The sequence below is a fragment of the Cavia porcellus genome, unplaced genomic scaffold, assembly GCF_034190915.1.
Source record: "Cavia porcellus strain 051 isolate PalLab524CR breed Dunkin Hartley unplaced genomic scaffold, mCavPor4.1 scaffold_33, whole genome shotgun sequence".
In the NCBI taxonomy this organism is placed as follows: Eukaryota; Metazoa; Chordata; class Mammalia; order Rodentia; family Caviidae; genus Cavia; species Cavia porcellus.
In genome coordinates this window covers 18,209,778-18,281,866 of record NW_026947516.1, presented here as the reverse complement: position 1 = coordinate 18,281,866, position 72,089 = coordinate 18,209,778, and the positions used below count along the sequence as shown (strand labels likewise).

The 72,089-nt window shown below is 41.1% G+C and overlaps 1 pseudogene; it reads left to right on the top strand.

Moving 5' to 3' along the window:
• The first annotated feature begins 36,250 nt into the window (after window positions 1–36,250).
• On the top strand, window positions 36,251–36,369 carry LOC111754880 (small nucleolar RNA SNORA2/SNORA34 family; annotated as a pseudogene).
• Window positions 36,370–72,089: the final 35,720 nt, after the last annotated feature.

The following is a 72,089-nucleotide window of genomic DNA, read 5'->3' as shown; positions in this document are numbered from 1 at the left end:
AGAATTGTCTCATCTCTTATGAAGATGAGCATGGAAAAATTTTTGGATGTATTGTCAAACCACCAAAATTTGTCTTCTGAGCAAAATTTAATTTTCTTCCTTCAATATGCAAAATACATATCCAAGGCTTTGTGGATACATATTCAAAACTACTCCACTACCATAGAAATTGGGATCTTAAAAAAAAAGAAAGAAAGTAATCGGGGTCTTGAGATATATCTTTCACTGACTTCATTTTTTTTGGTGCTGGGGATCCAACCCAGGGCCTTACACATGCAAAGCAAGAGCTCTACCACTGACCACACCCCCAGTCCCGTCATTTTATGTACATGGGAAGGCTCAGGCTCCCTCACTCCTCATACTGTGGTTCCCCTCTCCCCTCAGTTCTACTCTCAACTTCAGTGAGAGCAACTTTTAGATTCCACTAAGGGAGATCATTCCACACTTGTCTTTCTGCATCTGGTTTACTCCACTTAACATCATGACTTTCCATATTGTTGCAAATGACAGGAATTGATCTTTTTTATGGCTAAATGATATTCCATCTTGTATGTTTATCAGTTCATCAGTTGTTGGACCTAGGTTGCTTCCATCTCTTGGTTATTGTGAGTAGTGGTGCAGTCAACATGAGTGTGCTGATGTCTGTTTGACATACTAATCCTGTTTCCTTGGATACATACCCAGTAGTAGGATTGCTGGATTATACAGTAGTTCTATTCTTAGTTCTCCAAAGATTCTCCATAATGGCTGTACCAATTAACATTCCCACCAACAATGCGCAAGGATTCTCTTTTCTTCAAATCCTCACCAACATTTGTTACTTTTTTGGTGATAACCATTCTAACTGCAGTTCTATTCCATTATGGTTTTGATATGCATTTCCCAGATGATTAGCAGTGTTAAGCGCTTATTTGTCTACATAACTATGGCCACTTGTCTTTTTTTTTGAGAAATGCCTATTTAAATCTATTGACATTTTCTTTTCTTTCTTCTTTCCTTTTTTTTCATGATAGGGTTTCACTACATAATTCAGGCTAGCCTTGAACTCACTGAGGTGTTCCTCCTGCCTCAGTGCTGGGATTATAGGCATGTGTCACCACTTCTGACTATTGTTCATTTTTTTCCTCCCCCCCTTTTTAAAAAAAATTAATGAGTGTTTGCAGTAAATAATAGTCACGTTCCTCATGGGGACTTGGTACATATATACATCTCAAATATTTTCCCTTTCTTCCCCCTTCCCCCTCTTCCCCTCTGTCCATCTCTTGGTCCTCTATTCATTTGCAAATCGGCTTTTTGTTTGTGTTTTCACTTTTTTATCCTTTAGCTGTGGAATTGTTTTAGACCTTTATATATTCTGCATAGTAGCACCTTGTGTTTATCCTTATAATTTGTAAATACTTTCTTCCATTCTATGGGTAGTCTCTTTACACTATTATTTCCTTCACTGTGGTTCATCATTTCTTTTTTGAAAAAATTAAAACAATTTCTATTAATTTTGATTTCACTGTTTCTTAATCACACACCAAATCTTTTTTTGTTTTATTTTATTTTGTACCGGGGATTAAACTCATGACCTTGCACTTGACAGACAGGCGCCAGATCTTTTTTTTAAAATTTTATTTTAAAGAAAAAAAAAAAAGAAATAACAGAAAACTCAAATTGTAAACAAACCTAAGAAACAAAAGCAAAACAACAACAACAATAAGGATATAGGTTTTCAAAAAAGATGATAGGAATGTAACAATGGTTGTTATGTTGCATATTGTTATCTTCCAAATAGTTGTTCAAGTTACCAAATACAGGTATAAAACAAAACAGTAAAACAGAATAAAACACTGAATTTCAAAAACAAGACAAAAGGAAATCCCCCACAGTTACCACAATGCACACTGCCATCCTCCAAATAGATGCTCAGACCACCAGCCCCTGGCATGCAAAGTCCATCAGACAATTTGGTGGTGGTGAGGGAGACTGTTCTCCAAGCCCACGCACCGGCTGCCTCATGGGAAGATGTGGTTCACTTTCTTCACACACCAAATCTCCTGTTCTCTCTACCTACATGGATGTTTTTTCTCCAGGCTGAGATGTACTCCTTTATCTCTTTCTTTTCAAATTTCCCACAAAAGTCCTAGCCTTATTTTCTTACATCTTTTCTTACGTCTTTATTTTTCATAAAGTATGGCAGCTCCTCTAAAATAAGAAGCTTTCTTTTTTAAAAAAATTATTTTTATTTTTATTTTTTTATTGGTACAAGGGATCGAACTCATGACTACACGCTTGCAAGGCAGGCACTTATGCCAGTGAGCTAAATCCCCAGCCCCTAGAAGCTTTGTGCTATTTGGTTGTAAATTCCTTGTGGACAGAAACCATACCTTGTTCATCTCTGTATCCATCAAAACAGAAAGTACATTTCGTGGTGCCCAACAAGTGTTCAACAATGTCCAATTAAATGATACAAAGACAGCAATTCTCTATTTTAAGCAAAACAAACACTTTGAGTTGTTGGTGCCCATGTGGTACATCAACATGATGACACTATTTTATTTGGTGCATAAAATCTGTATTTCAAAGACATCATGCCAAAATTACTGTCTGGGGGACATCCTGACAGAATCGCTAGTAAAAGTTCTGAATTTTATGAACATTTTAAAAGTTTCAGCCTTCTGCTGCTGTGTTGGAGGGCCAAGGAAACCGTATTTACTACCATGGTGGTAATCCACTTATACACTGCAAAGTGGAAGTGACATAGCTGTCAGGCAAGGCTGTCTTTACCTGTGCCCTAGTGGTGTATTTCTTGTTGAATTTCTAGGTGTATTTTTTTCTTTGTTTTTATTTTTTTTTGATACAGGTAAGTAATCTAGGCTGGTGTTAAATTCACTGTGTAAATCCAGACTGGCCTTGAACTTCTAGCAATCCTCCTGCCTCAGCCTCCTCAGTGTGGGGAGTATAAATGTGTGCCACCAGGCTTGGCTATCACTTCTTTATATTTCTTTTCCCTCTCCTGACTCCTTTCTTCTCTTCTTTCTCTCCCACTTACTCACTTACTTTCTTTCCTTGGTTTCTAACCCTGTTTCCTTCCGCTTCCCCTCTTTCTCCCCCTGTGTTAGCTTTGTGTTTCTGACCAAATACCTGGGATAGTTAGAAAGAATTGGTGTTTCTTTTCTTTTCTTTTTTTTTTAGCTCACAATTTGGGAAGTTTTAGTCCCTAGGAAATTGGTCTCATGGCTTTTGGCCCTGTGGTGAGAAGCAGTGCCTCATGCTGAAGCATGTGGCAAGCAAACTGCTTACAACATGGCAGCTGGAAGCAAAGAGAGGAGGAGGAAAGGCCAGAGTCCCAATACACCTTTTGAGGATGCACTCCATAGGACTAGAGGACTTCCAACTAGGTCTCTCCCCCTAAAGCTTCCTCTACTCTTAAAGTTCTACCATATCCTACTATAGGAGTGTGGTTACAGGCAACTGAATTAGACAGAAATATAGGCAGTCATACAGGGCTGGGCCCTTGAAGGAGCCAGTGCAGCAGATGAGATGCAACTTGCAACTGTAGGGGAATCAGACCTAAGACAAAAGATAAAATAAATGCTCTCACATACTTCCTAAGGATTAGCACCAGGAGCCGATATTCTAAATAGATCTCTATTACCCTGAGGAAGCTGGGAGTCACCATCCCAACTACCTGCAGGAAGAGTCACTACTCGTTAAGCATGCCCACTTGCTATGTGATCGCCTTCCCCATTTGTCCCCAATTTAATCAATTTCACCTGAGCATTTATACTCATAATCTTATTGGTTGGGCACAGTTCTGTCGCACCTGATGTCCACCTTGCAATTTCCCATGTTTTCCCCACGTTAGACCTGCCTCACTTTGTGGTTTTGCTCTATAAAAGTCTTTGGCAACCCACTCAGGACCCCTTCTGTCTCTCTCAGACCGAAGCTTTCTTTCTCTCAATAAATATATTCTGCTTAAAAAAAGAAGACCCCAAGTACAGGAGTCATGACTGGAGTAGTGTAGTAGGGACCTGGGCAGAAGAAAATCAGATTCTTGCCAGGAAAATAAGATTCTTTTTTTCTTTTTGTTTTGGTCTTTTTGAGACAGGGTCTTTCTATGCAGTTCAGGCTGGCCTTGAGCTCACTTTGTAGCCCAGGCTGGTCTCGAACTCGCAACGATTCTCTTGCCTCAGCCTCCCCAGTGCTGGGATTACAGGCGTGAGCCACTACACTCAGCTAGGGAAAATAAGATTCTTGCCAGGCTGGATTTCAGGGCCTGCCTCGGGGGCTCCCTGTATTACTTGGAAAGGTGAAGGCTGAGGGGTGCTGAATAAAAAGGGAACTGCTGTGATAAACAGGAGGGAATTAGCAAGTCAAAGCGCTCTGATATCAAGGGAGTCTGGTTAGGCTGGTAGAGTCCAATGATGTACCAATGAATGGGTGGCAGAGTAAAGATGTGAAATTGAGGGATCCAGCTGGGTGTTGGGCTGTGGGGATTTTCCACTCTGATGGGATTGGTAGTTGCTGTGTCACATTACAAAGAAACTGGCTAAACTGTCACCCATGGCATCTTTTTTTTTAAATATTAAAAAGCAAAATAAAAAAAGGATAGAAATGATACCAAATTTCAAAACAATTGGAAATTAACACTAGTTAATATATTACATATTATTATTTTAGTTGTAGTTGCTCAGGTTATGAGATCTAGGCATAAAAATGATCAATGAAAGCACAAAACTATTCTTTTTGATGAATTCACAGAGATTAGTAGTATAGCTATTTATCTTATATATATATATATATATATATACACACATACATACATGCATATATATGTATACTTATTTACATATAATCTTTTACCTTCTTCCTTTTCTCCTTTCCTCTATCTCAGTTGTTCTTTTCTTTTGAGCACTTTCTTTCTCTTTCATTATCACAATATCTATTGTAAATTTTGGATCTTATTTACTCTTTCAGTTTTTTTATACTGGGGAGACAATATGATATTTACACATGGGAGTTTGATTTATTTCACCTATGAGTATTGTCTCAAGTTGCCTCCATTTACCTATAAAAGCCTCAAGTTTAGCCTTCTTTATAGCTGAGTTATACTCCATTGTATAAAAATACCACATCTTTGTTATCCATTCTGTGGCTGATAGGCATTTTGGCTGTTTCCATGATTTAGCAATGAGATTTCCAAGATTATAGCAACAAATTGTGCTGCTATAAACATGGGTGCACATATATCACTGTGGCATGATGTTTTCAAATTTTTTGGGAAAATACCCAGAAGAGGAATGGATGGATTGAATGGGACTTCCAATCCCAGTTTTTAAAGGCATCTCCACACTGATTTCCACAGTGTTGGCACAGTCTACACTCCTACCAACAGTGGAGGTGTTTCTTTTTCCCAAAGCCCTGTCAACATTTGTTACGGGTTGATTTCTTGATGGCAGCCATTCTTTCTGAAGTGAGATAAAATCTCAGTGTTGTTTTAATTTGCATCAGCAGGCAGGAGATTGGGTGGTGATCAATCTGTGGAGCGAGTGGGTATGCCCCGTCAATCACAGATCCGAGACACATGCACAGACCGCAGTTTCCAATGTACACGGACCCAATCAGAAAGTGCTATCTTTAATTCTTCAGGTCCAAAATCCAGCAGGTTTTTTGTTTTTTGGTGCTGGGGATGGAACTCACAACCTTGCACTTGCCAGACAAGACTTTGTGCTGCTGAGCTAAATCTCCAACCCCTCAAAGAGGTTTTTGATAGGATGGCCTGGATTTGATGTCAACCTGTAGAATCGTGGACACAAAAGACCTTTGCCATTACCTCATGGCCACCGTGAACTCTCTGTGACTCACTCTCACTCTGAAGAGCACACTTCTCGTCCTATGGTACCTTTACTAAATGTAGAATTTTGACACCTTTTCCACATATCTTTTCCAATTTTTTATTCAGAACACCAAAGACCTGGAAGGAGTCTGCAGAAGCCTAGACCCCAGTAACACTCAGATCTTCCATCTCCTGAGGCTGAAGCTTTGGTGGAATTGGTTAGGAAAACAAGCAAATGTGCTGGAACAGGCTGATGACTGGCTTCTGACAGCTTTTACAAGAAAGAAAAGCAGCTGAACTTTAAGCTTTCCTATTATAGTTCCTTTGATTGCCACTCAGTAATCCAGGTTCTGTGTCTGAGAATTATGAAATCACAACCTATGCAGGAGTTACAAGGGTGAATTTCTTTTGGAGGCCAAAGTGAAAACACATGAAGTAGGAAACAAAGTAGGTAACAGAGACTGGGGCCTGGGGAGCCACCAGTCTTGCTTTGCCCCTCCTGGGCAGCTTCTGCTGAATATTCCCTGCCTGACAAAGGTTTAGCCTGGAAACCAAGGACACCACTGCCAATTGTTCCTGAATGACACCAATTCTTAGGTGAGGTTTAAGTCCATATTCTGACTTGACAAGATCTCTGGTTTGGGTTCTTAGCATTAAGAATTCACCAAATGAATTTAAGTGAAAGCTCATTCAGCTTTGAACAAGTCTCATTGCAGGAGGGACCCTAAGTTTGGTGAGCAAAGGTCTGTGATCTGCCCTTGAGTTGGAAAGGTCGCTTTAGGCTCCCAAACCTGCAACAATGGGAACGGAGGTGCCTAAAGGAGCATCTCTAAGAGAAGACCCTTGCTCCAGGCAGAGCTGGTGAGTGAGGAAGAGAACTTTGCCCAGAGAGCAAGACTGGAGGTAGCTGGTTTTTGGGGGCAGATTTTTGTTGACGTTCCTCTCAAGGATGATGTATTGTTGTTTGTGATCACTGTTTTTTCTCCTTTCCCTCCCTTGAAATGGAGCAGTTTTTCTAACTAATCTTATTATTGCCTTTTGGGTCCTAAAGAGACTCTTTTTTGGTTCTTCGTGTCCTGAACAAAGAATTGGACAAGACACGTGGAAAAAGCAGCAGGGATGTACATTTAAAATTTTTTTAAGGTTAATTTTACTGTGAATAAAATGGATTTGAAAAAGATAAAGTTAGTTTGATTGGTACACTTTTGATATACATAATTATCACATCCATCATGGGGAATTTATACCTGTACATATTATATCTTAATTCTAGTTTTCCTCATCCCTCTCCTTTCCCTTCAATCCATCTTCCTCCCCCTTCACAAAACTTTTGTTTCTATTGTTTTATTGGGGGGGGGTTGTTGAGATACCACCCCTGGCCCTATTGTTTTCCTTTCATTCTTTTTTATCTTTTTAAAAACTATTCTTTCCCCTTCTCCCTCCTCCTTCCCTTATTCCCCTTACCATTTGAACATTTTCTTTCTACTTCCCAATATCTGTCCTCCATTTTGGTCCTTATATCCCTTGGGTTTTTCCACACCAAAACACAATGTGATATTTAAACTTGTGTGTCCAAACTATTTCACTTAAAAGTATGGTCTCGGGCCAAGGATATAGCTCAGTGGCACAGTGCCTGACTGGCAAGTGTGAGGTCATGAATTTGATTCCCGGTACCAAAAAAAGAGTATAGTCTCAAGGTACATCCATTTACCCAGAAATGGCTCAAACTTATCCTTCTTTATGGCAGAGTAGTGGGATGAGTAATGAAGGTGGAAAGAAGTATGCTCTGTAGAGTGACCAGAGGCTGGCGAAAAGGCTCACAGTGGCCATGAGGATAATGGTGGCGGCCTTTTGTATATTCAGTTCCTAGATTGTTTTGCCTTCATGCAGTAAAGCATTTGGGAAGGTTGTCCTATCAGAAACTAACTTGACCTGATGTCACTTTTAAAATGACCTATCAAAGGCCTGCTTGGTTTTGGACCAGATGTAAATGAGGAATTAAAGATGGTACTTTTTCATTGGTGCTGAGTGTAAGGCTTGGGAATTGCAGTCATTCTGTGTTCCTTGTTCTGCACAGGTGTCCTGGGTCCCCATGACTGATGAAGCATGCCCACTTGCTTGGCCAGTTTTGCTTCACCCTAATCCCTACCTCAATCTTGTTTCCCCACTCTTTTCAAACTTGTGGTCCATTTCAGGTGGTAAAAAATCTGTCTAGAAATTTCCAGACAAGGAGATACATTTAGATATGTCTGGGAGACATTGCCTAGATATCTTGAATAACTTAATGGTGCTGCTACTAGATTCTGGTGTGCTGTGGGCTCTTTCCAGAGTTTCTTTCTGAGTTCTTGTCCTAAACAAAGGATTGAACAAGACATGCACAAAAGGTAGCAAGGTTTCACATTCATTAAAGATAGGAAAAGAAGTATGCTCTACAGAGTGAGAGATGGCTGTTGAGAGAGGGAGAGCACAAGCAACCATGAGGTTAATGACTGAGTCTTCTATGTGCCCCATCTTTAAGCTGACATCAGATCCAGGGTTTCCTGTCAAAAACCTGTTTGATTTTGCACCAGGAGAAGTGAAGATAGCACTTTCTGATTGGTCCCAGGTGCAGAGGTTGGGAATTCTTTTTCTGCATCTGTGTCCTGGATCTCTGTGATAGATGGTTCATACTCACTTGTCCAGTCAGCTGGCCATACCCTAATCTCCTGCCTCAATACTAGCATGGGGGTTTGGAAAAGCATAATGTATAATTTGTATATGTATAATTTTGGGAGTCCCTGGGACAGTTGCATAATTTTCAGAGGGTGTATCTAAAAGCTGTATGTGTTTTGGCTGGTCTGGTGGCACATGCCTGTAATCCCAGTACTGGGTAGGCTGAGGCAAGAAAATCACTGCACCAGGGTTATGAAGTATGTTCAAGGTCAGCCTGAACTGCATAGTGAAACCCTGTTTCTACAACACAAAACAAAACTGTATGTGTGAAAAGAAAGGCATGTGGGTATTTTGGAAGCCAAGGGGTAGACTGTAGTGTATCTTGAGGTCATTGTTTGATACAAATGTGACTGAAATAAACTATAATTTTTCCCTGTAATTTTCAATTATGCCAATAAGTTTCCTTTCTGGTTTAAATGCACTTGAAATGTTTTTATTATCATTTGTAACCAAAAATGTACCAATGGACTATATATATATATATCTATATATATATATATATATATATGGTATATCAGTGTCATGTGAAAATCTTTTATTTTTTGAGACAGGGTCACAAGTCACTGTGTAGTCCAGGCTGGTCTCCAAATCACAGGGATCTTCCTGTGCCACCATACCCAGCATGTCAAAACCTTATATGTAGACAATATATATGGTGTGAATGGTGCTAGTGATATAGGGGAATGAAACTCCCAACCTACCATATGTCTGGTATGAGTTTGTGTTCTCCAAAATCAAAGAATGAATTTTAGGAACAACAGAGGTTAAGAGCAGAATATATTTATTGAGAGAAAGAAAACTTCTATCTGAGAGACAGAAGGGGTCCCGAGTGGGTTGCCAAGGACTCTGTCATTTTAGGGACTTTTATAGAGCAAATGCACGAGGTGAGACGGGTCCAAAATGGGAACTTGCAAGGTGAGTATAAAGTGGGAAAGAACTATGTTCAACCAGTAAGATTAATTGCTCAGGTAAAATTGATTAAATTGGGAACAAATGAGGAAGCCAGTCACTAAGCAAGTGGGCATGCATAAAGAACCATGACTTTTCCTGTAAGGGGTTGGGATGGTGACTTCTGGCTTCCTCAGGGTCATAGAGAACTATTTTAGAATATAACTTCTTAGGATGTGGGTGTATTTGCTTAATATTTTGTCTTGAGGCCTGGCCTATAGCAGGAGGTGCCTGTCTCCCCAACAGTTGTAAGGTATCTGGCCTTCTGCACTGGTTCCTTCCAGGACCTACCCCATCTGACTGCCTATAATATTTCTATCTAACTCAGTTGTCTGTAACATTAGCACACTAAGAAATTAGATGTATTACTTTCCTACAAGGTTATCCTTTGAAGGACCATGCTTCCTGCTATGTTTGTGCCCAAGCTTCTGTTGATTTGTGGATAGTGTATTTCTCAGGTTTTAGTCAATGGCTATGGCAGTATGTAGGATTTACTTAGGTGTGTATGTATTTTTTGTGGTAGTGGGGATTGATCCTAGTTCTTTGCACTGACTTACATCTCTAATCCTTTTTTATTTTTCATTTTTCATCTTGAGACAGTTGCCTAGGCAGGATTTGAATTTGCAATCCTCGAGAGTGCTGGGATTATAGGCACATTCTACCATCCTCAGCCATATGTGGGTTTTTAAGTGCAAAGGGATTGGATTTTAAGCGTAAGGGATTTCAGAATATTTTCATTATCAGTAGATATATTTGGGATTATAATCTAGTATTCATGGTTATTTGAATTTACTGAAAAGAGCAGATCCTTGGTGTTGGGGATCACTAATTCACAATGGCTAATTTTGCATATTTCCCTAAGAGATGATAAAATGGAGGCTTGAGATTATCAATACCTCCTATTTGAGGTTTCCCTCTGACTCTTCTTACCATATGATCATCTATGCCCTCTTGAGTCTGAGTCTTCTGGCAAATTGTAATCTTTTGCTAGCCCCACTGATAGAGATACTATACTTGCTTCTGTTTTTTATTTTTCTTGCTGTACTCTTAAGGCAGATAATCAGGACTCTTGGCTGGGCTCCCGATACCTTGGCCAGGAAAATTTTACAATTCATGTGTGTCTAAAGATTTAGCATGATAGTACTGATATAAAGAATTATCTTCACTCATAATTAGACTAACATTTTCCGGTGAGTCATAAAATATTCCTTCTCTGTCCCAGCATTGAGGACTTTGTTCTGTACTGCTGTGTGGTTTAACCCTAAAGATCCCTGTGTTAGAAACTTGGGCCTTGGTGCAGCACTGTGAAGAGGTAGAGGAATTTTAAAGAGCTGGGCTTAGCAGAAAGTGGTTGCAAGAGAGTTCTCAGGGTGTCCCAGTTAGCTCCCACTAGAGTGGTTGTGATAAAAATTGAAAGCCTGGCCCTGCGTCTTTCTGGGTTTTGGTCCTGCCATGTGATCTCTAAACATCTTGTATGCACCTCTGCTGCTATGTTGTGACATAGAAAAGCTTCAGTAGAGCCAGTAGCTGGGTATGGTGACACATACTTATAATCCAAGCCCTTGGGAGGATGAGACAAGGAGGATCACTGGGATTTTGAGGTCAGTTTGGGCTAGTGAGTTCAAGGCCAGCCTGAACTTCATAGCAAGACATTGTCTAAAAAAATAAATAAATAAACCAGAACAGAACAAAACAAAACAAGTCCTCCTTTTGAACAATTTTATTGTGATTTAGGGAAGGAACAAAAGCGGGTGTGTTTTTAACTTGTCATTTTAACTTGGAAGATAACATTATGTATTAAAAGTGCTTAGACTGCATTAGGTACACAATAAGTAGCAATTACATATGCTCCTCATTTAAAGACTGAGTTCCGGGCCTGCCATGAGGTGGTTAAGTGAATTGGTTGCTAATTAGGGTACTGTGTATAGTAATGTACATTACAATATTCGGAATAAAGAAATAGTGGAAGGAAACTCCAACTGGATGTCTTTGCTTTTTTGTGTAACTCTTACCTGCAGTACTATAATGTATAACAGAGCATAAAACTACAGTACTGTACTGTACAGGGCAGCCAGTGAAAGCTACGGCACTGTACCACACTGCTGCTCATGTTCCTATGTCATTAAGTCTGAATGCGGGTCGTAAGCCCAAACAGTCATTAAACAAGTAGGTCATTCAACGAGGAATATCTGTGTAACTACCGTGGGAGGGAGAGGCTTGAACATTGAGAATGAACTAATGCATAGCATTTGTTTGTATGTATGAGTTTGGAGATTAAATTTTATTTATTGACTTATTTTTGGTGGTGGGATTGGCACCCAGGGCCTGGCACATGCTATGCCCCTGCATCCCACTGAGCTACCCCATTAGCCAGAGACTGGACTTTCGATACATTTGAATGAAACTATTCTACCCAGTACTCATAAAATACACACATATCTTATAGATAATGGAAATGGGACTTTTTGTTTCCTGTTAATTTTATAATACGTGTTTGATTTGAAATTCTCAGTGGCACAATGCCTGTCTGGCAAGTGTAAGGTCATAAGTTTGATTCCCAGTACAGAAAAAAGAAGGAAAGAAAAACAGACAGACAGAAAGAAAATTTTCTGCAGGGTATTTTGGCTGTAATACTAGCACTTAACGAGGTTGATGCAGGAATATTGCCTGAGTCCGAGGCCACCCTGTGCCACATAGTGACTCAAGGCCAGCCTGAAATACGTAGTGAGACCTTGTCTCAAAAAAAAAACCAAAACAAAACAACAACAAAAAAAACAACCAAAAAAAAAAAAAAAAAGGTCTAAGCTAATTTTCACAGAAACACAAGGAAGCAGGATCTTCTGGAATACTATTGTTGGGGCTGATAGGGAGATTTTTGGTGTACCATGGTCCCTATCATTATATTGTGCCTAGCATCAATAGAGCTCTCATATCAGTCATACCTTTACATATTATTGCAAGTGTCCTTTCTCTCTGTTTTGCTTCAGTAAATGAATTTTATTACTGTTCCTTCATATCATTATAAAACTATTCTCCATGGGGCTGCAGAAAGCCTCAGTTTTGAACACCAACCCTCATGAAATTCTGCAGACATTTATTGTCAGTTGTCTTACTATGCAAAGCCCTGCAGGAGAAATATCAACATGAACTTGAAATCCATCTCTTCAGCATCTAGAATTTAGTGGAAAGGGTAAGATAAAATGCACAGGTGACTAAAATGAGGTGAAAGAGAAAAAATATACACCATTATATACCTTACTCAGGCTGGCCCCGAACTCAGTGATCATCCTGCCTCAGCCTCTCTAGTGCTGGGATTATAGATGTGAGCCATCATGCCTGGCTCCTTAAGCACTTTAAAACTAGTTACTTCATTAAAATTTTAAACGATTATTGTCACCTCCATTTTCATAGGACAAGCTGAGGAAGACAGAGGTTAAGTAATTTGTACAAGTTCCAAACATAGGAAGAAGCAGATTTGGGATTTGGCTTACTTTTTCCAGAGAGCCCAGATCCCAAATTGGCCTGAGTCTTGTGCACATGTGTTCAGTACAGGGGCCAGAATGTGGTTTAAGAGAGAATGGAGGCGTTTGAACTCTTTCTAGTTTTGTATACATCTGTATTCAATTTGTTACATTTTGATCTTTTCTAACCGCCCATTATATTCTGCTTGAAACACTTCTCAGTTCCTGGACCTCTGATTTCTCCTGGTGGCAGCACAAGTCTAATCAGATCAGAGCTTCGTGGTGGTGGACCAGAAGGCTTCACAAGGCTTCCAGGCAAAGCAAGGGTACATCATGTTCTTTAGAAAAGGTTACAGGGTTTCAGCCAGAACACAACCCAAGTCGCTGAGCCTGTGTCCACACACCACAGAGTTGATTTTATGGTGGGAATTATTAGATCAATTCATCACTGTCACCATTGATTTTGGTGGTCTCAGTCACTTTGGTTCTGCTTTTGGAGGGCAGCAGAGTGAAAACAGACTGCTGGGGAGATGTGAGCCAGCATGTTGCGCTGGGTGAGTGGAGCTGGATGCCTGCTGGGGCCTCAGTTGTGACAACCCTGCCATCCATGTCTCCAGGAGAAAGGGTGATTTACAGCGTGCTGTGGGAGGGTCTCGGGGAGGAGCAAGGAGCAGGGATCGAAGTGTGATCACAATTGAGGTTTGTGGCTGGAGGCACTGCTCCAGTGAGATGAGATAGGGTGTCCCATGTGGGCTTATGCGACTCAGAGGTACAGACAATGCCACATGAGTGTCCATGTGAGGAAGTGTGACCAAGGTGAGGGAGCTCAGAATGACCTCAGAGTGTGAGCGCTGGGGTCTGGTGACCTGCCCTGGTCCCTGTGGGTGGGGACAGAGCCAGCTCAGTAGGCAGAAACCTGATTGACTTGTTTACAGCTTCCTTGTGACACATTCAGGGATTCTTTTTTTTTTTTTTTTTTTTTGAGACAAGGTTTTGCTATGTGTTCTGCTCTGGTCTGGAACTCACTGTGTAGCCTAGGCTATTCTGGAACTCATGGCGATCCTCCTGCCTCAGCCTTCTGAGTGCTGGAATTATAGGCATGCCACCAGGCCTAAATTTTGGAATTCCTGAAAATAACTTAGAGGGTTCCTAATGTAGAGGTAGGAGAAAATGAGATGTGGCTGTATTCTGCAGAGCACTAGGAGCCAGTGCAGCTCAAGAAATGGGTCTACAGTAGCTTATCTTTTGCAGGATTGCTTTTGAATAAAGTTCTATTTGTGAATTTGTTGACGTTAAATGACTCTAAAGCAAATTTGTTTCAAATTCACAAAATAGGCTTTTTTGTGGAGACAGGGTCTCACTGTCACACATGGGGGGCAGGTTGAAGCTGTTGTTTGCTGAGGGCTGCTCCTGGGGTGTAAAGCCCAGCACTTCCTGCTCAGAGAGCTTCCTCTGTGGCCACAGAAAGCCCAGGGCAGAGAACTGTAGGCACTGGTGGTGGCAGCCTAGTGTGTGAAGAGGGCTACGTCAGAGCACAGGCCCTGGGCGTCCATGGTATCTGCTACTACTGAGGCGCCACGGTGTTCCGGCCTGGGTGACATCACCTTGGTCACTCAGTGGATCTCCCTGCAGGCCAATTTGCAAAACCTTTCATTGTTTCCTCTCTCCCTGGCTCCACTGTGGGTCTCTTTGTGTTTTCACTCCACTCTGTTCAGCACCATTTTGCCTTGGCTTTGGCATCAAAGACCTGGGGAAAGTAAGTGACTTTTGTTTTACAGCCTTAGTTTTTTTTAATCTGTAAAGTAAGAAATTAATATTGTTTATGACTCGTGTGTATGGAAGAATGAATCAACATGAAATAGCTTATGTTTTAACCTGTGTTTGAGAAGGGCTAGATCTCATTCTATTGCCATATATGTTTTCCCTTGGCAAAGCCAAAAGAATTTGAGGACTTTTAAGCCAAACGTGGTGGTGCACATGTGGAATCCCAGCATTTGGGGAGGCTGAGGCAGGAAGATTGCAATTCAGGGTCACTTTGGGTTATGCGGGGAGTTCAAGGCCAGCCTAGACTACACAGTGAGACACTATCTCAGAAAACCATACCCAAGTCCAAAATAAAAACTTGAGGACTTTGTCTTCTTTAAGAAAAAAAAAGGAAAGGAAGAAAAATCCTATAATTTTATTACTTTTAAAACTTTTTTTTGGAGATCGTCTCACTATGCAATTCTGTCTGGCCTTGAACTCACTATGTAGCTCAGGCTGGCCTGGAACTTGTGGTGATCCTCCTGCTTCAGCACCTCGAGCGCTGTGATTCAGGTATGTACTGCCAAGCCTGGCTTTTGTAATATTTTCGTGGAGTTCAATGGATTACGTATTTAATTTAGATATTTCATGGAACAATGCAAAACACACTCCATTGATATCTAAGCACACTGTATTTATTTTGCTGTCTTTCATTACTTACCTCACACATAACCAGGGTAAGAAATAGGAACATAGCTTTATGAAGCCACAGATGCAGCGCTGTCCTGAAGTTCGGCTGATCACGGTCATTTATGTCCTCATAAAACTGTGATCTTTTGTATTTCTGGCCTCCTGTGCCCTGTGGTTAGTAAAATATGTTGGCTGCTAGTTCTATGGATTCCAGTTTTGTGCTCTAATTTATTTAAGATGGAAAAAAGGAGAGGGATAAAGGAGAAAGAGGAGATGGAGGGGGGGAGAGGACAGCTATTGTTGGCTTCTGAATAACCTGTAATTATGATAATAACACTTCCTGAGATATACTCTTGCTGTACATGATTATAAAGGCTTTTTATATACATTTAAAAATTTAATCCTCATAACTGTCCCATAAACTGAACAGAAAGAAGAGGATCTATTAAGAACAGATTTGCATTCACCCTCTGATAACCAAAAACCCTGGTTTCTTCAGTGCAGGGTGCAGATAAAATACTTGCATGCTCAGGCCTCACATGGGGTGCTTGTTGGGTTAAGGAAACTTGCACAAAGCATTTTGGGAGCTGTAAAACACTGTACATAATACTGCATCAAACTAAGAGTTGATCTCTTAATAGCACTGTTGGGGATCCAAGGTTTTTATATGGAGGTTTAAGATGTGTCTAGTAGAAGATGTTTTGATTAGTTGTTTTTAAAAATAAGAAGCTAACACAATGGAGGGATGATGTTGGAACATTTTGATGGAGACTATCCAGATGTTTTAAAGTGACAATGTAGAATTGTCATGAATTTGCCAGGTACTTGCAGGAGCCTCCATTGCGTTGGGCTGTGGTGGGTTTTGAAAAATCTGAGTTCACGTTCATGGCCCCATGGCCTGGGGCTAGTGATTTGATTTTTCTTTATTGTGTGTAAAAGGCTAGAAGTTCTTTTAGTGATCATTGTGAGAACAGAACAAAATGTTTGGTGAGAAAGTTTTCTAAACAGTACAAACAAGTCCATAAATATAAGGTGATATAATTACTATCATTACTCATGTTTAAAGAAATGAAACCAACAAGCAAGTGTTCAATGACAGAATTTAGAGAAAATCAAGTCAGAAATTAATGAGGTATAGTCAATAAGGAGAAGCAGATTGCTTTTTGATAATGATTTCTTTCCATATGGCTTTAGTATGGGATGCTTATGGGTGATAAATGGGAGCTATGTAAATGTGATGTGTACGCACAAATTTATTTTAAGATTCATTGCTTGTCTTGCTGGCAAGCCACGAACTTCTAAGAGCTTTGTAAAAACCTGATCAGCGAGATACCCTCGAACATGGCGGACAGACAACAGCAACTACTGAAGGCTCTCTGAAAGGCTCGGCTCAGAGGCCAGGAATGATGCGGACTAAGGAGATATGAACCAGTAGAGATATGCTCTGCTGACTCAGGAACGAACTGGGCTGAGAGAATCCAACTTAGAATACAGTCCTGGCGCTAAAATAGGAACAGAAAAGACTCGGTGTAGAGGCTCGACCCCGCGCCATTGGAAGCCGCGGTTTGGATTTCCTGCCGCCCGGCGGCTGGCTGCCTCCACAGCGGCTTGGCAAGGAGAGACGCGCCGAGCTCTGGGAACGGGAGTCTGCGAACGGAGTCGAAAACAGGACGGACAAGGAGGTGTACACGAAAACTGACTGGTGGCGAGGTGAGCAAGAAACTGATCCCCTACCACAGTTTGACTCCAGCGGAGGTTTTTCTGGGCTCAGGCAGTCCTGTAAGAGCAGGGCGCGGTGGCAACTCCAGCTGCACATTCCCCTCTCGGACGGGATTGGTGAAAAGTGCCTGGCCTGAGTGACGCTGCTGGCGGACTCCCTAGGCTGGCCTAACCCAGATCCCAGAGCCTGACGGTGGCCCGGAGGAGCGACTGACTCCCGCGTAGGCTGCCTCCTCCGCAACTCCCTGGGGCGCAGCGGTGGGCGGGAACAACTAGCCAGCGCAATTCGATCAAGCTGTAGCTGACAGGCAGGGAAGCCGGGCCTCCTATGTAAGATTGCATTTTATAAGGAACAGAAAATATGGGGAAGGGAAGCAACAAAAAAGGCTCCTCGGCCCCCAATCCTGAGAATCAGGCAATAGTGGACACCGCACCAATATACATTAAGCGCCATATAGAGAGCCTCATAGAACAATTCAGGAATGAAGTTATCAATGACCTGAAGCTAGAAGTATGCAGAATAGTTAGAGAAATGCTAAGCACCACCCAGGAAAAAGCAGATGGTGGAATGGAAGAACAGAAAAAGAGGGGAGAATTGCTTGATGGAGAAAACAGAGAAAGCATTGAGTATGTGAAGCAGGTTCAAAGGGACTATCAAGAAATTAAGAAGTCTATCCAAGACTGGCATAACAGCTTGAAAGAAACTAAGGACAGACTATCTGAACTGGAGGGCAGACTTGAAACATGGGAGAATGAAATGAAAAACTTCTTAAAAATAACAAAGAAACAAACAGCAATAATACAAAGACAAGAAGATGATAAGAGGAGCCATAACTTAAGGATTAAGAACATAAAAGAAGAAGTAGGGACACAAACAAGTGAACTACAAAAGCTACTCACAGAAATAATCCAGGAGAATTTTCCTAATTTAGCAAAAGGTAAAGATACTCAGATGTATGAGGCATACAGGACCCCAGCTACCTACAACCCTAACAGAGAAACACCCAGGCATATAATAATAAAAATTCCAGAAATTCAATACAAGAACAGAATATTAAAAGCTGTAAGAGACAAGAAACAGACCACTTACAAGGGAGCACCCATCAGAATTACAGCAGATTTCTCTGCACAAACCATCAAATCACGAAGAGCATGGGGAGAAATAATTCAAGCTTTGAAAGATAATAATCTCCAGCCAAGATTGAGATATCCTGCACAACTGTCCCTGGAAATTGATGGAAAAACAAGGTGCTTCCAGGATAAAGAGGAACTGGGGGAATTTGCAACCACCAATTCAACCCTACAGAAAGTATTGCAGGATATTCTAAAAAAAGAAAAATACAAAGAACCCAGAAATAGTGGCGGGGAGGCCACAACGAATGGAGCAGAGAACAAAATAAAGAAGACAAACTGACAGCTACTGACAGAAAAAGAGCTCAACAGAAATGAGACAGAGAAGATTGGATGATAGGAACAGCTTTTTTTTGAGAAAATGACATCTTAATAGGTAATGCTGATTTAGTACCATCTTGTTTTGAAGTCTCATCTAGCTTTTGTTCTTCTGTCTCCAATGGTCTAAACAGGTTGTATCTTATTGGATTTTGTTATGTACGATAGTATAAGCAAAAACCTTTTAAAGACAAGGAGATTATACAGAGACCATTGTTCATTTTCTGTTAGTCGATTCTAAATACTCTATAATGCTGTCATTCTCTTAAATGGTTTTACATTGTTTTGATATACTTAATGCTACAGTATATGAAGTTGTACTCAAGGACTTCAGGGAGGGAGTCAATATGGTAACTATTTTTGGGTCAGGATTATCTGGTGGTGAAACACTATTCTGCTTAAATGGTTATGTTTTGATCTACCCTGTTTCGCTGTTATGCCCTCTTTTTTCTCAATCTCCACTCCATTATTTACTTTTTTATTTTTATCCATTTAATTAAGGGGAAAAATATAGCAGGATATAATATAGTAACCCACTTTGACTTTCTATTATCTCGATTTGAAGCCCTGTATTACTCTCACCATCTTGTTTTTGACTGAGGTTCCTCTATTCTGTTTTGCTGGATAGTATCAGGTTCGAAAGTTTAGGCATCAGCTGAGAAGATAATGAGATTCATTATAACGCCCATTCTCGTTGACTTTTATCTACTTTTGAAGACCTACAATATCTCCAATGTTTTGGTTTTGTCGGTTTTATTCTTTACGGTTTTGTTCAATTGTATTACAACTATTGATATAGGCAATTCTATTAGAAATAGCGGGAGGCATTATGATAACCATTGTTGATCACCTTGTATTATGTTTTTATATTATCTATTATATCCACCCTTTTGACTTGACCGATTCTGTTCTGTTATGTCACATTTGGTTTTACTCTCTTCCAAAAAAGCAATAAGAACCGTGGGAGCAATGAAACCCAAAATGTGTAAGAGTCACTGTACAAAAGAGAGGAAAAGAAAGTGCTCTAAACTATATAACTGCATGTATATTTAAATGTATAAGATAGAAAATGATATCACAGAGTTTTATTGGATCATTGAACAGAACTGTTTGCAGTATCATTGTTGGAATGTCCACTCTACAAGCTTTAATTTTGTGACTTGAACAATTATTTCTAAGATGGCAATATGTAATCCATTAACTAGTGATTTCCTACTGCGCATTTTTTTCTTCTGTAAATCTGTATAACTTGTACCCCTTCACTGTTTTTTTTCTTTCTTTTCTTTTCTCCTTAAATAAAAATTAAAAAAAAAAAAAAAAACCTGATCAGCCCATTGCCTGTTTCAGACTTAGAAGACTGATTAAGTCAAATTTAGCTTCCAACAATTTTTTGGCTTTTTATTTTGTTTGTTCCTTTGTTTTGAGACAGGGTCTTCTATGTAGTCCAGGGTAGCCTTGAACTTGTAACGATCCTCTTGTACTCAGCTCCCCAAATACTGAGATGACAAATGTCTCCTACCGTGCCCAGCTTAGCTTTCAATGACTTTATAGGAAAGGCACAGGCTAACTGACCCCAGGTGTCAGAGAGTAGCATAGTCCAGAAGGGCTAGTGGAGGGTGGTTGTACATATCTGTAATCCCAGCACTCGGGAGGTTGAGGCAGGAGGATCACTTGGAGTATGAGGCCAGCCTGGGCTACATAGTGAGTTCAAAGCCAACCTGAATTGCATAGTGAGGCCTTGTCTCAAAACAAAAAGAAAAATAAAACGAACAAACAAAAACCCAGAAGGGATCAGTGGCACAGGTGAGGTGGCTGCCCTTACAGGGTCTCTATGGGTCAGCCCCCCTGTGTTGGATTTGCCATAAGCCACATTCTGAGTGTCAGCATTGTAGCCTACAAAGTCCAATTTTTGTCATCATAGAGAGAGTAGATCTTTGTCTCTGGAGTGGCCTCACTTGCCTCCTATTCATCACTGGCAGTGGAAAACCTAACAGCCAATCGACTAATTTTCAATAAGCGACACCCTACCAAGAAGCTCAGATCATTTAGTTAGCATAAGAGAAGACAAATGAGGAGCAGAAAATCACTTGGTGAGCTGGGAACCGAACCAGGCATTGTCAGTCATCTCACTGGAAGATTAAAGGTTTACTGGTGAGGTTTTTTTGGTGCAGGTAGGGAGATTCACTGAAGCAGGAAAGGGATTCTCTGCAACTTTCTGAACAGCTCACAGGAACCAAGGGCTGGCTGGACACCAGAATCAGAAGACAGTGTCTCAGGGCTATCCCAACTGTGAACAGTTGATTTTGGTGCTAAACATTGACATCAATTCTGATGTCTCGCTAGTCTTTGGGAATGGCTTGTGAATGGCCTCTCCATCAGCACTCAAAGATCTAGGTGGGAATACCTGGTAGCTGAGTTGCAGTCATGTGCATTTCTCGGACAGTCAGTGTATTATAAGGGGGTACGCACAGCCCCAGAACATACTAAGGGGTTGTCTGCAGACTAGTGCCAGGCCATGTGATCATGATCATTATGGGCTAAAGCAAGAGATTTGTGCTGCCATGAAAATCAATTTCATGCTTTCTCTATTAGACATTCCTTACCTGGCTAGAGATGGGTTGGGGTGACTTTAGACTCTCATGAGTTCTTTCCTTGAATGGCAGGTCCTTGACTGTCCTCTGGGGGAACAGTTTTATGTCCATCAAAGTTGGATTCTAGATGCTGCTCATCAGCATAGCGGATCATTGACCTCAGATGACTTTGGAGTGGGACCATTATCTGTCCCTTTCTAGCTTCCCAAAGCCATTATATGTATGGCACCCTGATGGGGATATGAGTCATTTTTACCCATAACTCAGGCCTGATTCTCTTAGCCCTTTTGCATAATTCATAGTTCATTTAAGCAGGATTCTCAACATTTAGGTCATTGATATCTCTGTATCTTTCTCTTTTTTGTACCAGGATCAAACACACGACCTTATGTTTATCAAGCAAGCACTTATGCTGCTGAGTTAAATACCCAGCCCCTGTCTGTCTTATTTTTCTTTTTTTTTAAAATTTTATTTAAGGAGAAAAAAGAAAAAAAAAACAGAAAAAGGGTACAAGTTATACAGAATTTCAGAAAAAATAAACAGTAGGAAATCACTAGTTAATTACATATTGTCATCTTAGAAATAGTTGTTGAAGTTACAAAATTAAAGCATACAGAGGGGACCTTCAAACAGTGAGACTGCAAACAGTTTTGTTCAATGATCCAACAAAACTCAGCAATATGGTTATCCAGCCTACACACCCAAACATACATGCACCTATATCCCCCAGAGAACTCTTCTTCCGTACAATGACAATTACACATCTTGGGTTTCACTGCTCCCACAGTTCTTATTACTTCTTTTTTTGAAGAAAGTAAAACAAAATGTGACATACCAGGACAGAGTCAGTCAAATCAAAAGGATGGACATAATACATACTGTAAAAACAAAATACAAGGTGATCATCAATGGTTACCATAATGCCTCTTGTTATCTTAAAAAGAATTGCCTATATCATCAGTTATAATAAAATTGAACAAAACAGTAAAGAATAAGGCCAATAAAACCAAAACATTGGAGACATTAGAGGACTTCAAAAGAAGATAATAGTCAACCAGAATGGGCATCACAATGGATCTTATTGTCTTCATAGTTGTTGCCTATACTCTCAAACTTGGTACTATCAAGCATAACAGAATAGAGGAAAATCAGTCAAAACAAGATGGTGAGAGCAATACAGAGTTTCAAATCAAGTTAATAGGAAATCAAAGTGGGTTGCTATAACATATCCTGCTATTTTTTATTTATTTTTCCCTTAATTAAAAGGATAAAAATGAAAAAGTAGATAATAAAAAGGAGATTGAGATAAAAAAGAGGGCATAACAACAAAACAGCACAGGTCAAAACATAGCCATTTAAGCAAAATAGTATTTCACCACAAGATAATCTCGACATAATAGTAGTCACCATAGTGTCTCTTCCCTTAAAATCTTTGGGTATAACTTCGTATACTGTAGCATCAAACATCAAGACAATGTAAAACTGTTCAAGAGAATGACAGTATTGCAGGGTATTTAGAATCATCTAACAGAAAATGAACAATGGTTTCAGTATAATCTCCCTGTCTACAAAAGTTTTTGTTTATATTATCACATATAATAAAATCCAACAAGATACAACACGTTAAAATCGATGGAGACAGAAGAACAAAAGCTTGATGGGACTTCAAAACAAGAGGATATTAAATCAGCACTACCTATTATGATGTCTTGTTTTCTTCAAAATGGCTGTTCCTATCATCCAACCTTCTCTGCCTCATTTCTGTTGAGCTCTTTTTCTGCCATTAGTTGTTAGTTTGTCCTCTTCATTTTGCTTTCTGCTCCATTCATTGTGCCCTTTCTGCCACTGGAATCTTGGTATTTTTCATTTTTAGAATATCCTGCAGTAATCTCTGTAGAGTTGAATTGGTAGTTGCAAATTCCCCTAGTTCCTCTTTATCCTGGAAGCACCTTGTTTTCCCATCAATTTCCAGGGACGATTGTGCAGAATATATCAATCTTGGCTGGAGGTTATTATCTTTCAAAGCTTGAATTATTTCCCCCCATGCTCTTCGTGATTTGATGGTTTGTGCTGAGAAGTCTGCTGTAATTCTGACGGGTGTTCCCTTGCAAGTGATCTGTTTCTTGTCTTTGACGGCTTTTAATATTCTGTTCTTATATTGGATTTCTGGAAGTTTGATTATTATATGCCTGGGTGTAGATCTGTTTGGGTTGTAGGTGGCTGGGGTCCTATAGGCCTCATACATCTGAGTGTCTTTACCTTTTGCTAAATTAGGGAAATTCTCCTGGATTATTTCTGTGAATAGCTTTTGTAGTTCATTTGTTTGAGTCCCTACTTCTTTGATGTTCTTAATTCTTAAGTTATAGATCCTCTTATCATCTTCTAGTCTTTGTATTATTGCTGTTTGTTTTCTTGTTATTTTTAAGAAGCTTTTCATTTCATGCTCCCACCTTACAACTCTGTCCTCCAGTTCTGATAATCTATCCTTAGTTTCTTTCAAGGTGTTATGCCAGCTTTCAATAGAGTTTTTAGTTTCCTGGTAATCTCTTTGAACCTGCTTCACGTATTCTATGTTTTCTCTATTTTCTCCATCAAACAATTCTCCCCTTTTTTCCTGTTCTTCCATTCCACCATCTGTTTTTTCTTGGGCGGTACTTAGCATTTCTCTAACTATTCTACTTATTTCTTGCTTTATTTCATTAAATACTTTATTTTTGAACTTGTCTATGAGGCTCCAGAGATACTGCTTTATGTCCAAAGGTGCCGTGTCTGATATTGCATGTTTTCTGTCTTCATTCTCTTTTGCTTTTACCTTTCCTGGATGAGTGTTCTCAGGATTGGGGACTGAGGACCCTTTCTTGTTGCTCCCTTTTCCCATACTTTTTGTTCCTTCCATACAAGCATATGTAGGAGGCCCAGTTTTTTTTTTTTTTCTCTTTGTCTGTTACAGTTTGTTTGAATCTGCTGGCTAGGTGTTCCCGCCCACTGCAGTGTACTAGGGAGACACAGACCTGGGCAGCCTCTGCTGGACCCGCCCCTCCAGGTAAATCTACTGAATGCTTCACTGCTAGGGTGCACTGCCAGGCACAGGGACCTGATTTAGGCTAGCCTAGTGGATCTTAGTCCGTGGAGTCACCAGGCCAAGTGCTCCCCACCACCCCTGCTGAGAGGGGAATATGCGACTAAAGTCACTGTAGGGCCCTGTTCCAGCTAGTCTGCTCGTTCCCAGAATGTCCTCTGTTGGAGCCTCTTAGTCTATGAAAGGGTCCCCATTTCTCTCACTCACCGCAGGTCCATGCAGGGCTCCCTGCCAGTCCTGCTCTCAATGCCGTTTAGTTCACTGATTCCAGCTCTCAGAGCTTTCGCGCATCTCTCTCCCTGCCGTGCAGATTGGGACGCAGTATCAGCAGCAGGAAATTCAAATCATGGCTTCCAATGGTGCGGGATCCAGCTTCTGCACTGAGATTTTATCTGTTCCTGTTATAGCATCAGGATTGCATTTCCGGTTGGTTTCTCTCAGCTTAGTTCATTCCTGGGTCTGCAGGGTACATCTCCCCTCACGTAGGACTCCTCACATGGCACCGTTCCTGGATTCTAAACTGGTAATCTCAGAGAGCCTCCGTGGCTGCTGTTATTTGTCTGCCATGTTCTCACAGAAGTATCGTCTGTCTTATTTTTCAAACACGGTCTCGCTTTGTGATCTAGGCTGGCTTTGAACTCAAAGCAATCCTCCTGCTTCAGCTTCCAAAGTGCTGGGATTATAGGCCTGTGCTACCATGTCTGGCTCATCTTTTCTTTTCTTTCTTTGTTTTTTTAATTTTTTTTTAATTTTAAAGAGAATAAAACCAAGAAAAATAAAACAGATTACAGCCAATCAAAGCAAACCATTGTAAGTGATACAGGACTTCAAAACAATACAAAATCAACAATGGTTACCATAATGCCTCTTGTGGTCTTCAAAATAGCTGCAGATAACTTCAGACATAGTAAAATTCAAACAAAACAGAACAAAATAGAAACAATAAAAACAAAAAAGAATGCAATAAAGGGCTTTAAATAACAAGATAAAAGTAAATCCAAAATGGCTGCCATAATATATCTTGCTATCTTTGAAACAGCTGCTCAAGCCATCAGATACAACAAAATCAATCAAGAAAACAGAATAAAACCCAACCTAACAAAACAATGAAAACGATACAGGGCTTCAAAACAAGATAATAGGGAATTAACAATGGCTACCACATTCAGAAGGAGATCCCCCATAGATGCCATACTACATACCATTATCCTCTGAACAGATGATCAGACCATTGGCCCTAGACCTGCAAAGTCAGTGAAACACCACACACCACAAGCATCAAATTGCATTTTACCTCCATAGCTATTATTGCAGCCTGTGTTTCTCTAGATCAACTAGTTGCTTACAGGTATGTGTGGGGTTGTTGGCTCCTTTCCTATCTTGTGCTCTGGAAAGGGTTGGGGTCTGGCTGTCCCCCTGGCGGCAGTGGCCTGTGCATGGTGCTGATTCACAGGGAGGGCTTGCTTCTTGGTGACTTCTTGTTCTCTTCACCCATCAGTTCATGAATGATGCTGATTCACGGGAAAAGGCAGGGGTCTGGCTGCTCCTCTGGTGGTGGTGGTGGCCCATGCATGGTGCTGGTTTGCAGGGAAGGCTTGCTTCTTTATTTTTTCTTGAGGCTTGAATTCAGACCCCCCAGTAGTCTGCTGGATGTAAAGAGTTTTTCTTCCTTGTTAGCAGGTATAGTGGATGAAACTCTGGTCCCATGAATAAGGTGGGGTGAAGGATCTGTGCTAGCAGGCTGAGGGATCTGCACTAGAGCCAGAAAGCAATATTCAAAGTAAGAATCAGAGCTCCTCTGAGAAGAACTGCAACCATTCTCAGTGAAAGCAAGGACCTGAGCTCCTCTGATGATGAGAATAACTGCACTGATATTAAGAAAGCCAGCATGACAAGCTCCTCCAGGAGAATCAACAGCTCACCATCTTCCCCTCTTGTTCTCTTTTTGTGCTGTTGGCAACAGTCCTCAGGTGGACCATCCACACCCAGCGCCATGCTGACTTGAGTTTATCTGGGTGTTACAAGTTGACCACCAGTTCTCAGTCCACCACAACTGCCTTGTAAATATGCTTGAAAAATTTCCCAGTAGGAATAGGCTGGCTTTGGAGCTTTTCCTTATTGTGCAGACACTGAATTCATTACTAATGTACCTTCATGTTCCCCATGCCCTTTCCCCTGACAGCAGACGATGGATGGTGCGACAGTGAAGTTGCTCTTCTCTCCCAACTCCAGGTTTCTCCATGCAGCTAACTCTGATTATGGAGGCAGGCAATATGGAGGAAGTTTGAGTTCAACCTTATCTTTTCTCTTACTCCCTCTGTAGCTGATGAGGCTCGAGCACTCAGGTATGGATTAACTTCAGTTAATCAGTTCTAGGTACATCTTGTACAGCATGGGAGCAATTCTGCTCCTTTAGGAGAGCCTATGGCATCTCCCTGTTGTCGGCTAATCCGAGCTGCTTACCAGGCAGCCCCCTCAGACAAATTGTGAAAAATGCATTTGGTTCTACAGACTTGAAAGCAAGGAAAAAAAGAAAAATGAAGGAAGGGAAAAAGAAAAAGAAGGTAGGAAGGAGGCTGGGCATGGTGGTGCACCCCTGTAATCTCAGCACCTAGAGAATACGTAGTGAGTTTAAGACCAGCTTGGAGTACCCCTCCTCTGCCTCTGAAAAAAAAAAAAAGGAAAAGAAAAAAAGAGTTGTGAAAGTGCTGTAATTTGACCCTAATTGTCAGGAAACAAATCAGCTTGCCACGGATCTTGGCAGAAGATGACCCCTGGATCAGAGATAAAGGATTTTATTGCTTTGCAGTGCATCAAGCAGAATGAGCTAGACCTTTTTTCCACGTGTGTTGCAAGAGAAATTTTGTAGAAAGAATGACACGGGGAAATAAAGAGATCAGCAAGTGCAGCTTGTTCCTCACTCAGTAGAAGTCGGAATCCAAACTGGGTTTTTGCCACAGCAGCTGTGGCTCTGGCAGGCTGGGTAAACACACCATTATCTTGAAGTGGATGACTGCTCCTCCCTGCAGTTCTCTCCTGTGGCCTTGGGCTCTGATTTCCTTGGAGGCCTTGGCAGAGTCCAGCTGCTAAGTGAAACTATGAACAAAGTGTCAATAATCAGGGGCCTGTTTTCTACCCTTCGTTGGGTGCCACTGCTACTGTAGGAGCTCCACACATCCATCGAGCACTTGCCATGTGGCTGTCCGATGGCATTGGAGTGTGTTGTGAGTGTAGTGTGTGTACCGGATTCCAAACAGATTGTAGCTGCTTAATACTTTTTAAATTGATCATATGTTAAAATATTATAGATATAATATTGAAATAAAACATATTACAGCTGGGAGTGGTGGTGCATGCTATAATCCCAGCATTTAGGAGGCTGAAGTAGGAGGATCACTCTGTTTGAAACCACACTGAGCTACATAGTGAATTCAAAGCCAGTCTGAACTAAACAGTGGGACCGTTGTTGGGAGCCACTGAGCTAGTGACAGTTCCCACATGTGGAGCTGAAAGCACAGGTGCTCCCACAGGAGTGCCCCCAGGGCCTGGAGTGCCGGAGAAGTGCCCTGAAGGCATGGAGTGCTGGAGTGGAACAGGTGTTCCAGCTCCGAGAACACAGGATGTAATAAGCAAGGCTAGTTAAGTAAAGGGGCATGGCGTGACAAGTACATAAATAAATGCATCGAGGTGGTCAAGCAGCCTCTCCCTCCCATCTGGAGGAAGGGCTCGACCTGACCCCAGCTTTCTGTCTCTGTCTTTATTTTCTTTATCCTCTCGTCTTTCTTCTCCCTAGGAACTTAGAGAGCTCTCCTGGACACCGAAAGATTTTGCCTCAAAAAACAAAACAAAAGTAAATAAATAAAATATATTAAAACCAATTTCACCTGTGTTTGTCTTTTTAAATATGTAGCTCTAAGAAATTTTAAATTACAGATGTGGCTTGCCTTACATTTCTCGGGTAGCGCTGCTCTCGTACCTCTGACTCAAGGAGAGGCTTCCTTTGCCTCTCTACCCCCGCAGAAGCTAGGGAAGTGAGTTTCTGTGGTGTTGTGGTAATGGGTTGTGGCCTTGGCCATCAACTTGTGTGACCCCCATCCTCCCACCAGTGTCCCCCGTCCCTCATGATCTCTCATTTCCCTTCAGTGCACCTTCTCACAAAGCTCTGTAGGTGCCTCAGTCTCAACAGGATGGGAAACAATATTAAAGGGAAGTACAGCCAATGAGGGAAGGATTTTTTTTTGTACTTGGAAGGAACCAGGAATCAAACTTAGGACCTTGTGCTTGCGAGGCGGGAAAGATATTTAAACTTCCTGGATTACACCTTATGTTTGTGATCCATGGGAACTGTGTCCAGAGATTCAAGCCCTTCATAGGATGTCTTCTGTTCTCCTGACCTTGAGTCTTTATATGAATTCTGCTATTGAATTTTGGTGTTTTTTTGTTTGTTTTTACTTTGAGATATGATCTCCACTTTCCAAATTGTCCTGGCTGTCTTCAAACTTGCGATCCTCAGCCTCCTGAGTAACTGGGATTACAAGTGTGTGCCACTCTGCCTGGCTGTTACCCATCTTTTATGAAGCAACCATCTACTCACAGGGGATGATTTTATCCCAAGCTGTCCCCCGAGCCCTGTTTCCTATTCCTTTGAGGGCTGGCCTTTTGAGAATGCCACCGAACAAGTGATTGATAAACCCATGCTGTTTCTTCTGACTGAAGTGAGAATGGGCACAGAATTCAGAAGGCTGAGGCAGGAGGATCTCCTGGAGTTCGAGGCCAGCCTGGGCTAAATAGTGAGTTCAAGGCCAGCCTGAGCTACCCAGTGAAACTGTCTCAAAAAACAAAACAAAACATTAAAGGAAGTTGGAAGTTGACTACTAGCACCATGGTGGGCCACTGTCAAGTGAGGAGAAACTGGCTTGGAGCTTCTGGGAAGTGCATGTTGTTAGCCTGCCTAGGGACCATAAGGTTACCATTAGTACAACAGATGCATCCTTCACCTTGGAGGCTCCTTTGAACAGAGGGCTTTAAGGATTCTGGGTAAAAGAATCTGAATTTGAACTAGAACCAGACCCTGATTCTAAACCTGAACTTGATTGTGTACCTGCTGAACTGGGAACCCCAGCAGTTCAGAGCCAATGCCTGTCTGCTCCAGGCTCAAAGATTGCCAAGGACACCCTGGGTCACTGGTGAGCCCTGTGAGAGTTCCTTGGCTCTGGACCCCAAGGTTCCTTGTGGGGTGTTCACCTAGTCCTGGCTGGCTTCAGACAGGTGCTGTGTTCTATGTCCATGTCTGCAACAGCATGGGGAGAAAGAGGACCAAGCATGTTCAGGATACTATGAGAGGAGCAGGCGTCTCAGCAGGCCAGCTCTTCCTCCTGCTCCAGGAAGTTCTCCCAGTGGCCACACCCACAGCCCAAGCAATGCCTGGGCCCAGAACATTCCATTTCCTCCCTATATGCCAGCCTGGATAATCCCAGACTGGTGCTATGGTTCTGCAAATTGGAGCCTGGATCTGGTGTCAACCTGAAGAATGGGGGTACAAAAGGAATGGAGGATCACTGTGAGTTCAAGTCTACCTTGGGTACAAAGTGAGTTCAAGCCCACTGTGAACTGCACAGTGAGACCTTGTCTCAAACACAAAACAAAACAAGAGAAAAGTTAGCATCTTCTGAGAATCAGCTGTGCTGGGACTTGGGGAACCAACCAAGAAATCAGTTAGCTAGCCTTCCTGGTAAGCTGTGCAAGCTGTGCGTGCATCAGGGAGGGAAAAGTAAGATAGAGCCTCCCATGAGCCCACCAGCATGTGGGCTGAGAATCAAACACTGTCCATACTTCCCCACCCTCTGAAAGCAGCCAGATGGTTCTCAGGTCAGCCTGAGTTGATTGCAACTAAGGTACATAAAGCAACTAAATGCTTGTATTGTTTGGTTGATTATGCAGGCCTGGGAACAGGGGTCTTGGCATCTCTTGAGAGGATGACAGTATGTAATATAGCAAATATGGGGGATTTCCTTTTGTCTTGTCTTTGAAGTCCAATACTGTTTTCACTGTTTTGCTTTATTCTTCTTGTTTTGCTTTATGCAATATTCTGTTTTGTTTTGGTTTGATTTTGCTATACTTGATGGAATGGACAAATTACTGTGAAGATAACAAGATATACAATGGTAGCTATTACTGTTTTCCCAGCATCCTGCTTTGAAGTTCTATACCAATTCTGCTGCATTGTTTTGACTGGCATTGTTCTGTCTTGGTTTGTTGGATTTTACTATCTTTAAAATAAAAAAAAATTAAAAATGAAACAAAAGAAAACAAAATACCTCCCCAAAAATCAGTTGACCCAGAATGTAAGGAATTTTTTTGTTACCTTCAATTTACCCATTTTTGGATTGGGTCTTTGTATTTGGGCAATCCGATTTTTTTCAGTATTTTTGGCTACTCTGTGGGCTGTCTTTTCACTCTGTTGGTGATTTGTTTTGCGGTGCAAGAGCTTTTTAATAAGGCAAGATCCCAGTTTTTGATTGTTTATACTATTTCCCTAGCAGTCTGGGTTTTGTTCATAAAGTCTCTGTCTTTCCTTATGTCTTCGAGTTTCCTACCTACTTTCTCTTCCAGTAGATGTAGTGTTTCTGTTTTAATATTTAGGTCTTTGATTCATTTTGACTTTAGTGTAGTGCACGGTGATAGCTACGGGTCTAGTTTTAGTCTTTGGCATATGGAAAGCCAGTTTTTCCAGCACCATTTATTAAAGAGAATATCTTTCTTCCAGTGAATATGTTTGGCCCCTTTGTCAAATATCAGGTGGCTGAGTGTCTTTGTAGTTGTATCTATATCTTCTAATCTGTTCCATTGATCCTCAGGTCTGTTTTGGTGTCAGTACCACGCTGATTTTATCATAGGAGCTTTGTAGTACACTTTCAGGTCTGGGATTGTGATGCCCTCTGACTTGCCTTTATTGCACAGAATTGTTTTTGATATTCTAGCTCTTTTCTGGGTCCAAATGAATTTTAAGGATGTCTTCTCTATATCTGTGAGCTATGTTAATGGTATTTTGATTGGAATTGCATTAAATCTGTAGAAAAGTTTTGAAAGTATGGCCATTTTCACTATGTTGGTTCTTCTTAGCCAAGAACAATGGATATCTTTCCATTTTCTGATGTCTTCTTCAATCTCCATTTTTAGGGCGCCGTAATTTTCACTGTACAGACTTTACATTCTTTGTTAGATTGATTCCTAAGTATTTCATTTTTTGGATGTTAAATTGCTTTTTATTCTGATATTATGAAATTGAGAAGTAGTACTTTAATAAAAACTATTTTGAGTAGATCATTATAATTATCCCAAACTTAAGAAAAGCAAATGTACTTGAATTTAAAAAAAAGTAGAGTTATTTTTAAGGGTCTAGACTTCTAAACCTAGATGGTATTTCATGTTTATTTAGGCATGTGCTTGATTTCATAAGGAAGATATAGGTCAACTAATTTATTATTGAAGATGTTGAAAGTTAATCTCTGATGCAAAAAACGTTACTGAAGACATACATCTTAAAAATGCTGTTCATACTGGGCATGATGGTGCATCCCTGTAATCCCAGTACTTGGGAAGCTGACGCAGGAAAATTACCATGAGTTTGAGGCCAGCCTGGGCTACATAGTAAGTCCAAGGATAGTCTGAACTGCCTATCAAGAGCTTGTCTAAAAAAATGCTGCTCACAAAACTGTTAGTCATGATCTTTCCAAAAGAATGAAAAACAGAGGCTGCAGAGATAAACTCTCAATGCCTGTGAGACTGTCTGGTTGGGCTTTGAATCAGGTTGGTCCTCTAGAGCTACAAGGAGAGAAAGTAGGGCACAATGAACCAGGCAGGACTTGGGTTTGCATTAAGGCCCAATATTAAAGTGTGATTTACATTTGAGGTTGGAAATTAGGGTGTGGCAACCATCTGAACAAGTGTGTATTGCTTGTCAGTCACAGATCCAGGACACATGCACAGAACAGAGTTTCCAAACTGTGCAGCTGGGACCAATCAGAAAGTGCTATATTCAATTCTGGTGTAAAATCAAGCAGGTTTTTGATCAGCCTGGATCTGACATCAGCTTGAAGAATGGTGGATACAAAAGACATTAACTTCACGGGCTCTATGAACTTTCTGTAACCCACTCTCACAGTCCAGAGCACAATTCTTTTTCTACCTTTAATAAACATAAACCTTGCTTCGTCTTTTTGTGTGTTTTATCTAATTCTTTGTTCAGGACAGCAAGGACCTGGAAAGAGTTCAGAGAACCCCAGAATCCAGTAACACATCCACAATATAGTACCTTAAACCGCAGACTGGAACTGAGTTGGCATGGAACTTGTGGACCTGTCTGGAGTTTTGTAAGTATGGGAAAATGTTAAGACCTTATTTCCCAGAAGGTAGAGCCATATGGAATGTAAAATACCTTGGTGGTGGTGGGGTGTCTAAGTTACTTTTTTTGTTTCTGAGACAAAATACCCAACACTCAAAGTTAAAGGAGGAAAAATTTATTTAACTCACAGTTTGTGGAGATTTCAGTCCATAATCTTCTGGTTTCAAGGCAGAGTGGCACATGGCAGAGGGTTGACAGTTCCATGGCATCACACGCTTAATCCCACCATTAGATTTTGAATCAATCACAAACTCTACAGATTTAACTATCTCCAAAAAAACCAAAGACTGAAGGCTTTAGGGGGACATCTAGATACAAACCATAAGAGGGGGATTGGAGGGTCAGTGTCAATATAGAGGTCTCATTCCTGAAAACAGCAAAGTGAGATGCTTTGTTCAGAGCCAGGCTCATTCCAGCCAGGGATTCAGAACAATGCAGACTATCCAGAGGAACATAAGTCGTAGTGAAGAAGTCTGTACATGGAAGCAGGTTCAGGCTGAGATTTGCCAAGCACATGTGCCCATAGGTCCTCTTTGTTTCCATCTTATCCTGTAGGTGGTAGCAAGGTTCCTCATGAATTCTAGTCTCATATGGGACTAGGTGATATGGGAAATATTGGAACATTTACTGGCTTAGCCAGTGCTCATATTTCTTACTGGAGTCAACACATCATTGATCTATGAGTAACTGAGAAACGGCATAGTGAACATTACTACATAGTGGCCTAGACTTGGGGATTTGTAGATGAATGGGACCTAGTCTCCCGATCTAGTGGGGGGCCCATATGCCAGATCTTTGGGTGAGTCTTGCTATCATTTATTGAATAAAAGAATAAGAAATAAGAACAAGTTTTGAAATTGTGTTCAATTGTGTCCTGGTGATGCTGAATTTATGAAGCCAGAACATCCTAGTGGAGCTACCTGGTGAGCAGCTGGAATTGTGTGTGAATCTCAAGGGTAAGCCCAGTGGAAAGTCTAGATTGAGAAGTTCTTTTCCAGATGCTAATTAAAGTCACAGACAATGACAAAGTCACACAGAGATTCTGTAGACTAAGGAAGAGCGAAGAACTAGAGCCGAAACCCTGGACATCTGATGAATGCTATTGTCTCAAAACACATTGTTCTCACATTGGGGAGTTTACATTTGTACAGCACAATTAAACTTACAAAATATACATAAAAGAAAATTACCATAGCAAACACAGACACAGGATATTTTGAAAGTAAAAATGTAGAATTTGGTCCAATAATAAAATTCAAAGTACTTTAGAATCCAAGAGGAAGTTCAGATCCCAACTATACAATATAGTAAAGCCATCAGGGCCTCTGAAATTAAAGTAGGCTCCAGTCACTTTCAGTGGTGCCTTGGGCACTCTGCGTGTAATATTAGAAATTGAAAGCATTTGGAGTGCATGGTGGAGGTCAATATTAGAAGGCTCGAGTGGAAAAAAGACAGGTCACACAACAAAACTAGGAAAATTAGGAGTGAAATAGTTAAGGGCACAAGACGGCAGGGTTAGGAGTGTGGGGGAGGAAGTAACTTCGCAGGTAGGATAGGAAAAGCCCCTGGGCAGTTTGAAATGCCTGGAAATTGGAGTGGAAAGCAGATTTTAGTGACAGTTGTGTGCTGGGTGTAATCATACCCTTTTGTGGAGGGGTTGGGCTTTCTGTTTGGATGGTATTTTTTCCTGCTCACTGCCTCAGTGACATCACCTATCTTAGACATTCTTGAACTCCAAATCTTTCCTTGAGAAAGAGGACTCTTTGTGCTATTTGCATCATTTTATTTTATAGCTTTTGGGCAGTTTACAGATGCTGGCTGGAGTCTACCATGGAAATACAAAGAAAAAGATTTCCTGAGCGGATCTTAGGGGCAGAGCAGAGGCCATGGAAACAGACAGGAAGGCAGTATGGAAGCTCAGGGTGGGAAGGTTGGTTTCTCACTGCAGCCTGCCCTTTGCAGCTATTAAATTCCAGTGAGAGCTTTTCTCTACTTTGAGGGTTTTGTGTGAGTGCTTTTCTCTGTGCCAGTGGTTTGCTTTTGGCAGCAGCAGCAGCAGGGGAAGGCATGTGTAGACTGTAGAGTACCCTGTGTGATACCGATACTCTCTTTCACATACATTTAAGGAGGATTGCCCCAGGGGTTTTTCACTAGCTGCAGAAAAACATTTTGGCCTTGCATTAAACATTCAAACACCTTTCTCTTTCTCTTCTTCTTCCTCTCCCCCCCCCCCCATTGTCCTCCTTTTTCTTTTTTGAGATAGCCTGTTGCCCAGGCTGATCTCAAATTTGCACTTGGGATGATTCTCCTCCTTCAGCCTCCTGAATGTTCAAAGACCTTCTTCATGTGGCTTCCTTCACCTGACCGACCATCCCTGCCACTCACTTCCCAGCTGCAGCTATTCTGAGGACAGGTCAGAGTCTCCCAAACCTCAGAGTGCCTCACAATCCTGAGCTCTCTGCTTGGCCCTGGTGGCATGGCCTCTTCAATTCCCTGTCTCCTGAGGATTTTCACCCTTCAAACCCTGTGCAGGTCTTTCCATAAATGCTCCAGCTGCATTGACTGGACCTTCCTTCAAGTGTAGGGCTCAAGTGGAGAGCAGTGGGAAAAGGAGGCTGTGAGTGCAGAGAAATAAACGGATCATTTCTGTGGAAACCTGTGACCAACTTTCTACAGTTGAGTGAATCTAACGACACCTACGAATTGAATGCAGAGTCCTAGTGATTTGAATACTTCTCACTACAAAGACTTCTGAAGTCACCTCTGCACTCTTCTCCTAACCCAACATTTTGAAATTTCTTAATAAAAGAATTTGTACACAAATTCACCACCTGGTTACTGCAGTCAACAAGCGACTTTTTGCAACCATGAATACTTGAAAGTCACTGAGAGTAGTTTTTGCAAACTTAGAAATGATGAAGAATTCTCAGAGGCTGGAGGGGATAGAAAAGTATCCTCCAGGTAATAGAGGAGCACCCCTATTAGAGTGAGACATAGAAATCAGTAGAATCATATAGTATAAGCACAAATGTTGGGCATGGTGGCATATATTTGTAATCTCAGCACTCCTGAGGCTCAGGCAGGAGGATTGCTATGAGTTCTAGGCAGCCTGAACTGCCTAGCACTGAGAGACATTTCCAGTCCATACCAGTTTTGTTCCCACCAATACCATAGTAAGCATTCATATATATATATGTATATTTGGGGGGGGTTCTTTTTGAGTCAGGGTCTAACTCTGCAATTCAGGCTGGCCTTGAACTAACTTTGTAGCCCAATCTGGCCTCTAACTGGCATCAATCTTCCTGCTTCAGCCTCCCAAGTGCTGGGATTACAGGTGTGCACTACCACACCTAGCTATGTTGAGTTTTTGAACAGGGTCTTGATATGTAGTTCAGACAAGCCTAGAACTCAATATGTAGCCCAGGGTGGCCTTGGACTTGTGGCGATCCTTTTGTCTCAAGCTTCTGAGTTCTGGAATTACAGGTGTTTTCCACCATGATCAGCTTTTCCCATGGATATTTAAATTTTCTTTTTTGTAATTTGTGCTTTTGTTTTCTCATTGCCTCATTGAATAAGCAAGCTATTTGGAACTTCTTTAGGTCTACACATGCTTTAAGAAAAGACTCCAGAATGGCCCTGAATTTTCTGAAGCTGTTGGTTTCAAGGAGGAGCCTAAAGTGATATCTTTCTATGGTCCCCTGGCTATCTCAGAACTTTAGAAATGGTCAACTCATTAGAAAGAAACAACTTACCCACCAGTAGGCTGCAGGCCTGGAGGAGAAGCCACACCCCCAGGGTTCCACTGCATCATTGGGGGAACATCAGCAAGCCGTTGCCCCAAACCTCTCTACCACCCTGAGAACCTTGGATCAGAACAACCCAAGTGCCTGGCCTAGTTCTCTGTACTGCAGAATTGGCAGCCAGTGCAGGAATCATCCAGGACTCAGCAGCCACCTGATTCAGAGGAACACAGGAAAATGTCAAGACGAAGGAGCAGAGTGAAATCGCACACCTCCAGCCTACCCAGAGCAAGTCCAGGAGACACAGACACAAAAGAAATTAGCATTCACATACCTGAAATCTCTGAAATGATAGCAACCTAAGTAAAGAGACAACTTAGTGCTTATATTGTTTAGTTAAGTTTGCATGGCTATGTCTCACTCAGAACAAGTCTAGGACACAGACACAAAACAAATTGGAGGTGACACACTTGAAATTTCTGAAGTGATAACAACTGAGACACCTTTGTGCTTATGTTGTTTAATATGCTGTTTGATTGACTTTGCATACCTATGTCTGGTGGTCTGAGCATCTATTTAGAGGGTAACAATATGCATTACAGTAATTATGTTTGATTTTCTACTACCTTGCTTTTGAAGTCCAATATTGTTCCTATTGTTTCATTTTGTTTCTCTCTTTTTGTTTGTTTATTTTGTTTTATTCTCTTTTAAAAAAAAGACCCCAGAGCAAGACAGGTCAATTTATTTTAGTTTTTCGTTAGCATATATTAGTAGTGCAGAATACTGAGATTCGCTTTGATATATGATTGTGTGCACATTACATATTTTGATTATTTTCATTCCCATTACTCTGCTTTCTCTTCCTTTCCCCTCCTTTGATCCGCTTCCTCATTGAAAGCCTGCCCCCAACTTTATTTTAATTTTATGTAAAAAATTATTTTGAGACAGGGTCTTGGTATAAAGCCCAGGCTGGCCTTGAACTTATGGTGATCCTCTTGCCTCAGCCTCCTGAGTGCTGGGATTATAAGAATGCACCACCATGTCAGGGCTACCTTCAGCTTTCGACAGGGAATTTTTTAATTAATTAAAGTTTATTGGTACAATTTAGATATACATAATGATCTCATTCATCATAGGGAATTTATATCTGTACATGATATAACTTGCTTCTTTCATTTTCTTATCCCCTTCCTCTCCCTTCAACCCTTCTCCTTATTTACAAAGGCTTTTGTTTCCAAAAAAGGACAAAAACTATTATCTTCATGGGGCCTACATTTTAATTCCTTAGTGTCTCTAGACCTCAGGTTCCTATACCACAATGTGGGGCTAATAGTTCAATTCCTAAGGCTTTCTTGATGGTTCAGGAAAACAATAGATTTAAACAACCAAGTGGGGTGTCCAGCATGCAGACCAACTCAGTAAATGCAAGCTACTGTGTTATAATATTGCTAATTAGTGATTATAAAAACAAAGATGAGTGACAAAAAATTATATAGAAGTTTAGAAAAGAAAAAAATTAACGAAAACCTACAACCCTGAAAACTTTTTAGAGTATCCATAGCTTTATAAATCCACAAATATCATGGTTAATAAAAGAATAGCTAACTTTACTGATCGATAAGGAGTTTCCACATTCACACAGCCACGTTACTGTAATTCTGCTAAATGCATCTGCACTTTGAAAATGTGCCAGGCCTTTTCTGAAGTCAACTTGAAACTAATGGGAATAAATTAGAAGAAGGTGTGGAAAGGGCAAGAAATCGCTGAGTAGATGAAAAAAAAGAATGAGAGAATGATGTAGACAAAGGGCAATGTTTCATAGCAATTAGTAAATATCAAAAGCTAATTCAGATAAGACATGCCTATTGATTGGGCTGTGCCAGAGGTAAGCGTGGGCAAAGTGAAAATATAGGATTCAATTAGTCTTTAAGGGTTGCTTGGTCAAGTTAACTAGAAAATATGACAACAGTTTGCTCTATGAGCTAAATCATGAAGACAAAGTTCAAAGATGAAAGCTATGTTTAAAATTCCCATCAGCCGTGTGACCAGCAGAGGCCGCAGGATTGCCTGAGCTGTCTTAGCCCTTAAGCAGCTGCTGGCTGTGAACCTTTCCTGAGCAAGTAAAATCAAGCCCAGATGGTCACTGATTAACTTGAAAACCACTTCATCTTTCCACTGTTGCAAGACAAAATTGATGGAAAGTGGAGGAAGGCTTATTTCATAGTTTATCAGTTCAATAGCCCATGAAATAAGAAGCACTGGACTCTTGCTCTGGTATTTAAAACATCATGAGGTTCCACGGAGATGGCCAGATGCATCTATTTGTCCAACATCATCTCAGAATTTCCACAGCTATCAGATAAATGCAGCATCATTATATTTTGTAGACAGTGCAGATCTTTTCTAATTATGAAAATGTTATGTGATTATTGAATAAAAGGATGAAAGGTATAGCAAAATTCAAATAAGCAGGATCGCTTCTACTCCTCTATATGAATTCAGTTATCCAGTTTATGTTGGAGCATTTTCTTCCTGTCTTTTTAAATGCATTTTTAAAACAAGCCAGTTGAGTTCCTACGATATATGAGATCTCTATTCATTCTAAAGTTATTTTAGTTTACCCACTTAAAGAGAAACCACATATGCCGAGAATCATGACCGGAACCAAAGAAATGGAGTTTGATAAAATCGGGCAAAATAAATGAATAAATAAATAAAATCAGGCCAGCAGCTTTATACTGTCACTAGTCACGAACTCAGCCCTTTCCTTCTTCATCCTGTTAGTAGCTCTTGAATATCCTTGGCTTCTCTGTGTCCCCTTAATCGCTTCTCCTTGAATATACCTAGCTCTATTGATTTTTTGCTTCTCTATTTATGTACTGAATTTAAGAACTCACTTATATGAATGTCTTGTTTTCTAATTTGTAAAAATGATGACCTGTCTTGCCTTGCCCTACTGTCTGAAGGCAAGGGACATTCATTAAGTTTTTATACCTACTGGGCTAGGTAAGGAACAGCCAGGAGTATAGTGGGTGCTGAAGAAATATCTAGGCTTGACAGAGAACATGTTTTAACAAATAGAGAAGATGTAACAGAAATGTTGAGACCTATGTGGACAACGAAAAGCTATAGAAAGACCGATTATATAAAAAACTAAAATATCTCAAACTATCTTCTATTTGTCACTTGCTTAAATAATATTTTGACAATATTGAATCAGATACACTATTAAAATGAATTTCACCTCTTTTTAACCTTTTCCAGGTGCTGCTAGAAAATGCAAAATTATGTATGTGGCTTGCATTGCATATATATTTTATTGGACATTGGTATGCTATATGAAAATAAGATGTAATGTTTGAGATGATTCTTTCTACAGGCAGGCATTTGTAACATTTCCAGATTACACATACACATTTCAATGGATAATAATTTGCATTACTAATAATTTTCTTTCTTTCTTTCTTTCTTTCTTTCTTTCTTTCTTTCTCTCTATCTTTCTGTCTGTCTGTCTGTCTGTCTGTCTGTCTGTCTGTCTGTCTGTCTCTCTCTGAGTCAGGGTCATTCACTGTGTAGTACAAACTGGCCTTTAACTCACTGTGGAGCCCAGGCTGGCCTCAAACTCACAGTGATCCTCCTGCCTCCTGAGTATTGGGATTACAGGTGTGCGCCACCAACCCCGGCACTAACGGTTTTCAACAATTTACATTATATGGTTTAAAATGGCCTAAACAATGGAAAAACAACCAGACAAAGGAAAGACAATCACCTTATAGAATCTGACTATTTTGGGAAGGCCGGTATCCAGCACCCCACTCAGAGAATATACTCAGTAAGTTTTGTGCATGTCCAAGAATTTGACAACTTTCCCCCAGAGCATTTTTCCATATTCTTTTGTTAGTATTCCAACTAGTTATGATAAGATCTCCTATTCTCTTGTAGTTAATATGGACAGAATACATTTGCAAAGTGCACACATAAGCCAGAAATCAATGTCATAGGAATTACAATGTTTCCAATAATAAGAGTAAAATGTTCAGAATAATGCAAGTACTTTAAAAATCATAAAGAATAAAATCAAGAACATGTGGAATGATTGAAAACAATGAACTAATTTTTTTGAGTTTTTTGAGAAGGAGTTTCACTATGTAGCCTAGGCAGGTCTTGAATTTGTGGAGATCCTCCTGCTTTAGCCTCCTGTTTGCTGGGTGGGATTATAGGGGTGTGCCACCACAGCCGACCAAGTAATTCCATTTTATCATAATTCCTTAGCTTGTCATATGGTACTGTTGTTTACTGGATGGACATAGAGTTCTTTTCAACTTTTTAATTTTCTGGAAACAACCTGGCTATTAGTTGAGTAGGCCTAGTATGTCTCCTTCCCTCATTTTTGATTAATCAAACTGCTAAAATATATTTGTTATAATTGATGGAAATTGTGCATATACTTATGGTATAAAACATGATAATTTGAGTTGTGCTGGTGATGCACACCTGTACTCCTAGCACTTGGGAGGCTGAGGCAGGGGAATTACAATGAGTTTGAGGCCAGCCTGGGCTACATAGTGAGACCCTGTCTTTAAAAAGATCAACCAAACAATCAACCAACAAACAAAAAACCCCCATGATGATTTGAAATGTGGATTGGCAAAAGCAACCTAATAAAACTATATGCAATGGTCTCACGGATCATTAATGGTGAGGACACTTAAAATCTACTGTTTTTGATTTTCAAGATCTCTTAATCTCCTACCTGCCCGTGTACCCTTTGGACTGCCCCATGCCCCACACCTGCCCCCTACCTCTGATAACAACCATTTTCTGTTTCTTTTTTCGGTCCTGGAAATCAAACTCAGGACCTTGAGTTTGCTAGGTAGGTGCCATGCCGCTGAGCTGTACCTCGGCCCTCTTCTCTATTTCTGTGAATTCAGCTTTATTAGATTCCTCATAGAAGTGAGGCTACACCGTATTTGTTTTTGATATATCTTTGAATGGAAATGAGTTCTTCTGCTTCAATAAAAGGACTTTGAATGCAAACTTGGGAAAAACAGTGGAGTGCATTTATTGTAATTTGGCTGTGGTCACTTAGCAGTGGTGGTCAGCCTGCTGTGAAGTGGAGTGAGAAAGGAAAGTGGTCGGCCCAGGGGAGGGAGGAGCAGGCTGGGCTGTGATGACTGAGAGTGCACTGTGGAGCCCGTTGCTTGCAGAGCTGGAGGCGTGCTTTGTGTAGGCAGCTCTGCAGCATCAGGCTTTCTTGCAAAAATGAGCTCAGAAGTCCCTGGCAGTCATTTCGTATCTGCCATGCTTTATTTATTTATTGGTTGATTAATTGATTTACGCTCACCAATGTAATACAGTCTTAGTAACTGATTAGATTATATGTAATTCTTAAATGGGGACAGGTAAGGAAGGCTGGCCTTGAACTCACTATTGTAAGCCAGGTGGGCCTCAGATTCATAGCGATCCTCTTGCCTCAGTCTCCTGAGCACCAGGACACTGGACTCTCCACTGTTTTTTTTGCATCATGTTTTTGAGGCATTGTTTAAATAGAAAAAGAAATGAAATACAATTCTTTTTCTAATTTTTTAAAATTAAACACAATTCTTAAACCTTATTTTTTATATTATGACCGAGAGTGCTCTGAACAAGCAAAACTTAGAATTACATATAACCTGATTAACTACTAAAACTGTTTTGCATTGTTAGGGATAAGAGTTATAAGGTTTCAAGGGTGGGGATATAGCTCAGTGGCACAACACCTACCTGGCAATTGTGAGGTCCCGAGTTCAATTCCTGCTGGTACCTTCCCTCCACAAAAAAAAAGTTTTTATAAGGTTTCTCTTAAATGTATCTACTTAATGAATTCTCTTAATAGTGTTTTTTTTTTGTTTCTTTTTTTCTTTTGAGACAGAGTCTTGCTATGTAGTCTAAACTGGCCTTGAAGTCAGAGTGATCCACCTGCCTCAGCCTCCCCAGTGCTTGGATTATAGGCATGTGCCACCACTCCCAGCTCTCTTAACACCAGCAGTTTTGCTACCAGTTTCTTTCCCTTATGTCACATACTGTAGTTGGAACCACACAGTATGTAGCTTATGCAGATTTGCTCTTTTCACCTACCAATGTACCTTGAAGATTCTGGCATGCTTATGTGTTTATGACTGATAGCTCCCTTTCTTTTTACTGCCGAGTACTATTCCAGGGTCTATTACAGTTCATTTATTTGTTCACTTGCTGAAGGACATCTTGACTGTGTTAGTGTTTTCAGTGTGATAACAAAAGCAAAATATAAAGAGTGGCCTTTATTCCAAGGAAGTGGAGAGGAGTCAACGACTATAGACAGTCTAGTTTCCTCTGACCAGAATGTGGGGTATGGGATATACATATAACCTCTGACTGGGGGTGGCGCTTAGGGCGGGCATTGATGACGTGCGAGGAGCCAATTGGAACTTTTTCACATGCACTGGGAAAGGAAAAAGGAAGTTGTAATAGGGGAAGGAGGAAGTGACCTCAGGGTAAACATTCCTTGATTCCACCTCCCCTGATTCAGCCTCCCACTGCCATAATATCATGTAATTTATTCTAGGGCAAAACTCTTTCAGACTGCTTCCAAGGTTTGGCAGTGTTGAATTAAGCTGCTCTAAACACCCACGTTCTGGCTTTTGCATGCACATAAATTCAAGGAGCACAGTTACTGGAGTATAGGACAGGAATGTGTTTTGCTCTGTAAGAAACCACCAAACTGTCTTCCCAGGCAGCTATACCAGTGATGAATGAGAGTTCTCATTGCTTCACATCTTCTCTAGCACTTAGTGTGGACAAGGCTTTTGATTTTTGCCATTCTGCTGCATGCACAGTGTTATTTCATTGCTGTTTTCATTTGCATTTCCCTGATGGCATATATTGTAGTCTCTTTCACATGTTTATTTACCATGTGTGTATTTTCTTTGATAAGGAGGCTATTTATAAACTTTGCCCAATTAAAAATTTGGTCAGTCATTTCCATATCACTGGGTTTTAAGAGGTTTTTTTTTTTGTGTGTGTGTATTTGGGATGGTAGTTCTTTATAAGGTATATCTTTATTTAGCAAATATTTCTCCTGGTCTGTGGCTTGTCTTCTGATTGCATTTCCCTTAAAAATTCACTTTACATTCATTTATTGAGCATTGACTGTGATTTAGCTTCTTCACAAGGCTTTGAGTGTGTAAAGTGATAAAATTGTCATCTTGGTGGAGAGTGTGGTGGCACATACATATAATCCCAGCATCGGGAAACTGAAGCATGTGTATCAAGGCCAGCCTCTGATACAGTGAGTTTAAAGTTAGGCTGAACTATGTAGTGAGACTCTGTCTGAAAAAAAATGTCACCTTGTCACCTTGCTGTTAGGCACTCTTGGCCTGATGGAAGAGAAGGATAAATTAGAAACCCTTCTAAAGTAAGCGATTTCAGGCTTCTTGGAAGGGGAGTCTGAGGCATAAAGACAGAAAAGGATTTTGAGAGCAGGTATAGGAAAGAGGGGCCTGCTAGCTGGGGAGAGCACTCTATCATTGTGACAAGTAAGCTATCATCAGTGTGCACATTAGCGATTATTCCTATATGGTATTTTGTCTAGGCCAGAGGTGGGCAACCTATGGCCGTAGGCCAAATCTGGCTGGCCATTTACTTTTGTAAATAAAGTTTTATTAGAACACATTCATGCCCATCCATTCACAGATTATCTATGGCCAGTTTTGTGCCATCATAGTGGACTGCTTTCAACAGGTAGTTTGGACCCCACATTTCAAATATTTCCTATCAGGCCCTTGAAGACTTAAAATTTCAGCAACAATCTATTGGAAAATGCTTGTACCTCAGTTTCTGGGTTTTTTTTTTTTAGCATTGCAAATTTGATTATACCTGGCAACTTATCTGTCTGCAAGCAATTTATCTGGATTTCCACCCAGAAATCTCCTTTAATTTCTGCCTTTCAATTTCATTTAGTTTTCATCCAATGATTTTGCATATTTGATTTAACGTGCAATCGATAATAAACTAGTCAATCCCTGAAAGTAAATTTAAATATTTGTGTTTAAAACAATGTTTTATTGTTTCTTTTGTTTGTGCTTTTCCCCCTGTTTAAAATTATAAAAAATTCATGCTCATTTCAGAACAATCTGCTCTTATAGACAAAAGAAGAATACTAACCTATAATCTCATCTGGTCTCCTTAGAAAAAACCTTTTTGGGGCCCTGGTTTGTAACCTTTTCTGTGCATATGTACATATTATATATTTTATCATGTAAATGAAATTTTTTATTTTTATTATTAATTTATAATTTTTATGAAATGTCTGCAATACATAATGATGACATTCCCCCTTAGGAGTTGGTCCATGCACATAACACGTTTTAGTACTTTTCTTATCTCCTACCCTCCCTCCATCTCTTATTCTCTTGCCTTTGTCAAAGATCTATTTCCTTGTTTCCTGCTATCATTTTTTGTTTTGCTCTTTAATGTATTCATACTTTGGGTTTCTCATAGAAAAGAAGCCATGCAGCTATTGGAACTTGTGCATCTGATTTATTTCACTTAGCATTATGATCTCGAGGTACATTCATTTTTCTACAAAAGACTCAGATTTACTTTTTAATTTGCATCACTCACTCTAATGGTCAGAGATATTGAACATTTTTTCATGTATTTATGGGCCATTTGTACTTAGGTTGTGAAGTGTGTTCATTTCAGTTGCCCATTTTTTGATCGAGTCTTTTATTTTGGGGGCTCTTTTTTTTTTTTGAGTTTTTGAAAGAGGGTCGCTATAAAAGGAGCAAGCCTGTTCTGTGAATCCCCCCAGCACAGGAGCCTATGTCAGACACTGCTTGCTATTGGGACGCTATTCCACCTCCAATACCAGGAGCTGAATAAACTGCTTTTCTTTCACATAATAATTGCCTCCGGTAGCTGCAAAGCTCACTAACTGCCCGGGAAGGGCTCCTGCCTCACCACTCTAACATTTCTTTCTTTCTTTCAAAAAAGTAATCAGATGCAAATGAGTTTCTTCCTGGTTGTCCTGGAGTAATTTGAGATTAGAAGAGGTGGCCTCCCGCACTTTAAGAATGCCCATTTTCACTAACAAAGCCGGGGATGGTTTTCAAGTTCTAGTTTGTAGCTTTATTATAATCGGAAAGGCTTTCCTTGCAGATAGAGTCTCAGAGGTTATCTCAGTTTCTTTGTGAGGTGTGATTAGCCGCCTGAAAATCCCGTCTCTATTGCGCATCTTGTGAAGCTCACTTTTTAAGAGTTATCTGTTTAAATCCCACTTTGCATTTCTCCTGTAATATCCAGGAGATGGGCAGTAATCATGGAACCATGTTTGCCTCATTGACAGGCTGCATATATGATGGTGGCTCCATAAGATGCCACCTAGTGACACTGTAGCTGTCTTAGTTTGTGTAAGTACACAATTTTTGCAAGGACAAATTAACAGTGCAGTTCTCAGAGTCTGTCCCTTTCGTTAGGTGACACAAGATTGCTTAGAGTACTCTCACTCTATCGCTCTATTTGTGAAGTACGACTTTGGAAGGAATGATCTTTGAAAAGATCTTCAGAGGCTTTATTTATTTAGTTATTATTATTATTATTTTAGAGCAGCGTCTCACTGTGCAGCCCAGGCTGGCCTGGAACTCACAATAATCTTCCTGCCTCAGCCTCTCTCCCTAGAGCTTTCAAGTGTGCATCACCACACTTGGCTCTTTTTCAGTTTTTATTTTGAGACACGATTGACTAAAGTGCTTAAGTTGCCCGGGCGGGGCTCGAACTTGTGGTCCTCCTGTTATAGGCAACTGAGTTAGAAATATAGGCAGTCAGACAGGGCTGGGCCCTTGAAGAAACTAATGCAGAAGACCAGATACTTCCTAACTATGGGGGAGACAGACCACCTCTGCTGTGGGCCGGGCCTCAAGACAAAAAAAAAAAAAAAAAAAAAAAAAAAAAAAAAAATCAAATGCACCCAGATCCTAAGGATAAACATCAGGAATTGATATTCTAAATAGGTCTCTATCACACTGAGGAAACCAAAAGGAACTATTAACACAACCCCTACAGCCAAAGCCCTGTTCTGTATTCATGCCCGCTTGCTACTTGACTGGCTTCCCCATTTGATCCTGATTTAATCAATTTCACCTGGGCTATTACACTCACAATCTTATTGGTTGGCCATAGTTCTGCCTCACCTCATGTCCACTTTGCTAGTTCCCAGGTTTTCCCCACCTTAGACCTGTCTCACTTCGTGGTTTTGCTCTATAAAAGTCTTTGGCAACCCACTCGGGACTCCTTTTTCTCTCTCTCAGACAGAAGCTTTCTTTCAATAAATACATTCTGCTCTTAACCTCTTTTGTTCATGAAATTCATTCTTCAATTTTAAAGAACACGAACTGATACTGTACATCTGTTGGTTAGGAGTTCCTTTCCCCTAAATCACTCCTGCTTCAGCCTCCCAGAGTGCTGGGATTATTATAGACAGCTAAATTAGGTAGAAATGTTACAGGCAGCCAGACAGGAGCAGGCTCTTGATGCAGTCAGTACAGAGGATGAGAACATATTACAACTGTGGCTGGAGATGCACTTTTTGAAAGCCAGGATAAAGATAAAGATGGAATGACCAGGCCTATATGTGTCCTCAAGGGATAAGTAATAAATTGACGATTATAGTATAATGGGTATCACCTGGTCCGGTAAAGTCTAGCTACACATCAATCACCTGGGTGGGTGACCAGGATCTCCTATGCAACCCTTCCTTAAAAGGTCCTTATTCTATCTGTGTACATTCGCTGCACAGCTTCCCCACTGAATCAATATTACCTAAGTGGCTACACTTGTAATTTATTGGTTGACCATAGTTTTGATCCACATTGTACCCACCTTGTGATTTTGCTCTATAAAACTGTTTTTGAGAAGTGGGTTCCCCTCCTGTCTCTTAGGAGCGATCTCCCTCTCAATAAAGTTTTCCTACTCTTTACTTTCATTGTTCCTTAGAATTTATTCTTCCATTCTGGGGGACACGAACCTGATATATCTGACATCTTGCAGGTTGGGAGTTATATTATTTCCCTATGAGTGGATTACAGACATGCACCACCGTGCTCGGCGGATTCATAGTGTAACTGGCACTCCATCCTGCTTTCTGCTCTGTAAACTCCTTTCTCCCAGAATGCCCACCCTCTTCTGGGCCCAGAGGTTTTTTGATTTTGTCATCTTCTATCAGAAAGGTAGGTGAGCAGCACATCCGTACTGACATGTTGGTACATTCATGCCTCGTCCCTGTAAAGGTTACCGGCTTTTAAAAAGGGGAGCATAGAGCTGGATGTGGTGGCACATACCTGACATCCTAGCACTCAAGAGGCTGAGGCAGGGGGATCACAAATTCGAGACTAGCCTGGGCAACTTAGACCCCGTCTTGAAACAGATAAAAAATGGGCTGGGAATGTAGCTCAGCACAAAGACCCTGGGTTCAATCCCCAGTACTGCCCCCTCCCCCCCACCAAAGGGGGACATGGGAAGAGGGGCAGTGCTCAACTCCAAAGGGGAAATAAATCCCCTGAATTGAACTGTCAACATCAAAAACAATGTGTCTATATTGCAGATTTCTCCATTCCCCGTTCCACCAGGGTAGGCCTGCCCTGGTTTTACTATCATTATTTCAGTATTTACATAAAGCACTCATGAACGGTTTTGTTGTTAAGAGTATTCTGCTCATCACATAAGCTTGTGTTTATTAGGCCTGGAGAGGAAGTCATTGCAACTCCTTGGAGGAAGTGGCAGCTCCGTTGGGACAGCTGTAAGATGTATCCCGGATGGGGCAGGGGTGGAAGCAATAGCATCTCTTTCCAGTTTACACTCCCCTGGCCCTGAGAAGTCCTGTGCGGTATCTGGATGGTAGATGCCATGCTTCATCGTTTCCACCAGATGCTGGGGAAGCACTTGTGCGGGTCCCCGAGGCTAAGCCAGGCCAGGAGGTGGGTGCCTTCTCTCCAACGCGGGATACATCTCACACCGGGACCTCAGAACTCCACGCAGCTGCTTCTGGCCACCTGCTCTTTCCTGCCTCCAGGAAGCTATCTCAGCCTGAGTTGCCCGGCCCAGAATCAAGCTAAACAGGTGTCTTCTCACAGGGACTCTAAAAACCGAGTGGGGTTCCAGGGGTGTGCTCAGTCGCCTCGCTAACCATCGCGCCCCCTAGCGGTTAGTGCGCGTGTCTGACTTTCACCCAAAGCTGGGGCACTGCAGGGGCTTACAGGTCTCAGGGTTGAAAAAGGAATGCTAGCTCTTCTGAGTGGATGTGTCATTGCTAGGACACGAGGGGCCCCTGTCTTGGGCCCCATCCTTTTGAGAACTCTGCCCACCGTTAGCAACGAAAACAATGATTTCTGGAATACTTTTTTGTATCAGAAATTGAACTTAGGAACTTGCGCATTGTTGGACAGGTGCTTGTGCCCGCTGAACTATCTCCTGGGCCCCTGGAATGCTTTTTTTTGGTATGGGGAGATCGAACTCACAACCTCGAGCTTGCCAAGTAGGCACTTGTGCTGCTGAGCTAAACCCCTGGCCCTGGAATACTTTTTAAAAATCCATAACATTTGGAAGCGTTTCAAAGTTTGCTGAATGGATTTCTGAAGTTTACAAAACTGGTCTGAAGAGTGTGATAACCGATTAAGTTACTGGGAATTACGGTGGAGACAATTCTAGTCAGAGAAATTATAAGGTGTGTGTGTGTGTGTGTGTGTGTGTGTGTGTATTGCCTTTGCTCCAGGTAGCCTGAGGAAGAGTTGGCTGTTCTAGATCATCCAGCGTAAGTGTTCACACACTTGAGAGTGCCCCCAAACCTGCATTCCTTTCTTTCCTTCTCCCTCGGTCATGTAGATGTTTGTTTGTTTGAGACAGGGTCTCACTATGCAGCTCAGACTGGTATTGAATTTATGTCGATCCTCCTGCCTAAGCCTCCTACGTGCTGGGATTACAGTTGTGCACTGCTACACCTGGCATTGGTCATATAGAGTTGCGGAACTCTTAGAAGTCTGAAAATCTTGCATGTGTAAAATGTCCTTTCTAACTGATGGATTTGGGGCAGATCCAGTCCTCCAGACTCTGGCCAGGTGTCCTAGACGTAGGTGTGGCTTCCTTGTGTCCTGTCCTGTGATCCACAGATGGTAGGGCTGACCAGCAGAACGCCACACTCCTTCAGCCCTTCTGAAGTAATGGTGTTTCCCGGGGTATAGGGAGCTGGCTGGGGAACATGTGCCAGGCTGTGGATGCAAGCTGGTTTTTAAACTGCTATTTGATTAGACTTAATGGACTGTGGACTTTCTTTGTATTCTTGCTCTAGCCTCTGCAAATGTTTTGTTGCAAAGAAAGCTGTTGGGGTCCTTTGTGGGTTTTGTGATGTTTGCAACAATCTTTCAGACTCTGGTTATTTTCTATTGTGGGTTGAATTGGGTGCCTCCACAAGATAGGTTGAAATCCTAATCCCCAGTGCCTGTGACCCTTGATTTGGAAACAGAATTTTGGCAGATGTGTGGTCAGATATGGTGTCATACACCTCTAATCCCAGCACTCAGGAGGCCAAGGCAGGAGGACTGTTGTGAGTTCGGTGTTAGCTTTCTCAACCCCCCCCCCCATGGGAAAAAAAAAGAACCTTGGTAGATGAGATCAAGTTGAAGTGAGGCCATCAGTGTGGAGTCTAATTCAATAGGACTGATATTTGTACCTGTTGTAGTCAGGGTTTGCAAGGAAAACAATACACGACACATAATTTATAGTATTATTTTATAATGGTCACCCAAAGAGTTAAATACAAGAAGTGCAGGAAATCTGTCCACACACTAAGACCCAAAATCCTGCTGAGGGACAGGATCCCACAACAATGTACTGCATGAGTCCAGTCGAAGACCTTGAGCCCATGACAATGCTCCCAACAGGAGGCTTAAAGCCCATGACAATGTCTTATGCAAGTCTGTTTCATGGATCTGCTCTGGGAGGGCCCAAAGGTCAGTGGTGGAAGCCAAAAAGTTTGTGTCAGAGGGATTAGGGATCCGTACCAGCAGGCTGAGGGATCTGCCTTGGAGCCAAGAAACAATGCTCAAAATAAGAACCAGGGCTCCCCCGAAAATCAACACAGCCATCCTCAACAACCACAAGGTCCCAAGCTCCTCTGACAATGAGAACAGCCAAGTTCATATCAGGAAGCCAGTGTGATAAGCTTCTTCAGGAGATTGAACAGCATGCAATCTTCCCCTCCAGAGCCAGGAAACGATGCTCAAAGTAAGGACCAGAGCTCCCCCAAAGTGAACCACAGCCACTCTCAGTGACAAAGTCCTGAGCTCCTCTGGTGATGAGAACAGTCAAGTTCATATATCAGGAAAGAAGCTCAGCAAGCTCTTCCTGGAGAAACAATGGTAAGAGGAGAGCCAACAGCACCATGGAGAATCAACAACACTAATCTCCTCCTCACCAGTTCTTTTTATTCTGGTAACCATCCTCAGGTGGGCCATCCACGAAGCACCTGCTGATTCAGTTCAGCTGGTGGTACAAATTGACCACCCTTATCAATCCACCATTGTACCTTTTTATTGAAGAGAGATAAAGAAGGTCACTACATCCTTCTAGAGGGAACAATCCAAAAAGAAGAGATAACAGTCATACATGTTGTTTTAATTTGCATTTTTCCCTGGGGTGGCTCCAGCTTGCCCAAGCCACAGTCGCTTACCAGGGAGGCGAGCTGGTTGGTTGGTCTCCCAGCATCCTAAGTTCCATCATGGCCAAAAGATAGTTTTGTGGGGTACATCAATCTGGTTTGAAAATTGTTTTCCTTTAGAACTTGGAGTACTTCACTCCAAGCCCTTCTTGACTTGAGAGTTTGTGCTGAGAAGTCAGCTGTGATTCTGTTGGGCTTTCCTTTATAGGTGATTTGTTTCTATTCTCTAACAGCTTTTAGGATTTTATTCTTCAGTTGAATTTCTGGAATCTTGACTATGATATGCCTGGCTGTAGAACTTTTTTGATCATGGCTAATTGGAGTTCTATATGCTTTGCTTATCTGATGTTAAATTCTTTTTCTCTGCCAGGAAAGTTTTCTGCCATGAGGTCTGTGAATAGTTTTTATTTATTTATTTTTGGTAGCTCCTGCTTTCTCATGGATTTCAATCAATATTAAGTTATTCTTCTTTGTCTCATCTAGCAGCTGCTGGATTGATTTCTCATGGTCTCTTGCTATTTTTGAGAAATCTTTCTTTTCCTGATTGCTAACTGCAAGCTGGTCTTCAATATCTGAGATCTTGTCCTCACATTGGCCTAATCTGCTTTGAATACTTTTGATGGAGTTTTTAATATCCTGGATATCTTATTGAATCTGCTTTATGTATTCCATTTCTTTCATATGTTGAACTTTCATAATTTACTTAAGCTCACCTATTTCTTTGTTCATATCTGGTCTCATGTCACAAGCGTGGTCTTTATGTGAGAGATTATTTCTGATTTCATTTTCTCCAGAGCCCCATTCAATTGCTTTGTTGTTTCTACTTCAGAGAGACCTAGTGGGGACTTTCAGATTGTCCCACCTCATTGCCCTCTGGATTTGCCTTTGGTGAACTTGATGTCTGGGGTTAAATTTTGTTCAAATGTCTTTTCACTTTTTCTTTCTTTTTTCAGTTTAATTCTTGGGGTGATGCTTGTAAATTGCCTGTGGTTGGTTGCTTTATTGCTGGTATTTAGAATCCCTAGATGATGGCTTCTTCTCTGAGGTATCTTCCAGATATAACTGGTTTTTGAGTTTGAGTTTGTTGGAAGATTTTACTTCTTCAGTTTGTTGGAGATGAGAACTTGTTGCTTGTTTGGCATAGTGCCTGGTTCTTTGGCACTGTGTCACAGTATTTTCTGTGACCCTTAGTCAATCTCAGTCATGGAATATCAGGACCAACAGCTGTTTAGAACAATTATGTCAATTTTGGCTTTAGTGGTACCAATAGCATCAAACACATCCTAGAAAATGACAAACTGAGCTAACCTTTTTTTGTGTGTGTTTTTGAGACAGGGTCTCGTTACGCAGTTCAGGCTGGCCATGTGTTCACTTTGTAGCTCAGGCTGGTCTTGAATTTGTAGTAATCCTCCAGTCTGAGCCTCCTGAATGCTGGGGTTACAGGCGTGCACCACCATGCTTGGCTAAACTGAGCTAACCCTTAATTTGCCACTTTTAATCATATGAATAGATTTGTGGTTATATAACACAATGTAAAACAAACCAGAAAATTATATGCCATATACAAGTCAATTTTGCCCACAGGGTTTAGAATTTAAAATGGATTAAGGAGAAGATGGAGGAGTGGAAGAAGAGGAAGAGATTAGAAACAAAGTTGGAGGATAAAGCGGGATCACGCCAATTTTTGGAAACTGGTGCACAAGACTGAAGGAAAATAAAACGGAAGAGATACAAGGAAGAGCAGAACAGAACCACAACCATGGAGAGGTTACAAATCATATTCATATTCATACGAAAACAAGATCAAACAATGAAAGAGAAAGAGAGAAAAAAGTAAACAAAAGAAAGAAGAAAAAAGTCCACTTGTAGGTTTTTCTCTGGTTTTACTAGTAGACAATGTGTGGAGACAGAGTCCTGGTCTGTGCAGATCTCTCCCAGGAAGCCAGCAGTAGCTTTGTGGTTGGGTAGTAGATAATCTCAATGGGCCTGCCATGAGACAAGACTCACTGGGCTGGCCACTGTCTAGGCAATTTTCAAGGATCTGAGCCCAGCTGGGAACTGCTAGATGGAGCCAGAAGCAGTTCTGGATTCTGGGTTTCTCTGGCCTGTTTGTAAGATGTCTTTCAGCTAATTGCTGTCTCCTGTGGAAGGCCTAAACTCTGCACTAACTCTGGCCTGTTTGCAAGATGTCTTTCAGCTAATTGCTATCTCCTGTGGAAGGACTAAATTCTGCACTAACTCCCAGCAAGTGCATTCCCTCATGTCTTCTGTTTTTCTCCACTACTGCTTCTCTCCCTAGAGGCCTCCGGGGTCGCCAGCTGTCAGTCTGGGTTTGCTGGTTTGAACCGTTCCTTGCATGCAGTGAATCCCATCTCAGGGAGAAGGTGTCACCAGCTACTTCCTTTGTTGGAGTTTCTCTTTTCAGTCTCTATGTGGGCTTCAATTTGCACTTCAGATTTTTCCTGGGTGCAGTGGACCCACTTCCCTCCTTCTTGTCTTTCTCATGATGTTATATGCTATTGTCTGGACAGGGACTCTCAGAGAAGCCCTGTTGTTTACTGCTCTGCCAGTTTGGTCTCCTTCCTGGGGCATTTTCTTTAGAGACATATTTGGTTTCAAAGACACAACTGGCACTAAAGAAAGTCCATGGTGGTTTGTATTTCCTGTGGTTGAACACATTAATTCCCTGTTAATTCTAAGAGGAAGTTGTTGAAGCATTTTAGATGAATGCATTTCTTTAGCACATGAGGTTGTAGGCTGATGTTACTCTGTTGGCCAAGGCAGTATGCCTGCATTTGCATCTTTTGGCTCCAGAACACCGCAATTCTTAAAGATTTACAAGGGTCCAATTCCTCCCTCCCAAAGTCATTTTGAATCGTAGGACATGGAAATGTAGCCTACACCTGTATTTCCCAAAGGACTGATGTAATGCAATTTGTATAAAATAATCATGGTGAGTGAGAGCAAAGAGTAGGCCTTTGCATTAAAATAAAATCAGCCTGGAAATCACTCCTTTCAGGGTCTGCCTTTCAGAACCCCATTCAGCTTTTAAATAGACTTTTCTTTCCAGACTTGCTTTGATGAGCCACTCTCATCTCAGTGATTACTCCTGACATTTAGCTGCTTGTACAATTAACCAGGGCCATTCTCTTCTCCGGGAGAAGGACTGTGTGCAGCAAATATGCATTTGTAAAGCAAATGCATCCCTTGACTTGGGAGAGTGGCTTTGGGTAAGTAGTTAAGATATTGCCTGGAAGCCACCTATGGTGGTCTATGCCTATAATTTCAGCACCATGGGAGGCTGAGGCAGGAGGATCACAAGTTTGAGCTTAGCCTGAGCAATTTAGTGACTTAGTGAGACCTTGTCTCACAATTTAAAAAAGATCAGGACAGAAGATTGAGCTGGTGATAGAGAGTCCAGTTACCCTTGACACATGCCCACTCTGCATTCATTTGATACCCTTCTTAAAGCCGATTACCAGGTAAGCTGCTGTTTTTTGTTTCAGGGAATGAAAAAAGGAAATCAGAGCAGCTTCCCTAAGGATAGAGAGCAGCCATATGTTGCCCCTGCAGGTTGCCGCATTATTTTTTTTTTTTTTTTGGCTGAGGCACTAAATTAAAAAAATGAGGAACTGACTCCAAAAATGAATTGCATTTCATTTTTGAATGAATTTCTGATAGGGTTTCAGAGAGCAGGACAGAAGACATCTGTCCTCCTTAGCGTAGCTATGCTGGGGCTTCAGGGTGGCCCAGTGGAGTGCCAGGCACAGCCAGAATGAATCAGGGTGAGCACAGTAGGGAGGAATCACGGTGCACTGAGGGCTCGTCTCCCATCCGGGTGTGAAGCTCTTGCTGGGGCTGCGTCTCCTACATTTCTTTGCAAGGTGGCCACACAATATTTTATTTTCGTGGCCTGTGAGTGGAAGGGACGCATGTCACTTGTGGCTGAAGGTGACCTGAGAAACTTAATGTGGCTTCTACTGGCCATCTTTGGAAGACTTTGGGCCCTGGGAAGGGAGTCCTAAGGTGGAAGGAGCCTAACTTTGAATCTGCATAATAAGGGAAATGGCCCTTGTTTTGTTTTTTCTTTTTCTTTTTGAGACAGAGTTTGCTATGTAGTTCAGGTTCACTTCAAACTCACAGTGATCCTCCTGTTTCGGCCTCCCGAGTGCTGAGATTACAGCCATGCAGCACTATGCCCTGCCTGCCCTGGTCTGTTTTGAGAACCAGAAAATGGAGCTTGATTGATTCAAGTCACTGTTTTGTTTGAGGCCTTAGCTCTTCTTACTTTGTAGCATATTGCATATTGCTTGTTTCTCCTTGGCTAGTATGTAAATCCCACAGGACTTCCTGCTTCTTCTTGTACTGCAGTGAGAAGCAAGTTTCTAGAACATTGCTTGGTATGAAGTGCTTGATAGAGTTTGTTGAATGAATGAATGGATGAGGGAATAAATACAAAGAATATAGTTGTGGGGGCTGGGGATTTAGCTCAGTGGCATAAGTGCCTGCCTTGCAAGCAGGCAGTCGTGAGTTCGATCCCCGGTACTGATAAAAAGGAAAAAGACAAAAAAAAAAAAAAAAAAAAAAAAAAGAAAAAAAAGAATATAGTTGTGATTTGGTGGAACTTGGAGAACATAATGCTGATTTCAGCAGAGACCATGATCAGAGAATTTTATTTTCTTTTATTTATTTTTTGAAGTTTACAGTCTCTGGTTTCTTTTTAAAATTTTTTTAATTTTAAAGGTAGTAAAATACAACAAAACAATACAGAACAAAGCCAACCAAGACAATGCAATGAAATTAGTACAGAATGTCAGAGCAGGATAGTGGGATAATAGCAATAGATATCATAGTATGTCTTGGTATCTTCACAGTAGTTGTCCATTCAATGAGGTATAGCAAAATCAAACCAAAAACAGAATACTATAAAACCAATAAAAATATTGAATAGAGCAAAACAACCAGAACAAAGCAAATCAGTGAAAACAATATTTGCCTTCAAAGAGAAGCTAGAAGGAAATCCCCCATATTTGCTATATTGCATACGGTCATCCTCCCAAGAGATGCTCAGACCTCTGGCCCCAGGTCAGCATAATCAACCAAACAATATAAGCATTTAGTTGCTTTAGGTGCCTAGTTGTTATCAACTCTGGCTGACTTCAAAACCATTCAGTTGCTAACAGGGGACACCACACACACACACACACACACACACACACACACACACACACACACGGGAAGTTTGATTCTAACCCCTTGTGCCGGTAAGCTCACGGGAGACAAGGAGATACAGACTTATTCTCTACCTGGCGTGCCTGTGGCTCGCTCACTCTGCCTTCCAGAAAGGCTGGCTCATTGCTTTTTGGTCAGTCCCCTAAGTTCCAGCATGGCTGATTCTTGGGAGATGCTGACTTGTTCGTTCCTTGGTGCACCTGCTGCTCGCTTGCGCCACCTACCAGGAAGGATCCAGAGAATTTTATTGAAGGCTTGCTTTTGTGTGCCTGTGGATGGAGAAATGGGGTGCAATACTTTGTCAGAATAGTTTACTCAGAATCACATTTTTGAAAATGTGTATTAGCTATGGATTGCTGTGTTGCAATGGCAAGCAGAAACAGTGAAATGACACCTAGGATTTGCGGGCAGATTTATTTACGTTGACAGGCACTGACTGGGATCATTCCCAGAAAATCAGGCCTGTTGGAGACCACTACAAAGTGGCTCTGAGCAAGATTTAAATTTTCCTAATTGGCCTTCTATGTTTTTCTGTGAGTCTGTCCTAGGCCTAGGCCCCTTGCCTGGCGATGGGAGCTGATTTATAGTAAGTGAACCTCTATGAATCACTGGTCCTGGCTGAGGCCTGTAGTGGCCTGTGAGGCCAGAGGTATCTCAGAGAGCAACATAAGGCCACAGGTGTGGACACTCTGGCTCCAACCCCAATTAACAAGGTAGAGATTGCAGCTGCAAAGATTATGCCTACAGTCTCACTTCTACCCCGTCTTCGTGATAAGACAGTTCTACTAATTAACTTGATTCATGACTTGGAGATGTCTTTGAAGTGACTCCCGAGGTCCTGCTCATTGCCTGCACTTTCCTCAGTTTCTCTGCCCTTTATCCTTGGTCCTAATATAAGTGGACTGACCCAGAGAATCCTTTGTCTTTACCCTCAAAGCCTCGAGCTTAATTAAAAGGTTTTGACCCTCCTGGAGCCCTACAAATCATACAATTTGTCTCTTTTTATTTAAACTCCGCTGTACACTCATTTGGGAGATCAGCGATCTAGGACAGAACCTGATACAGGCCCCGATCCCTGGTGGTTTAGAGCTTTTATATGATGCACAAGCAGGAGGTACAAAGGAGATACAAAGGTGAGACAGAACAGCCTGGTAGTTCTTCTGATTAGCTAGTGGGGTGAGATCATCGGTTATAAGGGTAGATTAAGGATCATCAGTTTATGAAGCTTGGTACAATGGTACAATGAGGCAGCCTGTATGTTCAGTTACACTTTCATGGTTACAGGGGTCAAGAAAGTAATTAGAAAGCCATAAAGCAGTTACAGAGCTAGGCAGTTTCAAAAGGACAAAGTTTTAAAAAGAACAATTTTTTTGGTACAGTTTTAACCTTTCAGTGTAACAAGTTACTCCAAAAAGCTCATGGTGTACAAAAAAAAAGTACATTATTTCCAAATTTGAGGGCCGGGAATTTGGTTTGTTTGTTTGTTTTTTGTCTTTTTCCTTTTTATCGGTACCAGGGATCGAACTCATGACTGCCTGCTTGCAAGGCAGCCGCTTATGCCTCTGAGCTAAATCCCCAGCCCTGAGGGCTGGGAATCTGGGAGTGGTTCTGGGTAGGAGTCTGGCATGAAGCTGCAGTCATTCAAAGCTCAACTACGGGCAATCTGCTTCTGAGATGGTGCACTCACATGACTACTGCTGGGAGGACATCTATTCACTGCCTCTTGCCACAGCCCTCCTCAGTGGTCGGTCACACAGGCTTTTCCACTCACCATTGGCAACTGGCTTGCCCCGCAGCAAGTGAGTCATGAAAACAGTAGAGGTAGCACAAAGATGGGAACCACAGCTTCTTAGAACCTAATCCCCAAAGTCCAAAATGATCATGGCTGCCACATTTTCCTTATTTATTTTGCAGTGCTGGGGTGGATCCCAGGGCTTTGGGCATGCTGGGCAAGCTCTCTGCCGCTGAGCCATGCCCCAGCTCTCAGCACATCCATTTGTTAGAGGTGAGTTCCAAGTGCAGCCCATCCTCAGGAGGAGGGCTTGGTGCTATTTCCAGAAGGTGGGCATAGCAAAGGCTTTGTGGACATACTTTTCAACTCACCATGAAATCTTATTCCAAGGTCATCCTTTTCTTTCTTTTTTTTTTTAAGTGCTGAGGATTGAACTCAGGATCTTGGGTATTCTAGGCAAGGCTGTCCAATTTTTAACAGATAAGTCACTGAAGTAAGTGCTAAACACCAATTATACTTTGTATTCAAAGAAGATTATGAAATGTTTGTTTAAGCACACCTTTTTTCTTTCTTTTTTTCATTTTAAAGGGAATAAAACAGAACAAAACAAAGCAGTGAGAACAATGTTGCATTTCAAAAACAAAAGAGAAGACTGCAGTGTAAGGGGCCTTCTAGCCAGCGCACTTCAGAAGAACTATAACCAACAAAGAAAGAATCTGGGGCCTCCTGGAAGAAGCAAAAAAGATGGGAAGAGGAAGCAACAACAAAAAGTCCCCAGGTCCCAACCCTGAGAACGTTGATCCAGGACAGGTAAACACAAAGGAGAATGAGAACAGCAAACATGCAATATCAGACACAGCGCCAGTGGACATAAAGAGATATATTTGGAAACTCATAGGTGAGTTCAAAAGTGAAATATTTAGCCAAGTAAAGCAAGATATAAGAACATTAATAAAAGAGAGGCTAAGCACTCCTCAAGCAGACACAGAAGGAAGAAGCGAGGAACTCAAACAGAGGAGAGAACCATTTGATGAAGAATATAAAAAAATATAGAATATGTGAAGCAGATTCAAAGAGATCACCAAGAAATTAAGAACTGTATGGAAAGATGGCAAATCACCTTGAAAGAAACTAAGGATAGATTATCCAAACTGGAGGACAATTTTGCAATGTGGGAGTATGAAAGGGAAAACTTCTTAAAAATAACAAATAAAGAAGCTGTAATAATACAAAGGCTAGAAGATGACAAAAGGTTCTAAAACTTGAGAATAAAGAATGTAAATGAAGAAGCTGGGATACAAAGGAACTACAAAGGTTATTCACAGAAATAATTAAGGAAAATGTCCTAAACGTAGGAAAAGGAAATGATATTCTGATATATGAGGCTTACAGAACTCTAGCCACCTACAACCAAAACAGAGCTACACCAAGGCATATTATAATCAAGATACCAGAAATTCAATATAAGAACAGAATATTAAAAGCGGTTAGAGACAAGAAACAGATAACCTACAGAGGAAGGCCCATCAGAATAACCGCAGACTTCTCGACACAAACTATCAAGTCAAGAAGAGCCTGGAGCAAAATATTCCAAGCCCTGAAAGAAAATAACCTCCATCCCAGATTGATATACCCTGATGAACTGTCTCTAGAAATTAATGGAGAAACAAGATGCTTCCAAGACAAAGAGGAACTTGGGAAATTTGCAACCACCAATCCAACTCTACAGATAATACTGCAGGGCATGCTAGAGAGAGAGAAAAGTACTAGGATTCCAGGAACAGTGGCAGAGAGGCCTCAGTGAATGGAGCAGAAAACAGAATGAAGAAGATAAGCAGACACCTGATGGCAAAAAAGAGCATGATAGAAATGAGGCAGAGAAGATTTTATTCAAAACTGATATGATTGATAGTATCAAGTCTGAGAGTATAGGCAACTACACTGAAGATGACAAGACTATGATACACATTCTGGTTTGATAACTGCTGGTTTTTGAAGTTCTATACTATATACAAAGTTGTGTTTTTGTTAATACTGTTATGTACTGATATATTCAATTAAACTATGTCTGGTGATATAGCTAATTCTATTGGAGATAACAAGAGACAACACAGGAGCCGTGGTAGAACTCCTTGTATAACGATCTTATATGTTTATCTTGTTTCATGTGTTTATAGGGATATGTTTTGTTTTGCCTTGCTTTGTTTTGTTTCTGCCTCTAATATAGAAAGGATAGAAATACATGTTAAGACTCATGCATGTGTAGAATCTATAAACAGTTTATGAGAACTGATCTTATGACACATGATGAAATGAACAGATACTTTGAAGAAAAAGAGACATTAAAATACCCAGTGGTGATCTTGGAGTGTCATAATGTGAAACCCAGCAATAGTATTATTCTTTGTTCAGAGTGATATTAGCCTGCTTGGGCTTATTCAATCTCAACATAATTGAAGATATGGATAACTGCATGTATGTATAAGTGTATAGGATTGATAACCATATTTCTAAGTTTTTGTTGGATAGTTGAACAGAACTGATTGCAATCTCACTGTTTGAATCCCCACTTTATAAGCTCCACTTTAGTATCTTGAATAACTATTTGTAAGAAGACAATCTGTAATCATCACCTAGTGATTTCTTACTATTTTTTTCTTTGAATTATGTATTATTTCTACTCATTTTCTGTTTTGTTTAGTCTTTCTTTAAATTAAAAATTTTTTAAAAAGACACTACAGTACCCAGTGCTGATCACAGTGTCATGATGTGAAATCCAGCAGTACTATTATTCTTTGTTCAGAATGACTTTAACCTGCTTTAGTTTGTTTAATCTAAACATAAGTGAAGATATGGATAACTGCATGTATGTTTAAGTGTATAGGATTGACAACCATGTTACTAAGGTTTTATTGCACAGTTGAACAGAACTGATTGCAATCTCACTGTTTGAATTCCCACTTTACATGTTCCATTTTTGTATCTTGAACAACTGTAAAACAACAATATGTAAACATTATCTAGTGATTTCTTACTGTTTATTTTTTCTCTGAACGTATGTATTATTTCTATCTATTTTCTGTTTTGTTTAGTCTTTCTTTAAATAAAATTTAAAAAACCAAAAAAAAAAAAAAACCAACTCAGAAGATAATCCCCCATAGCTGCTATATTGCATATTTTTATCCTTTAAATAGATGCCCAGACTACTGGCTTTAGGCCTGCAAAGTCAATCAACCAATACAGGTGGTAAGTTGTTTTTTTACTTCAGATGCTATCATCTCAGACCGTGTTCCTCTGAATCAGTTGGCTGCTTGTGGCAGGGGTGGGGTGGGTGAGAGAGGAAGAGCTGCTGGAGCAATGTGATTCTTTGTGTCTGTCAGCTCATATGGCTGCCAGTGGCTCAAGGGAGGGTGCCAGTTGGCTTTTTGATTCTCTCTTGGCCCGCATAGCTGCTTTTTTTTTTTTTTTTTGTAAGATCTTGCTTATGTGGTTCAGGCTTGAACTCACTATATAGCCCAGGCTAGGCCTCAGTCTCCTAAGTACTAGATTTACAGGTATGCAGTACTGTGCCCAGCTTTTTTCATAATATAAGAAAATATAAATGTTTTGTTAAAATGAATGTCATATGCTTTTGAATCCTCTTTAAAAATAATAAACTATCATTATACCAAATGCCAAAATTTATTAAGGCTTATAAGATCAAACTTTTAAGAGGTTAAACTGAAAAGATTGAATATAATATTAATGGAAATCGTGGGAATGGGAAATATGTGGAAATGCACTTGTTTGCTTGTTTGTTAGTCTTTAAAGGCAGAATGTTACTATGCATTTCAGGCTGACCTTGAACTCACTGTGTTGCACAGGCCTTGAACTTATGGCTATCCTCCTGCCTCAGCCTCCCAAATGCTGGAATTACAGTTGTGCGTCACCCCATCTGGCTTTGGGAATGTGTGTTTTTTAAATACAGAAAGACATTGTTTTCATTATTTATTAATTAAAAATCCACGATTTATAGGGGTACATGTGCATCCTTCAAAATATATCTCCCCCTCAAGAAGGATAATTATGTTACAAGCCCATATCTACCTTCTTGTCACTGGAAATAATCTCCAAATAACAGAGATGGGAGTATAGGCTGGGGAATAAGTTCAAGGAAGGACTTGGCCCTGTGGGACACTGTCATGAGTGATACTACACTTGCCACAGGTGTTTGTATGGCCCACATCATGGCTGACATTTCCTGTGTTTAGCAGTGGCGATTCAGATATTAAATGACTTGACCATGGCTACTCCACTTATCCAGCAAGTGATAGACCTTTTTTTAAATTAAAAAAAATCTTTGAAGCTATAGTATATGAAGTTTTATCCAAATATTTCAAGGAAAAAGACAGACACTATGGTAACTACTATTCTTTAAAAAATTATTTAGTTATTTCTTATGTTTATTTTAATTAAGGGAAAATTAAAAAAATTAGGATATATAATAGTAACTCTTTTCGATTTCCTATTAACTTGTTTTGAAGTCCTGTAATACTCCCACGATCTTGTTTTGACTGATTAGACTCTGTTCCATTCTGTGCGATAGTATCAAGTTTGAGGGTATAGGCAACTACTTTGAAGGCAATAAGATTCACTAAGATGCCCATTCTGGTTTGACTATTGTCTCCTTTGGAAGTCCTGTAATGTTTACAATGCCTCAGTTTTATTGGTCTTGTTCTCTACTGTTTTGTCCAACTTTATAATATCTAATGAGATAGACAATTCCTTTTAAGGAAACAAGAGACAATGTTGATAACCATTGTTAATAACTTTGTACTCTGTTCTACATCATGTGCTATGTCTACCCTTGGTTTTGACTGACAGCTTTGTTTTGCCATATTTGACTTTATTCTCTCCCCCCCAAAACAGTAATAAGAACTAAGGAGTAATAAAATCCAAAATGTGTAAATTTTTTTGTAAAAAAGAGAGGGAGGAAAAAATAAAAAAAAAGAGCTCTAACAGATATAACAGCAAGTGTGTTTAGGGGTGTTAAATAGCTGACTATAATTACTGTTTTTGGATCATTGAACACAGCTGTTTGCAGTCTCTCTGTTTGAATGTCCACTTTGTATTCTTTGATACTGTGATTTGAGCAACTATTTCCAAGATGATAATATGTAATCTATTAACAGGTGATTTCTTACTGTTATGTTTTTTTTTTGTAGTTCTGTATTATGTGTAACCTTACACTGCTTTGTTTTGTTTTGTGTTTTTCTCTTTTTCCTCTTAAATAAAATAAAAAAAAATCAACTGAAAATAATACGTTTACCTGGTTCAAAAACTAAAATGATATTTAAAAAGTACAGACTGATTAACTTGCTTCTACTTATTCATATTTTCTGGTCCCCTCCTTCTCTCCCATGAACAAATATGAATACATTTCTTTATTTTATCTCTTTCTTACACAAAAAGAGTATGTGATTTACACAGCTGTTCATCTTTTTTTTTTTAGACAGAGTCTCACTATGCAGTTCATGTTGACTTGAACTCACTATGTAGCCCAGGCTGGCCTTCAACTTGCAGTGATCCTCTTGCCTCAGCCTCTCAAGTGCTGGGATTACAGATGTATGCTACCATGCATGACCTGTGCTGTTCATCTTCATTTTTCCCCCTAACAATATTTCCTGGGATTCTCTCCAGTAGGTGGAAATCTTCCTCACTTTCTTTTTTATGGCTGCATAGTTTTCCTTTGCATATTGTGCGGAGGCTCATTCCACCAGCTCCCCTTTGAAGGACACTTTGGCTGTTTTCATTTTTGCTATTAAAAGCCTTGCTACAGTGCATGGTGAATATGCAATTGTGCATGTAAGAGGCTGGATCTGGAGACTGCCTGCTCAGAAATGGGATGAATTGGGTTTTAAATCCAAGACTGAATGGCTGTGGCCCCTTTTTTCTTGGCTGCCTTTAAATCCTTCAGTGGGTTAATAGTAAATCACTGTTTTGATTCTTGTCTGTTATTCTTTGTGCTTCTAATTCTCATAGGAATTGCAAAAGGGAAAAGAGTGGCCCTGCAGGACCACAATATTCCAAAGCCCCTGACCTGATAGCATCAACTCCTGCATTCACACCCCACCGACTCCACCTTGCATAGTGGATATCAAGGGTGATTCAGCACAGAGCCCCAGGCATTCAGGAGGAGCTGGGAAATGTGGCAATGGCCAGATGCCATTTGGGTAATATTTTTAGCTACCTAAATAAACTGTATTTCTGCAGTGTCTGTAGAGCTTATGCTTTGTGTGTAGTAAATAAAGCGACGGGATGCCACGTGGGAGCATGGCCAGATGGCTCCATCCATGCGCATTCTGTTCCTGAGGAATCCCTGCAACAGCAGGCGGGTTCCGCGTTGAGTCTGCTGCCCAGTTTTCTTTCCTATTCCGGGCACTGTGTGCCAGCCCCACCCACCACTCAGGGAGCAGATTTGCTGCCAATGCGGGGCTGGGAACCAGCGCTGAAACCCAGTTCTTCGAGCACGCGAGTTTGGAAAGGCTACACCAAGCCGAGTCCAACAGGTCTGTTCCCGTGGGACCTCTTAGTACCGCTCATAACGTGCATCCAGAGAGTGGCATATTTAGTGTTTTCCAACATGATTTGAACACAAACACCTTTTGTTTAAAGAACAGTGGTTAGTATCTGTGTCCATTATAGCTGCTCTTTCAGCTCGGAATCCACTCGTGGTTGCCATGATTGTGTGCTGAATGTCCCCCCCTTCCCCATGGGCTTGATGTGAAGCTTCATAGGTAGAGGGCTCGGGGGAGACTGGAGGAGCTAGAGGTGTCCTTTGCCAGTGTTGGTGTGCCTTGCTTCTTGCTCCTGTGGCACTGGGCTCAGAATGGGGGAGCTGCATGGTGGGGTTTCTTTTTTTCATTTTTTTGAAACAGGATCTCACTGTGTATTCCAGGCTGGCCTTGAATTCACAACATAGCCCAGGCTGACCTCGAATTCACAGTGATACACCTGCCTCAGCTCCTAAGTGCTGGGATTACAGCCCTGCACCACCATGCCTAGCTCCCTATGAGTTTCAGCGGCAACCTCCACCTTGTCCCCCGAGTTTTCTGGTCAGTTTGCAGCTGTCAGCTGTTTGGGTTTTGTGAAGTCCCTTACAAGGTTAGGTGCCTCGAATCCTCATGAGTTCAGCCATGCTCCCTGCAGGTGGCGTCCTTGGGGCTTTCCGGAGAGTCCAGCTAGTGTCCTAATGCGTTCTGCAGCACACTGAAAAGCGCCAGAATTTCATCAGTACCACAGTGGACACTCACTTCCCCATCAGTCCTTGGGGCACTTTCCAGCTCGCCCCGTGGCTCACAGCTGTGGACAGGACTCAGCGTGCAGACCAACTCCGGTCCAGGACAGCTTCGGTATCATCCAGGAACTGGCAGAGTCCTCCCCAAGCCCAGCGCAAGTTGTCTTCTCCCTCTAGCCTCCTTTAGTGATCTTCTTCCTGTGCTCCTTCCTTCTCCTCTTTCTTGTTTAAAAATCCTAGATATAATTCACACACTATGCTATTTACTGTTTCAAAGCTTTTAATTCAGTGTTTTTCACTGTATTCTAAAGTTGTGCAACTATCACCACAAGATAATCCAAGATTTTCATAGGTCCCAAACAGAAATCCTATCAGCAGCCACTTTTCATTCCTCATCTTTCCTCCTTGCCCTATCTCCTGACAGCCATTAATCAAAAAGAATCTGATCACAAAAATACACATTCAGCACTAAAGGCCCATCAGTAACCTTTGGCCATTGTTTGAAATAAATTTTCAGAAGTTGCTAATGAGATCATCTCACAATTTGAAGAATTAGGAAGATGACAGCTGAGCCTCGGTGAAGCTGAGGATTTCTAGACTCCTCCAAGACCAGACACATGTGAGCTGGGCATTATGAATATTTGTGATTGAAGCTAATTTGAATGGGTTCCTCTGTCTTCTTGTGAGAAGACGAATTAATAAATTGTGTGTAAGCCAGATTGTAGTATACTCTGCAGTTGTTCATTGCTTGTGATTCAAATCAAGCTAGGAAAAGATTTAGGTAGGAGCAACTCTTAAGATGATTTAGCCTTTGTAAATTCTCATCAGTTTCCTCCCCTCCGAATCAAGGGGCTTTCTAATGATACAACACTTCGTACAGTAAATGCATTAAATGCTTTCTCGGATTTTACTATTCCAGTTAGCGATTCTATTTTCTTCCCAGGGCTATTGACTGAAATGACTGTGATTTGCACAAGGCAGGTCTGACTGTACACTTTAGGGCTGCGAGCCTCCTGCAGCTTCTCTCAGAGAGGTCCTTGGAACCCACTAACCCTTAGCGTGGAGCAAGTCTATGACCACAGTGGCTTTGGGCTTTGCTGCAGTTTCTCCAGTTGCAGAGACTTGTAGTGCTGATCAGCATCCCATGGAAAGAAAGCCCACGTTGACTGTGCCTGACAGAGAAAAGATATCAGTAAGACTCTTTCACTGGGGATGGTGATGCAAAAAAAGATGGAAATTGCAAATTCTCTGGTCATGGACTGCTCTCCAACACTACCAGCACATCAGGCTGAAGCACTGGGTAATTCAGATTGTGAATTTAATAACAGAACAGTGTAGGGAAAGAGAAGTGGGGCTGGATAGTCTTCCAGATGTGTTTCCATAAATCTGTCACATCTAAAGTGAAACACAGGTGTATTTTAGGGCTCATTTTCCATGAGCCATTAATCATAAGCTTTAGAAACACCCTCAGAGTGAAACCCAGAGACACCCCAAAGCAACCAAAATGCTATCTGCCTCTTGGGCATATATTTCCTGGTACCTATTAAATGGGCACTATTAACTGAATAGCGCATTTTTAGGGTGGTTTTGGGTGTTACTAGCTTGCCGGTTTGGAAAGCAGAATAGGAAGCTTGGGTCCATGCAGTATGTGAGATGCTTAGATGGGAAATATACAGACATTTACAAAGCATGTGGGCCCAGTATAACAGCACATGCCTGTAATCCCAGCACTTGCGAAGCTGAGGCAAGAGGATTCTTTGCAAGTTCGAAACCAGCCTGAGCTACAAAGTGAACTAAAACTAGCCTAAGCTGCATAGCAAGACCCTGTCTCAAAAAAACAAAAAACCAAAACCAAACACCAAACCAAACCAAAACAAAAAACCAAAAAATAACATGCATACATTATTTTCAATAATCTCCTATACATGATTATTAAATTATTAAATGTTGCTCCTGTAGGAAATCTTAAAATATTTTCTATTACTATTAAATTTTTATATTGGAATACAATCTATTGCCAACCCAAGTGTGGTGGTGCAAGCCTGTAATCAAAGCCTCAGGAGGCTGAGACAGGAGGATCTCTATGAGTTCAAAGGCAGACTGGGTTACATAGTGAGTTCAAGGCCCGCCTGAACTGCATAGTGAAACCCTGTGTTGAAACCAAAAAATGTATTACTTTTCTTCATCATTGTGATAAATGACATTGCAAAAATATTGTGGAGCTTTCTTCATTTACCATGGAGAGCAGGCAGTTCCAGAGGAATGGCAGATGGGAAGATCCACATAGTGAAAATGGCAACAAATGTATGAGCAAACAACAGTGTCAGGAGTTCAAAGAAGAAAGGCTGTGCATTGCCTGGACTGTGGACTGATGAATTTGCTATTGGCTCTGTATCAGAGGTTGGCAGACTTGTTCTTTAAAGTGCCAGGGACAGAGTGTTTGAGGCTCTGCGGGCCACATGCTGACCATCCCGACTACGCCATGCTGCTGTTGCTGCACCAAAGCAGCCTCAGATAGTGTGTGTGAGTGCGCCTGTTGTGTGCCAACAGGACATGTTGGGCATGCTGGGGCACACCTGTAATCTTAGCACCTTGGGAGGCTGAGGCAGGAAGATGGCAAATTTCAGCCTAGCTTGGGCAATTTAGAGACTTAGTGAAAGCTTGTCTCAAATCAAATGAACACATACAAAATAAATAAAAAAAGGCCTAGATTTGTAGCTCAGTGTGAGTGGCCTGGATTTAATCCCCAGTACTGAAAAAAGAAAGAAAACAAAAAAATATGCAATTTCTAAAACGAGTAGAGAGACACATGAAGTATTTAGAAAAGATTTAAAAGGATGTAGAGGGGAGAGATTCTGGCCCTTAAAAAGAGATGTATTGCAGCTGGACGCGGGAACACAAGCCTATAGTCACAGCTACTTGGGAGCTCAGAAGCTGCTCATTTTTAGAGAATCCCTCTGATTCCAGTGTGTGAGCACTGCATGAAATCATGAAATAGTGCTGGGTTGATCTGTTATTTTTTTCCCAGGAAAGCCTCAAATTGGGACTTCTTGGCACTTTAGAGGAAAAGTTTGCTACCCCATGACAGAGGATCGGTATCCCATTCCTCAGTCTGTAATTTGGGGAAATAATGGCCTTTTTCTTTTGCAAAACCAAGGCCCTATTATTTTGTTTATTCTTTGTCATCATTTTTAATATTGGGAACTTCTCACCTATTATTTCCCCCTCTCTCTCTCCCTCCCTCCTTCTCTTTCTTTTGTTCCAACCTTCTTTTCATCCTTTTTCTCTTTCTCTTTCTCCTTTTGGATGAGGTAGCCAGACAGCAATACAGTAGGTACCTTTTACTATGATTCTTTTTAAGTGTCACTTGACATCTATTAAATAACTTTGGAAAAGCATGATCTGGGGGTGTCTGCCAAGGTGTTTCCAGAGGAGATTAGCATGTGAGTTTGAGTGGACAAAGTAGGGGAAACTGACCCCCAGTGTAGACTGGTACCATCCAATTGCCTGGGGACCTGGGGAGAATAAATCCAGAAGGTGACCATGGTATGGCCCCACCTTCATGCTAAGAGTGGAAACATCCTCATCTCCTGCTTTGGACATCAGAAACTCAGGCTAGCTGGCCTTTGAATACCAGGACTTACACTAGCAGCTCAGGTTTTTGGACTCTGAAAAGTACATCATTGGCTTCCCTTTGGACTTAGTCTGAGCCATACTACTGGCATACTTGAGGCTTCAGACTGTGAATGACTGTGAATGACTGAGCAACTTGGTGAGACCCTGCCTTAAAATTTAAAAAAATTAAAAGAGGGTGGGGAAGCAATTCAGTGTGAAGGTCCTAGGTTCAGTTCTAGTACCACAAACCAGACCAAATCAAACGAAAGGTGGAATGAATAGCCATAGATTGTGTGTGAGTTAGCATGTTGTGTGCCAATAGGACATGACGTTTTAGTTGGGCATGGTGGGACACAACTGTAATCTTAGCACCTTGGAAAGCTGAGGCAGGAGGATACTCTTTCTAATGTCCAGTGGTGATCTGAGAAGAGCAGTCCAAGGTGTCTCACTATTTGAAAAGAATCTTTGACTGTGAGAGAACCAGGGACCCGTGTTAGGCAGGCTGGGCTCCAGGTTGAACTTGAGGCCAAGGGACAAGAGAAAAAAAAAAAAAGAAACGAAACGAAACAAAAGTAAAGGTCTATGGGCTTCTGAGATTTAGGGACAAGGAAGGCCACAATTTTTTTTTCTTCTTTCTTAGTTATGAAGTCCAGTAGGTTCACCGACATTATGCAGTTGTTTTATTTTTGGGCTGTGGAGGATTTTATAATTTGTGCAGTATTTGTCATTTGAAGGAATCATAGCCCTTGAGAATGTGAAGTCCCTGCTGTATTCTGTTAACAACTGAATCAAAGTTTTAGAAATAGCTGTGTAATGAAAAAACTATTGAAATGTGTGAACAGAGAAAGTTTCCATAACAGAATTACAGCATAGCATTATCTGGAGATTGCAACTGTTATTAATTAGCAGAGCGGAGACATCTTTGGTTTGTGCCCTAACATCACCTACAGTGTTGAGCTAAGGCAATCTGAGAAATAGTTTCAATTTCACCATTTCGGGTCATGTTTGTTCATTGATCTTTGCTCAGAATCTCCTTGAAAGTGCTGGCTGTGAGCTTGGCCTCAGAGTCAAAGTCAGGAGTGGATTGTGTAAAAATCAATATTAAGATATGGCGATTCAGACAAGTCTTTCCTGTTTTATCATCAATTGAGAAGTAATTTAATAATGGTTTAAATTAAGCCAGAGGACAGAGGGCTTCCCTGCAGAATGATAGATCATACAGATTTTTCTCTAAATGCAGTGTACTATTGTTGGAAAGTTTGCCAGTCTTTGTTGCTGCCATGCAATTCTCTCCCCGACTTTTTTTTTTTTTTTTTGAGACAGCAACTAGATATATAGCCCAGGATGGCCTTGAATTCACGGTGATCTTCCTGCCTCAGCCACCCCAAGCGCTTGGATTATAGGTGTGTGACACTACCTTGGCTCTCCATTCTCTTGACATGAGAAATAGCCTATGTGTTTGTCTCACCCTAGGAATGTGGTTGGCAATTTGTACTGCTGCAGTGCTCTCCTTTCCCTCCTCCTCCGCCTTTTTTTTTTTTTTTTTGCTGTACTGGGAAATTGAACAACATCTCTAGCACTGCCTTTACTAAATTTTTAAAAATTTTATTTTGAGACAGAGCCTTGCTAAGTCACTAAATTGTCCAGGCTGGGCTGGAATTTGTGATCCTCTTGCCTCAGCCTCCCAGAATGCTGGGACTATCGGCCAGCACCACCACATCTGGCTGTTGTATCTTCCTTCTTGTGGATGTGGATGCCTTGTTCTTCTTGCCTGGTCCCCAAATGGTGAACTTTACTTAGAACTTTCAAAGATAACGAAGAGCCTGCAGTTCCCCACCACCCTCAGAAGGGGGCATCCTTTCATGCTCATGCCAGCCCTCTCAGGAACTGGTGCACTTACACAGCTTATGAAGTCCTCTCCTGGGACCTAGACAGGCTCCTTGCTACTGAGATGGCAAGAGGCAATGCGTTTAACACTGTGGCTCCCATCTTTGGCTACACTTCAGAAGCTGAGTGCTAATATCCATGTCTATTCCCAGACATCCTGAGTGAACTATCCTGGAGGGAGCCAGAACTGGGGTTCCTGAGGTGCAGAACTGAAAGGGTTTCCTTTTCTTTAAAAAAAGACCTTCCAATTCCTATTGTCTATCTTTTATTTTGCTCTTTATTTTATATTTTGGGCTTCTTATATAAGAGAAACAATGCAACATATAAACTTGTGTGTCTGATTTATTTCACTTAGCAAGATGATGTCAAGGTGCATCCATTTTCCTACAAATGACTCAAGTTTATCCTTCCTTATGGCAGAGCAGTAATAGAAAGGGAGCTTTTGCAAATGAGAGGGAGAGCAAGAGTTGGAGGGAGCAGGGAGGGTTGGGAGGGAAAAGGGGCAACAAAAAAAGAATTAAGATGTGATATGCAACATGCCAACTCCCCACAGTGGGTATAATCATTATGCACTGCAAACATGTACTAATAAAACATATACTAAAAGAAAGAATCAAGAGGCTTGAAAATACTGTTTTCATCAGTTGTACTTTTGGTTCCAGATCTTTGACTATTTACCCAACAATAGAATAAACTCAGGAAATCTTTTTACTTTTACTTTTTAAATTTATTTTATTTTAAAGATAGTAAAGTCCAGCAAAACAAGACAGAACAAAGCCAATCAAAACAATACAGAAGAATTGGCACAGAACTTCAAAGCACGATACTAGGAAAACAACACTAGCCACCATAGAAGATCTTGTTATCTGCACAATAGCTGTCCAGTCCATCCAGTATAGCAAAATCAAACCAAAACAGCATAGAACCAATCAAAACAGAATATTGAATAAAGCAAAACAATCAGAACAAAGCAAAACAGTGAAAACAATGTTTGACTTCAATAAGATAGAAGAAAATCCCCCATATTTGCTATATTGTATACTATCATCCTCCCAAAAGATGCTCAGACCATTGGCTCCAGGCCTGCAAGGTCAACCAAACCATACAAGCATTTAGTTGCTTTATGTGCCTTAGTTGCTATCAACTCAGCCTGTCCTCGCTTATGGGGTGGGGGTGGGAGGTTGATTGTCAGTCGGTGTGCTGGTAGGCTCACGGGAGGTGCTGACTTATCTCTGGTAAGCACTGCTTGCATGGTTTACCAG